Source organism: Sciurus vulgaris, assembly GCF_902686455.1.
Source record: "Sciurus vulgaris genome assembly, chromosome: 13".
In the NCBI taxonomy this organism is placed as follows: Eukaryota; Metazoa; Chordata; class Mammalia; order Rodentia; family Sciuridae; genus Sciurus; species Sciurus vulgaris.
The window spans coordinates 10,449,928-10,518,145 of record NC_136474.1 but is presented as its reverse complement, the minus strand read 5'-3'; the positions used below and the strand labels follow the sequence as shown (position 1 = coordinate 10,518,145).

The following is a 68,218-nucleotide window of genomic DNA, read 5'->3' as shown; positions in this document are numbered from 1 at the left end:
ACAAAATTTGGAAAATCTGCAATCAGTTTTCCTGGACTCACAATGAAAGACAAATTTTTTTTTTTCTTAGAACCTTGAGACCCTCTTAACAATAAGTCTCTGTATTATGTGACTTTTTACATCATTGAAGCTTAGGGAGCAAGATAGCACACATAGCTTCCCTTTGAAACAGATCAACTCTGTTTGCATGAAGACAAGCAGACTGGGGTGAGCAGTTTGTGATGCTATTGTTTTTCCCTTGAGAAGCAAAGAGTGTTCTGCTGCAATTAAGGATACACACTTGCGGAGGATCTTTGGCAGTTTTTCAGGAAGGCAGGTGAGTGCCCATAGCCTGGAATCCAGGGAAAGCACCCAGGTTGACCTCGGTTTGTGCAAGCCTGTCACAGTGTGGCCACTGCAGATATTTCTCACCAGCAAACTTAACAAGCCCAGGCACAGTTTGTACACTGTTCTGAGCTCTCTTAACAGGCCCCTTCTGTAATGACCATGGTATTCTACCTCCAGCCAGAATATAGGCTAAAGATATCGCTTGATCTCAGTTTGAGGAAAATAAGGTTCTAATGTAGGCATTCAAGTCCAAGTCTTCTCCAGGCCTACTGTGAGCCTCCACCAAATTGGAGCCATATATTGATAAATTTCCAAGGATCTGAAAGGCCATTCCTGTATGTATAATTTTGGATTGATAAGAAGATGACAAGTCAGCACCCCAAAGGACACTTTGGTGAGGTTTTATTATGGAAAGAGGTCCAGGTACTTAAATGTTGAAGAAATGGTAATTTCTTAGCATTACAACCCAACAGAACTTAGAACTCTGGTAACCAGGCACCCACACTCTAGGAACAGACCCTTGTTTAGCTCATGTGATGGAAGATGTGCAACAAAGCAAGATGTTTTCCTAATGTATCCAAACCTTCCAAAGTTCTAGGCACAAAAAGTCCAGATTGGCAGTATTTTCAGATGTTGATTTAGCCCTCACCAGAGACCCTTATGACCACTTAGCAGGAGGCAAAGAAAGGTAAAAGAGAGGAGCTAGAGATGACCAATCAAGGAAAGTCTCATCTGGGATTATATCTGAGATGCCTTTTGACATTCACTGTCTGTGTGTGTGTGTGGGGGGGGGGGGGGTTAGGGGACCTATAACAATAGGTGTAGATTATTCCATGTTGAAACTGTGGCAGAACTTTCATGTTTGTACCACTGAAAATGATGGGTAGGGTGGATATTTAAGCATTGGATACTAGATTTTTCCACTCAAATATTTATCCGAAGAATTTATTCTGTAACCAAATGTCACCAATATATGGAAGCCCATGCATATATTCATCTATACCTAATCTGGGTATAAATATTTTCAATGGGAGTGTCCTCTGTGGAGTCAGCCAGGATGGCCAGAGTTAATTATTGTCCAACATAAAAGACAATCTCTTTTCAGAGTCCCATGCAGATCATTGTGGAGCTACTTCTTAATTTTGTCTCCTTGGGGGAAAGAACAAGTGAACCACACAACCAACAATGATATCTCTGGTCTAAGGTTAGATGAGACTTCTGGAGAAGGGTCTACACAGGCATAAAAATTGGAGATGTCCAAGATAGGTCGAGGGAAAATACTCAAGTATGGGGACTCCCACAAACATGTTCCAGGAATTTACCACTTGAATGACCTATATTCCCATCCCTAATGAAATCTAGACTGTATTACTCCCCCTGGCAGCCTAGTATGTGTAAATCTCCAGATTACATACTTGTAGAAATAACAGAGAAAATATTTCCACATTGTTTTTAATGATTACTGGGTATTGAATATTTCTTTTCTGATGCTACCTGCCCCAGGCAACCCATATACCAGTCATCTCCACTGTATTTCTAGTTCTTTTACAAGACTTAACACTAACACCTTTATCAGGAAAGTATTGGCCTAAATATGAGTGAGGGTTACACAAGCAAATGAGGTAAAAACAGTCTACATGTTTTACATGACTACCATAGCACAAAAAATTCTCTATAGTCCCATCAGGTAAGGAGAGTGTTCTCACATGCCTTTATAATATTTAGTAAGTAATGTCATTTCTTGCAGCAGTTCAGTCTTTCAATGCTTGTGGAATGTGATGTGATTCAATTGTTCCTTCATTCTGCCATGATGCAGGAACATTGTATATGTGTCCTAATAAACTGCATCAGTATTATTGGACTGTTACAAGAATGCCACAAATGGGGTTAAACAGAAATTTATTTGTTCTAATTTCAGAGTCTTCTTATCAAAGTGCTTGCTGGAATGATTTCCTTTGAGGTCCACTCTTTGACATCTATTGCAATTTTCTGTCTCTATGATTGCCTGATATTTTTCTATGCTATTTCCCTTATTGCTGCTTCTTAAAGGAGAAAAGGTGAATTGGATTAGACTTTACACCAATTAGCTAGATTGAATTAATCATGCCTTTAGGAAACATATATTTAAATAGAATCACAGTCTGAGGCACTAGGGATTTGGAATATCAATATGAGATTTGGGGAGGGGCACAATTCTGCTAATAACAAACTAGTCTTCTGGTGAAGACAGACTCCTGGGAAAGGGAATACTGAGTGAAGGGATATGCACATGTAACATTTTCTCTTCTTTTTTATTTTAATAATGTATTTATTTATTGTAAACAAATGGGATACATATTGTTTCTCTGTTTGTACATGGCGTAAAGGCATACCATTTGTGTAATCATAAATTTACATACAGTAATGTTGTTTGATTCATTCTGTTATTTTCTCCCTTCTCCCCACCCCTCCCACCCCTCTTTTCCCTCTATACAGTGTTTCCTTCCTCCATACTTGCCCCACTCCCTAACCCTAACTCTAACCCTAACACTAACTCTACCCTCCCCCCATTATATGTCATCATCCACTTATTAGCGATATCATTCGTCTTTTGGCTTTTTGAGATTGGCTTATCTCAGCATGATATTCTCCAATTTCATCCATTTGCCTGCAAATGCCATAATTTTATCATTCTTTATGGCTGAGTAATATTCCATTGTATATATATACCACAGTTTCTTCATCCATTCATCAATTGAAGGACATCTAGGTTGGTTCTACAGTCTGGCTATTGTGAATTGAGCAGCTATGAACATTGATGTGGCTGTATCTCTATAGTATGCTGATTTTAAGTCCTTTGGGTATAGGCCAAGGAGTGGGATAGCTGGGTCAAATGGAGGATCCATTCCAAGTTTTCGAAGGAATCTCCACACTGCTTTCCAGAGTGGCTGCACTAATTTGCAGTCCTACCAGCAATGTATGAGTGTACCTTTTCCCCCACATCCTCGCCAACACCTGTTGTTGCTTGAATTCTTGATAATCGCCATTCTAATTGGGGTGAGATGGAATCTTAGGGTGGTTTTGATTTGCATTTCTCTTATTACTAGAGATGTTGAACATTTTTCCATATGTTTGTTGATTGCTTGTAGATCTTCTTCTGTGAAGTGTCTATTCATTTCCTTAGCCCATTTGTCGACTGGAGTATTTAGAGTTTAGAGTACTTAGAGTAGAGTTTTTTGAGTTCTTTATAGATTCTGGAGATTAGCGCTCTATCTGAAGTATGATTGGCAAAGATATTCTCCCACTCTGTAGGCTCTTTCTTCGCATTGCTGATAGTTTCCTTTGCTGAGAGAACGCTTTTTACTTTGAATCTATCCCAGTTATTGATTCTTGCTTTTATTTCTTGTGCTATGGGAGTCCTGTTAAGGAAGTCTGGTCCTAAGCCGACATGTTGAAGATCTGGACCTACTTTTTCCTCTATAATCTGCAGGGTCTCTGATCTGATTCTGAGGTCCTTAATCCATTTTGAGTTTAGTTTTGTGCATGGTGAGAGATATGGGTTTAGTTTCATTCTGTTGCATATGGATTTCCAATTCTCCCAGCACCATTTGTTGAAGAGGCTATCTTTTCTCCATTGCATATCTTTGGCACCTTTGTCTAGTATGAGAAAATTGTATTTATTTGGGTTTGTGTCCGTGTCCTCTATTCTGTACCATTGATCTACCTTTCTATTTTGGTACCAATACCATGCCGTTTTTGTTACTATTGCTTTGTAGTAGAGTTGAAGATCTGGTATTGCAATACCCCCTGTTTCACTCTTCCTGCTAAGGATTGCTTTAGCTATTCTTGGTTTCTTATTCTTCCAGATGAATTTCATAATTGCTTGCTCTATTTCTGTAAGGTAGGTCATTGGGATTTTAATTGGAATTGCATTGAATTTGTATAGCACTTTAGGTAGTATGGCCATTTTGACCATATTAATTCTTCCTATCCAAGAACATGGAAGATCTTTCCATCTTCTAAGGTGTTCTTTAATTTCTTTCTTTAGTGTTCTGTAGTTCTCATTGTAGAGGTCTTTCACCTCTTTTGTGAGATTGATTCCCAAGTATTTTATTTTTTTCGAGGCTATTGTGAATGGGATAGTTTTCCTAATTTCTCTTTCTGAAGATTCATCACTTATGTATAAAAATGCATTTTATTTATGAGCATTGATCTTGTAACCTGCTACTTTACTGAATTCACTTATGAGTTCTAAGAGTTTTCTGGTGGAATTTCCAGGTTCCTCTAAATATATAATCATGTCATCAGTGAACAGGGATAGTTTGAGTTCTTCTTTTCCAATTCGTATCCCTTTAATTTCTTTGATTTGTCTAATTGCTCTGGCTAAAGTCTCAAGAACGATGTTGAATAGAAGTAGTGAAAGAGGCCATCCGTGACTTGTTCCAGTTTTTAGGGGGAATGCTTTCAGTTTTTCACCATTTAGAATGATATTAGCCGTGGGCTTAGCATAAATGGCCTGTACAATGTTAAGGAATGTTCCCATCCCTATTTTTTCTAGTGTTTTGAGCATGAAGGGTGCTGTATTTTATCAAATGCTTTTTCTGCATCTATTGAAATAATCATGTGATTCTTGACTTTAAGTCTGTTGATATGGTGAATGATATTTATTGATTTCCGGATGTTGAACCAACCTTGCATCCCCGGGATGAAACCCACTTGATCATGGTGAACTATCTTTTCAATATGTTTTTGTATGCGATTTGCTAAAATTTTGTTGAGAATTTTTGTGTCGATGTTCATTAAGGATATTGGTCTGAAATTTTCTTTCCTTGATGAGTCTCTGTCTGGTTTAGGTATCAGTGTGATATTGGCTTCATAGAATGAGTTTGGGAGGGTTCCCTCCTCTTCTATTTTATGGAATACTTTGAGAAGTATTGGAATGAGCTCTTCTTTAAAGGTTTTGTAGAACTCGGCTGAGAACCCATCTGGTCCCGGACTTTTCTTTGTTGGTAGGCTTTTGATGACTTCTTCTATTTCAGTACTTGAAATTGGTCCATTTAAATTGTGTATGTCCTCCTCATTCAGTATAGGCAATTCATATGTCTCTAGAAACCTGTTGATGTCTTCGAAATTTTCTATTTTGTTGGAGTATAGATTTTCAAAATAGCTTCTAATTACGTTTTGTATTTCATTCCTGTCTGTTGTGATATTTCCTTGTTCATTCCGAATTTTAGTGATTTGGGTTTTCTCTCGTCTTCTCTTTGTTAGTGTGGCTAAAGGTTTATCAATTTTGTTTATTTTTTCTAAGAACCAACTATTTATTTTGTCAATTTTTTGTATTGTTTCTTTTGTTTCAATTTCGTTGATTTCAGCTCTGAGTTTAACTATTTCCTGTCTTCTACTACTTTTGGTGCTGGTCTGTTCTTCTTTTTCTAGGGTTTTGTGCTGTAGTGTTAGGTCATTTATTTGTTGAGTTTTACTTCTTTATTAAATGTGCTCCATGAAATAAATTTCCCTCTAAGTACTGCTTTCATAGTGTCCCAGAGATTTTGATATGATGTTTCTTTGTTCTCATTTACCTCTAAGAATTTCTTAATTTCCTTCCTAATATCTTCTGTTATCCATTCATCATATAATAGCATATTGTTTAATCTCCAGATATTGGAATAGTTTCTGTGTTTTACTCTTTCATTTATTTCTAACTTCAATCCATTATGATCTGATAGAATACAAGGCAGTGTCTCTATCTTCTTGTATTTGCTAACATTAGCTTTGTGGCATAATATATGGTCTATTTTAGAGAAGGATCCATGTGCTGCTGAGAAGAAAGTGTATTCGCTCTTGGTTGGATGGTATATTCTATAAATGTCCGTTAAGTCTAAATTTTTGATTGTGTTATTGAGTTCTATGGTTTCTTTGCTCAATTTTTGTCTGGAAGATCTGTCAAGTCGTGAGAGATGCGTGTTAAAATCACCTAGTATTATTGTGTTATGGTCTATTTGGTTTCTGAAATTGAGAAGGATTTGTTTGACATACATGGATGAGTCACTGTTTGGGGCATAGATGTTTATGATTGTTATATCTTGCTGATTTATGCTTCCCTTAAGCAGTATGAAATGACCTTCTTTATCCCTTCTGACGAACTTTGGCTTGAAGTCCACATCATCTGAAATGAGGATGGATACTCCAGCTTTTTTGCTGAGTCCATGTGCATAGTATGTTTTTCCCCATCCTTTCAACTTTAGTCTATGGGTATCTTTTTCTATGAGGTGAGTCTCTTGCAGGCAACATATTGTTGGATCCTTCTTTTTAATCCAATCTGCCAGTCTATGTCTTTTGATTGATGAATTCAGGCCATTAACATTCAGGGTTATTATTGAGATATGATTTGGTTTCCCGGTGATATGGTTCATTTTTAAATTTTATTTATTTATTTATTTGACACAACTTGGTTCCTCCTTTATTTGACAATTCCTTTAGGATAATTCCTCCCTTTGCTGATTTGCTTCTTTGTTTTTCATCTCTTCCTCATGGAATATTTTGCTGAGAGTGTTCTGTAATGCTGGCTTTCATTTTATAAATTCTTTTACCTTTTGTTTATCTTGGAAGGATTTTATTTCATCGTCAAATTTGAAGGTAAGTTTTGCTGGGTATAAGATTCTTGGTTGGCATCCATTTTCTTTCAGGGCTTGAAAAATGTTGTTCCAGGCCCTTCTAGCTTTGAGGGTCTGGATTGAGAAATCTGCTGATATCCGTATTGGTTTCCCCCTGAATGTAATTTGGTTCTTTTCTCTCACAGCCTTTAAAATTCTGTCTTTATTTTGTATGTTAGGTATTTTCATTATAATGTGCCTTGGTGTGGGTCTGTTGTAATTTTGTGTATTTGGAGTCCTATAAGCCTCTTGAACTTGATTTTCCATTTCATTCTTCAGATTTGGGAAATTTTCTGATATTATTTCATTGAATAGATTGTTCATTCCTTTGATTTGTTACTGTAGGCCTTCCTCAATCCCAATAATTCTTAAATTTGGCCTTTTCATGATATTCCATAGTTTTTGTAGTTTCTGTTCATGATTTCTTACCATCTTCTCTGTTTGTTCAACTTTGTTTTCAAGGTTAAATATTTTGTCTTCAATGTCTGAGTTTCTGTCTTCCAGGTGTTCTATCCTACTGGATATGCTTTCTATGGAGTTCTTAATTTGGTTTATTGTTTCCTTCATTTCAAGGATTTCTGTTTGTTTTTTTTTCAATATCTCTAACTCTTTATTGAAATGATCTTTTGCTTCCTGTATTTGCTCTTTTAACTGTCGATTGGTGCGATCATTCAATGCCTGCATTTGCTCTTTCATCTCATCATTCAGTGCGTGCATTTGCTCTTTCTTCTCATCGTTTGCTTCCCTGATCATTTTAATTATGTACATTTGATCTCCTTTTCTGTCATTACTTCTGCCATGCTGTCATTGGGTTTTATTGATGTAACATCTAGATTTGTTTGCAGCATTTTTTTTCCTTGTTTTCTCATATTGTTCAGGTACAAGTGGATCGCTGAGATATTGCAGATTTCCTCTATTGACTTACAATGTCCCTGAAGATATCTATATATATCCCCTCTTAGCCTTCAGTGGCTGAAGTGTTGGAGGAAGTTGATAGGGCGGTGCTCCACAAGGAAACTGCCTCGCTAGGAGTGGTCGCCTTCAGGTGGTGTATATTCCCTGCTAGTGGGCAGAGGTGCCTCCACTGGTTGACCAATGGTCATCCAAAGGGGAACTAGGCTGCAGGCTGAGGCAAGGCCTGTTTGGGCCTGTGTCTCTGTTTTTACCATCCTTGTGGGGAAACCTCACCCAGCAGGGAAGACTCACCCGGTGGGGAGGTCTCGCTGGTCAGTTCCCTCCTAGAGGTTCCCCTCAATTTACAGCTACCGCCTGGGATGGGATGCCTTCCTCTGCAAAGTTCCCAGGGGCCCGGCCCTACATCCTGGGCCTGGGAGCCTCACCCTTTGCAGATGAATCTCCTTTGGCTGCCCCTCCTCAGAGTATCTGCCCGCAGTCCTGGAAACTTCGCTCCGCCTCTAAGCGTGTCTGTGTGCGGCTCTTCCACCAAGAAACCCCCTAGATCCTGGGACCCTGCTCTGCACCTAATCGCCTGGCTATGCAGCCCCTCCTCTGAGCAGCCACCCGGGGCCCTGTACAATCACTCTGTCCCAGAGACCCGCCGCACGCCTCTTCCTCCAGACAGCCACCCAGTATTCCAGTGTGGTCACTAGGAGTCCAAGCAACTCACTGTGTGACTCCTCCTCCCACCAACCGCCCGTAGCCCTGGGCAATCACTCCGAGTCGAAGTGACCCTCCCTGTTCCTCCTCCTCCTCCAGGTAACCCCCCGGGTGTTCAGGAGCAGTCGCTCTGAGTGGCTCTGAATCCATGTGACCCTCTGCGTGCCTCCTCTGCGCAGCCACCTGGACCTCTGGTGCGGCCACTTGAGACCAAGCGACCCACCACTCTCCTCCTCCAGGCAGCTCCCCTGTGTTCAGGAGCGGTCGCTTTAAGTCCAAACAACTCACCACTCGCCCTCTCCTCTGAGCAGCCGCCTGGAGCTCCAAAGCAGTCACTGCGAGTCCAAATGACCTGCCGCGCTCCTCCTCCTACTCCTCTGGGCAGGCCCTGGTGTTCAGAAGTGGTCTGAGTCCAAACAGCTCGCCACGCGGCTCCTCCTCTGACAACCGCCTGTAGCTCTGGTGTAGTCACTCCGAATCCAAGCGGCCGCACTCCTCCTTCTCCTCCTCAGGGCAGGAGTGTTCAGAAATGGTCGCTCTGAGTCCAAACAGCTCTCCTCGCCACTTCTCCCCTGGGCAGCCGCCAGAGCCCCAGTGGTTGCTCCGAGTCCCAGCGCTGTGCTGAGCGGCCTCCTCTCCGATGCTCCCAGTTGTCCGAGTTCACTGCTCCAGCGGGGGGAGGGGTGTCTCGCTGGCAGCTCTACTTCACAACGTTCCCTGCATTCTGGGACTACCGCCTCATCTGGGATGCCTCCTCAATGGGAGAGACTCACCCGGCTGCTTTGTGTTGGTCCCAAGTCTCTCAGTATCTCCTCTTTTGACTCCTGAGTCCTGGAGCAACATGAAATGCAGCCACCCTCTAGGCCACCATCTTGAAACTCCCCACATGCAACATTTTAATAACTCCAATCACATTACATCACAGAAGGGTTGCTGAAGTTACATTGCCACAGAATGTTTGGTTTTACCTACTTCTCTGCATCCAGAATTATCTGGGTGTTGGCATTTAAAAATTATTTTTCCTGGTTAATCTCTTTTCCATGTGGCAAACCAAATCACTGTGTTCCATTTCTTAGAGTTTCCCAACTGATAAGCTTGAGTTATCTTTTAGTTGATTTATCAGCCATTTAGATATTTTTCTTCCCTAAGTCATACTCAGATTTTGGGCCCTGTGTTACAGGTTCTTGCACCCTCTAGTCTCCAAGCATTTGTCCCAATGAGGAACCTGGGCTGACATAGCTCTGTTTCTAAAGAGTTTCCTTAAAGTGAAAACAGGATAAACATTAGTCTCTCAAGTCAAAGGAACCTCCTGGAATGTCTTCTCTAGGCTCTCTCTTTAAAATGGAGAAAAATAATATTTCTGTAGATGGAAATCCTCTATATCAGGAGCAAACCAGACTTTGAGATGATTAGAATGAATTTGATATAGTTCTGCCCTGTGCAGTTCTCAGTAGAGACACATGCTGCTGAGAAGCAATGTCATACCTAGAAACCTGTGTTTTCTCATTTCTACTATTGTATGTTTTCAGAGGACTCAGTTGGATAATGTCTTCATGGGGGTTTTTGATTTAAGTAGGTGCTGTGCTTCCCCAGCTGACAAAACACTTTGAAGTTACTGTGTAGATACTGCTTAACCATTACTTGACACCATATTAATTTTCTTTCAGAAATAAAACCTTTTCATCATGGGCACTCATGTCATCCACATGCCCAAATACAATGTCAACTCCTCCTGGCCTGAAATCCTGATTCCAATTCTCTGTTTTATGGTACTGCTAATAGTTATATATCTCCCCCACCTTGGTCTCCCTTTTGCTGTATACTGCCAATAAAAACAAAACAAAACAAAACATTCTGCTGCATGCCTCTATAGCACATGTCCCTCTTTGTTTTGAACTCATAGGGTTTTGTGTTCCTTTACATCTCTCTAGATCAACCAGTTCTATAATTAATAAACCCTGGTTAATAATATCAACCTATATTTTGATTTGTAAAGGGGTGTAGAGTTAAATTCTAGCTGGTGTTTGCCCTAGATATAAACTGAAAAAAGATTCCCTGGATCCTGGAATGGAAGGCCCAAGATGACACAGACATATGAGAATGTCCTGCTGAGTTATATAGTACCTAGGACTGAATTTTATATACATATATCAGAAATACTGCTTTTTTTTTTTTTTTTTTGTGGTGCGGGGGATTGAACCCAGGGACTTGAGAGCTCTACCAACTGAGCTCTATCCCCAGCCCCCCAAACTCCTGCTTTTTGTTTCACTTAATTTTTTAACATTTATTGACTCATTACGTTGGAGACTGTGGCTATAAGCACTGTACATATATTAAACCAAAGTTAGTTAACACCAAGGCAATTTTACACTAAAATTTCTTTACAATAACAAGTATAGAACTTATCGCCCTAACAGATATCTTAATTGTCACAAGTTTATCCATACATTTTACACATGTCATAAGAAGAAAAGTATACATTTTGCAATTAAATTAAAACACTTCATTATTAAAAATCAAAACTGGGTTCACTGTACATATAACACAATTGGATATGATCATATTATCATTTTCTATTTCATACATTTTTAAATCTACCAAAATGTCTTAAACCAATGTCAAATTAATAAATATATTGGATCTCTCGTGCCATCAGCAGATATTACAGGCCAAAAGCAATGTGCTAAAAGGTATTATAAAAGAGCTATTTCTAAAAGAGCATGAGATGCTAAAAGGAGATGCCCAGAGCATAACCAGGAAAATCCTGCTTTTTTGATGATAATAAGACATTGAAAAAGCCTTGTGATATGATGGAGGTATTTTGGCTTTGGAGTCAGGCACAGTTCATCATAAGTCCCAGCCCACCTGCTTATTAGTTGTGGAAGTTTGTCCACCAGAAGAAACAGATATTACAGCCAGGCCTTCAGGTCTAAGTCCAAATTCCCAAATAAGTTTGCATTTAATGAATTTAAACAATAGAGTCAAGACTGTGGAAGATTGCAGGCTATGTGATTTTAACCTCCTGTGCTCCCCCACCTTCATTTTTATGCTGTGTGATATCTGCAATGGGAAAGAACATATGACCAGTATGAAGTGGGAAATAATGATCTACTTTTGGACCCTTCCTGGTTGGAGGTTCCTGCTCCCACTCAGGACACTGTTTCTCCTACTTATGGAGTCTGAGGAGAAATATTAGTAGGAAACTGTATCCATCAACTCTAGCATATAAAGAGATAGAACAGGCCCTTTAAGTCCCTAACATCAGGGGACTCGTAGCTCTCAAATCTGGAATATAGCTTCTGTGAACTGAGTTATGATAGAGTCAAAGTTGAGGGTGTAGTTCTCAAAACACAAATACTTTATTAGCAGTATTTTATTAGTCACAGATAATATTCTGGATATGCCAGGTTATATTATTTATATTTATTTTAACTGTTTAAAATAAATTAAAGTTACTAAATAAAATATATTATTATATATTATAATATATATTATTATATAATATATTAATATATATTATATTATTTATATTTATTTTAACTGTTTCTTTTTATGTTATTAATGTGAATACTAGAAATATTTTAATTATCCTTGTGCCTTTCGTGTTGTTTGTATTGGACATTGTTGCTTTAAGGGGTTACTTCCCAGTTCAAAGTTCAGTCTGTCTCCTAAACAAGAACAGAAAGCAGAAAAGTCAAATGAAATTTTATAGTAATTGTCATTATATTATTTTCATTCATGATTGATAAACAGGATGTAACCCCATAAATTGAAATGATCTTATGTGCACTGTTAAAAGCAAATGTTCTGCTGACTGATCTGGATCCCACTTCGAGAAGAAAATCTTGCCTTAAAACAGAAGCAGCCTGAGGCTCTGAGGTGCAATTCCCTCACCTCAAAAGGAAAAAAAAAAAAAAAAAAGCTGCAACCAACAAACCTGTCATTCTGGCTTTATTAATGCCTGGAACGGATAATACTCCCTGTCACTCAAAAAAAAAAAAAAAAAAAAAAAAAAAAACCAAAACAAGACAAAAAACAAAAAAAGACTCACTGTACTCAGACTCAGGGGGTAAGGTCTGAAGCCCTGTCCAATCAGGAGCAGTTAGTGAGAGCTATCCATGCTGTGTGCAACCAGGGAGGAGGGGCTGGCTTCCACAATCTAGCTGGGGGTCCTGCGGGGGCGCCTAGCACATAAAACTCATGCCAGGGAAGTGTGCCTGGTGCATAAAGACCCATGCCAGAGGTTGGTAATCTTCCTCTGGAGGATGATAGCAAGGACTCGTCATAAGTTGGGTGCTGCCAAGGCCTTCCCTGGAAGACGATAGCAAGGACTCGTCGTAAGTTGAGTAAAGCTGGAGCCCCTTCCTCAGAGTGTTAATCTCTCTTCCTTTTTTGTTTTTCACCAGAACTCACAATATTACGCGGATTAATCATGTTTAATAAAGTTCTTCGGTTGAAGGATGATGGGAACACAAACAGTTCATATGAGTCAACTCAATTCCAGTAAAATAAAGTTCATTTGTTTACACAAAGCACTAATATTCCTATAGGGAATGGTGAACATTCTGAAGCAATATGTCTTGTGATGTTTTTGCTAACTTTTACAAGACTCCCAGACATCTAGTTGCATATAAGTGATTCCCTTAGCTTCAGTAATCAACATATTTATTACATCTGGTTTCTTCTGCAAAGTAATGAGCCTCCCACAGAAATACATTATATTTAGTTCAAAAGAAAAGTTTTAGTTCTTTTAGATGAAGATTTTTACTCTGAAGACAATAACTTGGTTCTTAATAGTATAATATGATTTAACATAGCATAGACATGTAATTATAGTCATGAAAAATTAATAACAAATTACTAGAAGTTATAATTAATCTTAGCAGTAAGAAATCAAATAGAAGTTAAACTTCAAGGAGAAACAGGTGGTATACAACAACTTGCCTTTGTAAGTTTCGAGTCAAGGATACTTCATTGTGGGGAAGTGTCAAGTAAGATAAGATATTACCAGATGGCGCCTGTCGGCTAAATGCCCAAGCTAAATGCCCAAATTCTTCTTCTGTCCTTGAAACTCCCTGCTTTATTCTTAGTAAGTTTGTAAAGGGTATAAAAATTGCTGGTGAATTCAATAAACTTGTCAGCAACCTAACACTGACCTGAGTCTGTGTGGTTGCTGTTCATCGCCGACGCTGCGCCGCCTAATCACTCGGGGCTTTTACATTTCAGGCCATCAAGGACCCCTGGACTCTGCTGCTTGGGCTGGTCCCCGGCAGGGTCCTTTTCTCCTGCATCCCCCAATTTTGCCATTTGGCCACAGGCTTCACCCTCATCCCTTAGAGTCTCGGTTTACTCTACTGTGCAGGGGTTGAAGAGCCCTAGGGACAGGCTTGTGTCCTAGGCACCAGGAAATGGTGAGTGTGCGGTGGCATCAGAAACCTGGGGAGGGAGACTGGGGGAGGGAGACTGTCGGAACCGCAGGACTGGCTGTGGAACGGGAGCTAGCAGATGGGGACTGTGGGCAGTGTGCTGAGGCTGTAGACCTGAGCCCTCCTCTGCGGCAGTACCCCTCAGTCCTACTGGCCATTCAAGTGGGGAGCAGGTCAGGGGAAGAGATCCTTTGCCACCATTCTTATCTTCGCAGGGCATCCTCAGGCCCTGCCTCAAATACTATCTGGCAGGTATGTGCCTGCAGCCGGGCCTTCCCAGATGCTGGTGATTTGACTGGTGGGATGATTATCATAATCAAATCCCCATACCATTTTCCTGCAGGAGAAGAGCTGTGGTCTACAGGAACCTTGCTTCCTCCTGAGCTAACTTATTGTTCATTTTCACTTTCTTTTTCTTCACTTCCTTTTTTCTTTCTTTTTCTTACTGGAAGTTGAACCGAGGGAAGATTTAACACTGAGCTATATCCCTAGTGCTTTTTATTTTTATTTTGATACAGAATTTAGCTAATTTGCTTAGATTGGCCTTGTTATGGTTTGATTTATCTGGACTTTTATATTGCAATGAAGTATATAATTTTTACATACATATGAATTTATATTTGGATTTCGTTTATATTGTGATTCCTTATTGTAATAGTATAGTTTCATAATATACATGAATGTCAGGTATGATAAATATTTCTTTTGCTCTTACAATTGAAAAATTTCTTGGCTAATGTTATGTATAACTTTGTGGATGAATGTTAGAACTTTATACTTTGGTTTCTTATTTCATTAAAAGAAAAGCATGTTAATTTTTTATTATTGCATTATAGTTATACATAAAATTTGGATTCATTTTGGCATAATCATACAAGCACGGAATATAATTTGCTTCATTTCAGTACCCAGTAGTTCCCCTTTCCTCTCATCACTTCCCCCTTTTCCATTTATTTTTAGTTTTTTTAAAATTACTGCTTCATAGATACACATAAAGGTAGAATTCACTGTGATATATTCACATATGTACATAGCAAATTTGGTGGGAATATATTGTATTTTAATTTGGGGGAAATTTTTCATTTTTGTAATGATGAGTTTCATCATCTACACTTGGGATGTGTAAGTGAGTCTTTAATGAGCATCTGATGATTTTCATTGTTTTATAAAATCTATGTACATTCTTTCTGAACATGTATACTTGTGAAATACCAGTGCATTTTACACCTACATAAAATTAAACAAGGTGTTTTATACTATTTTAAAAACTGGATATACTGTGACCAAAATGTGACTGGTCCTTAGTGACCAGTTTTCTCTGAAGTTATTATTTATCTCTTCCAAGATGTACATTCTCTTGTACCATCTCCCTTGGTTACAAGTGTTTGGATGAATACTGTTGTGTCCTTACATTATCATAGTCACATATGCGTCATTTCAGCGAGTCTCTGTGATGGGGAGTATGATATATCTTCAATAGCAAAACAGTTTTCACAATTAGCTAACTTAAACTCTTCTCAAGTTTATTAGTATTCACTTGTTTTATATCTTCATCAATACTATTTGATTTTTGTCTCTGATGGAATTTTATTTTATATTTCTCTAATTTCTAAAGATGTTGAACTTTTTATGATTATTGAACACTTAGATATCCCCTGTATTAATTGACAGTTCAAGGCTCTTGTTTGCATTTCTTTGTAGTTTCTGGCATCAAAGATATGAAAATTAATCAAAAAAGGCAGATGGAGTTTGATTTCAAGAAAAAAGGGTATTAATTTATTTAAAAAATTATTTGCCTTGTACAGTCTCTTGGTCCAGGTGAAACCCACCAAATAGTTGAGGAGGGTATGGAAATGGAGTTGAAGAAAGACCTCCGGAGATCAGTTTCAGAGTCTTGATCAACTTTATTATAACATGGGCAGACTTATATCATCAAGCAGTCGCTGGGCAGAATATCTCAGAGAGTTGTTGGACCCAATGGGCTTACAACATGTGCAGAGATTATAAACAGTGGGATGAAAGGTCACTGGCAGAAAAAATAAGAGGAAAGAAATGTGACTGAGGATGGAAGGGGGCTAGGTTACCATAGTGATAGAGTTAAGTGCAGTTAGTGTTCTAACCACAGTATCACAGTTCAGGCCCTGAGAACTTCTCATATAGTCAACGTAAGCCTCTTCCAACCTCATGTTCCCAACATTGCCTTTTTTCTTCCCATAAGCATGTAATGGAGGTTTCTTTTCTGTTTATATTGAAGGTTATTTCAAAAGGAATTTTAGGGTGTATCTTTGGAAATTCTAACAAGAAAAAAAATACGAAAAATCTTTCTTCCCTTTTGCAGGAAAATAAATATATTTTCTTAAAATTATTTGTAAGTAAATTGTTGAATGGCACATTCAGTGAAACAGTCACTCTTCTTCCTTGATTTTTTTTTGAATGTTTTTGACAGTGAATCATGCATTCTATTATCTGTATTTTGGAGTTTAATACAAAATCATATGGGATAAGAACTGGAAAATCCTAGAAATATGCATAAATGGTTGTTTACTGAATGATATATTATGACAATGCCAACAAAAGGACTTTTATTTTTTAGAAATAGTTACATAATTTTTGTTTTCAATTTCTTATAAACCTTATAGATTTATTTATTTCCTGAATCATACTCAGACCCTGGGCCTGTGTTGTGCTTTTTTGCATCATGTAATCTCCAAGCATTTATCTGGGTTGATAGCTCATAAGTTATCTGGGTTGATAGCTGTTTCTGAAGAATTCATTAACATGAAAGAAGGAAAAATATTTGTTTTATTCCTGGGATGTCTTCTCTAGGCACTTTCTTCAAAATGAAGAAAAATAGTATTTCTCCAGATTGACATCCCCTCTGTCCGAAGCAAACTAGCCTTTGAGGAACTTTGAAGGGATTTCATACGGTTCTGTCTCTGGGTAGTTTTTGGGTGCTGCTGAGTTGCCATTTAATGTCCAGAAACGTGAGTTGTCTCATCTCTACAATGAGAATAATTTTAGAGGACACAGATGGATAATGCTCTTATGTAAGCCACTAATACATGTGTATAGTCACCCATGTCATCCACATTACCAAATATTAAAGGTTGAATCTTCCTTGTCTGAATTCCAGGTTCCAATTCTCTGGTAGTTCAACTAATTTTGTTTCTCCTTGTCTTTTTTCTCTGTGACCCCAGTAAGAGTTCTCTGCTCCATGCCCTATTGCCCATGTTCAGCTATGTATAGAAAAGACTTAGAAGCCTGTATTATTTGCTAACTGGTAAAGAAGGGTTCAGATTATTTCTGGCTAGTGCCTGTACTTGTTATAATCTCAACCAGGACTTCCCTAGATCCTGGAAAGGGAGTCCCATAAACAATCAGATATATGTAATGTGCATATAGTATAGGCATATACATATATATATATATATATATATATATATATATATATATATGGGCATAGGTGCAGACAAATCTCTTGTCTGCATTTTTTTTTAGGTGAGGAATACAATTCCTTACCAAAATTTCTTTTATTTTCAGGTTCCAAAAACCAGGAGAGATACTGCCCTGAGAGCAGGGAGTTTTACCAAGAAAGTTTCCAGAAGTAAACTTTTTCCCACCCAATGCTGGTCATGGTCCATTCCACTCCAGATAGCAGACAGCAAGAAAAAAATATATATATATGTAAATATATTATAAATGATATATATGTGCATATAAATAATGTAGTATGTACACACACCCACACACATACACACAATTCTTCTTTTTTGAACAAGTGTCACTAACCAAGTCCTAAATTAATAAGAAAAGTTTTTTTAGTTATGTGGTATATTGGAGGTATTTGTATTTGGGCTTTCAAATTAGACACTTTGTGTGTGTGTGTGTGTGTGTGTGTGTGTGTGTGTGTGTGTGTACTGGGGATTGAACACCCAGGGGTCCTTAACCAGTGAGCCACATCCCCAGCCCTTTTTATATTTCATTGAGTAACAGGGTCTTGGTGAGTTTCTGAGGCTGCCTTTGAACTTGCTATCCTCCTACCTGAAGCTCCTTCCCAAGCTACTGAGATTACGGGTGTGTGCCACAATGCCTGGCAACACAATTCATCTTGATTCCAAACCCAGTTGCTTATTGAGGGGCTTTCATCATAGGAAGAAAAAAATGTCATAGATTGGACATTAGGTCTAAGGCCAAATTGCAAAAAGTTTGCCTTTAATGCATTTAAATAATAGACTCCAATCTTTGTATCTGAACACATGAGCCACAACTACTGCAAAGAACTGAATCCTTCACTGATAACTTACAAAAGAGTGGTCAAGACCTTCATCTTCCTGAGATCAGGGGAATTATAGTTATCAAATTTTGAAAATGTTTCTGTGAACTGAGATATTCTGGAGGCTTGACATAGTTTTCAGAGTGTGCTGTTCCAAAAATACATATACTTCACTAGTAATATTTTGTTGGTCACATAATGGTAATATTCACATCATGGATATATTGGGTTATGTTATTAAACTCAATTTCTACTACTTATTTTTATGTGAATACTAGAAAATTTTTAATTACCCTTGAAACTCATATATTATTTTCATTGAATATTACTGTCTTAGGGGATTCCTTCCCAGTTTAATGTTCAATCTGTTTTCTAACAAAAGAGAGCAGGGAAGTGAAATGAAATTTTATAGGATTGTAACTTTATTATTTCCAACCATGAATAATATATAGACACATATAATCCACAAATTGAAAATGCCTTATATGTAAGGTTAAATTCAAATGTCTTCCTGGCTGGAATGGAACCCACTTCTCCAAGAAAATCTTGCCTTAAATTAGCTACAGCCTGAGGTTCTGGATTTCAATTCCCAGTACCTCAAAAGAAAAAAGCTACAGCAAGAACCTGCCATTGTGACCTCATTCATTTATGCAATTGATGTCACCTCCTCTTAGAAAACTCACTAGACTGAGTCTGGTTATGTTAAAACATAAGCCCTGTCCACTCAATAGCCCTTAGGTAAGCATTGTCTAATCCAGCACACAGGCAGTAAAGAGGAGCAGGCTTTGACAATGTGGTGTGGCTTTGCCTCTGGAACCTGCTAGTGTTGATATCCATCTCTAGGCTCCCTCTTTTATGTTCAGGGGATCTGGTTTGCTCTGCCATGCAGATGCTGGAAGATCTAATAGAAAGAAAACTGGTCCCCTCAAAAGCCAGTAATAGATGAATGTGCTGTGGCATCTTGAAACTGAGGGGTAAGGCTGCTTAAAACTGGCTGCATTGATTAGGGTGGGAACTGGCAATTTCAGATTGGAATCCCTGTGGTAGCCTCTAGTGTCTGCAAGCCTGGGTCCTCCCCTGGGGAAGGTCATCCCTAAGTCCCCACTGGACAGTCAAATGGGGCATATGTCAGCAGTAGACTCTGGAAGTCCTGTCCTATCGCTGCAGAATATCTGCAGTCCCTACTTGAAATCCCATCTGAGCACATATGTGGCAGCATTCCAGCACCTTCCCAGATTGTGTGGTGGATTATGAAGTGAGGTGATCATCAGATTCACAATGCCATGTATTGTTTTCATGCATGAGAGGGACTGTGGTCTATAGGGCTTTCAGTTCTTCCCTCCTCCTGAGCTTGCTTGTTTTTCTTTTTTGGGGGGGATCATTTGCCCTAATGTAGAACCTGGGTTGACCTGTTAATGAAGACTCTCCTTAACATGAAGAAGGGCAAACAATAGTGTCTCAATTCAAACGGACCTCCTGGGATGTTTTTGCTAGGCTCTGTCTTTAAAATGGAGAGGAAATATTATTTTTCTAGATAAATGTTTCTTATATCAGGAGTAACCCAGACTTGGAGAATCTTAGAAGGAATTTCATACAGTTCTGTCCTTGGCAGTTGTTAGTCTGACATGTGATGCTGAGAAACCATTTGATATCTAGATGCATGTGTTTTCTTATCTGTACAATTGGATGTTTTTAGAGGACTAATTTGGATCAAGGCTTCATGGAATAATTAATATAAGTTGCTCCCACAACTGTCAAAACACCTTGAAGTTACCGTGTAGATAGTGCTTAACCATTTTCTGACATACCACCCTTTTTTTTTATTCCAAAATCTTATAACCTTTTCATCAGGGTCACTCATATCATCCACATGCCTTGGCATATTGTGTCTGGCCTATTGTGCTGGTCTGAAATCCAGATTCCATTTCTTTGATATTTTATGGTACTTCCAATAATTGTATGTTCCTCCTTGGCCTCCATTTTCTCTATGCCCTCAATAAAAAAAAAAAAAAAAATTCTGCTGCATGACTCTGTAGTGCATGTCCCACTTTGTTTTGAAAATATAGGACTTGGTGATCCTTTACATTTCTCTAGAGCAGCCTGTTTTATAATTAATAAACCTTGATTTAAATTCCCACATATTTAACATCAACCTATATTTTGATATGTAAATGTGTGTTGAGATAAATTTTAGCTGGTGTTTGCCCTTGAGGTAAACTGAATCAGGATTTCCTGGATTCTGGAATGGGAGCACCAAGATGATACAGTTATATGAGAATGTTCTCGTTGTGTTGTGCTATGTAATACACAGGAGTGGATTTTATATACATATATCACATATGCTGCTTTCTTGAATTATTGTCACTCTTCAAGTCTGATGAGAGTAAGAAATATTGCAAGAGTTTTGTGATATGGTGGAGCTATTTTGGCTGTGGAATCAGATACAGCTTATCCTGAGTCCCAATGCACCTACTTATTAATTGTGGGACTATGTCCACAGGAGGAATCATATATTACATCTTGGCCAAGAGGTCTAATCTCAAATTGCCAAACAAGTTTGCATTTCATGTTTTTAAACAACAGAATCCGGACTGTGGAAGATTGCAGGCTAAGTGTCCCTAACCCCTAGACATCTTCATTTTTCTGCTGTATGATGTCTGCAATGTGAAAAACCTGTGGCCAGTATGAAGTGAGAAAGAATGATCTACTTTTGGACACTTCCTGGTTGGAACTTCCTGCTTCCAGAGTATTGTTTCTTCCAATTTTGGACCTGAGGAAAAATATTATTAGTGGACCCCTATCCCTCAACACTAGCATGTAAAGTGATAGACCAGGCCCTTTATGTTCCTGACATCAGGGGACCCAAATCCCTCAAATCTGGCATGTGACTATGGTAAAATGAAGTATGCTGGAGAGAGAGTCAAACTTGAGGGTGTAGTTCCAAAAGCACATGTTCTTCATTGGTAGTATTTTATAAATGACAGGAAGGTAATATTCTCAAAAGGCTGTGTTATGTTATTAATATCAATTCCAACTTTTTCTTTTTATGCTATCAATATGAGTATTAGAAATATTTAAATTACCCTTGCACCTTAGGTGTTGTTTTCATTGGATATTGTTGCCTGAAGGGGTTGTTCCATTTAAAGTTTAGTCTGTGTCCTTATAAGAACAGAGAGCAGAATAATTAAATAACATTTTATATTAATTGCCATTATATTATTTTCATTCATGAATAATATACTGGTGTATATAATCCATAAATGGAAATGAAAACCTGCAGCAGGTTAAATGCAAATGTTCTGCTGGTTGGACTCGATTCCACTTCTGGAAGAAAATATTTTCTTAAAATAGCAACAGCCTGAGGCCCTGGTGTGCAATTCCCAGACCTCAAGAGAAAAAAAAAAAAAAAAAAAAAACTGCAACGGAGGACCTACCCTTCTGTTCTTATTCTTGTGCATTGGCTATTATTCACTGTCACTCACAGGGAAGGCTCCCTGATCTCATACCCCAGAGTCACGGTCTGAAGTCCTGTCCAATCAGGAGCAGTTAGAACTGTCCAATCCTGTGTGCTGACAGGGAATTGGGGGTGGGCTTCCGCTGCCTTTTCTGTTTCTCCTGAGTCCGCCATATCGGCCATTTGACTCTAGGCTTCACTCTCCTCCTTAGGAGCCCCAGGTTGCTCTGCTGTGCAGGAGCTGAAAAACCCTAGGAAGAAGGACTGACTCTTGAACACCTGGAAATGGTGAGTGGGGAGTGGCATCATGAACCTGGGGAGGGAGGCTGTTGGAACTGCGGGACTGGCTGTGGCAGAAACCAGACCTGGCCAATTGGGACTGTCTGCAGTCTCTGGAGTCTGCAGGCCTGAGCCCTCCTGTGGGGCAGTGCACCCTCCATCTTACTGGTCACACAGATGGAGAACATGTCAGTGGCAGAGACCTCTCACTGCCTTCCTTATCCTTGCAGGATATCCTCAAATACTATCTCAGAGGTTTGTGCCTGTGGCCCAGCATCTTCCCAGATATTGGTGATTGACAAGGGGGCCCATTATTGCAATCAAATCTCCACATGCCATTTTCCTGCAGGAGAGCAGCTGTGGTTTGTAGGTACCACGTTTTCTCCTGAGCTAGCTAATTTTCATGTTTTCTTTTTTCTTTTCTTTCCTTTACTTTCTTTGTTTTTCTTTTCTTTCTTTGTGTGTGTGTGTGTGTGTGTGTGTGTGTGTGTGTGTGTGTTCCTGGAAGTTGATCCTTGGGATCCATTACTACTGAGATATATCTCTAGCAATTTTTATTTTTTATTTCAAGACAGGGTCTAGCTTATTTGCTGAGATTGTCTTAATATGGTTTGATATATCTAGACTTTTTATTGCAATTAAGTGTATGATTTTTACATACATATGGATTCATATATGGATTTAGTTTATATTATGATTCCTTGTTGATTCTTGTAGTAGTTTCACAATATACATGAATATCAGGTAATGAGAAGTACTCCTTTTGCTCTTATAATTGAAAAATGTCCTGGCTAAAATTATATATAATTTAGTGGATGAATTTTAGAAGCTTATAGTTTCTTATTTCATTAAAAGTAAAGCATGTTAATTTTTTTTATTACTGCACTATAGTTATACATAATACTTAGGTTCATTTTGACATAATCATATAAGCATGGAATATAATTTGCTCCACTTCATTACCCAGTAGTTTCTCTTTCCTTCTCCTCTACCTTCTCTCTTCCATTTATTTATAGTTTTATTCATTACTGCTTTATAGATACACATAAAATTAGAACTTAACTGTGTTGTATTCATATAGGCACATAGCAATTTTACTGGGTGTATTGTAGGTAAATTTAGGGGAAAATTATCTTCCTTGTAATGATGAGTTTTATCTTCTACACATGGGATATGTAAGTGAGTGTTTCATGTGCTTCTGATGATATTTATTTTCTCATAAATTCTACATGTTCTTTCTAAACATGTATACATGTGAAATATCACATGCATATTGCACACATATAAAACTTAAGCATGGTGTTTTATAGTATTTCTTAAGCTGAATATACTTATAATTAAAAATTTGACCAGCTTCTAGTAACCATTTTTCACAGATAATTTTTTATCTCTTCCAAAATTTGCAATCACTTGAACCATGCCCCTGAGATTGTATGGTTGGTGTTTGGATGAGTACCATGTGTTCTTACCTGTTATCATGGTCACATATATGATGTAATTTTAGGAAGTCTCTGTGATAGTGAGCATCATACATCTTCAATAACAAAACTTTCCACACATAATAATAAGCTCCTTGAGTTTATGAATATTTATGTGTTTTATATCATCATCAATATTATTTTGTCTGTGATAAAATTTTATATTTCTCTAAATATTTTTAACATTCCTTTAGATTTTGAATATTTCATAATTATTGAAGATTTAGATATGGATATTCCCTGTATTAACTGGCAGTTCAAGACATTTGCCTGTATTTCTTTTGTGGTTTCTGGTTTCAGAGTTAAGGAAATGTATCCAAAAAGACAGGTAGAATTGGATTTCAAGAAAAAAAAAAGGTTTTGCATTTAATTAATAACAAAAGATTTACATTTTTATTCCCCTGAGTTTGTATTGTAGATATCTTGTATGTTTTCTATTTGGAGGTTATTTCAAATAAAATTCTAGTGCTTCTCTTCAAATTCTAGCAGGAAATATAAATAAGGAAAATATCACTTCCCTATTTCCTCAACATCATTCGTTAAGTAATTTGTTGAATGACACATTCACAAAAACATCCACTACTTCCTTGAAGATATTTTATAATGTTTTTGACAGTGAATCATGCATTGTCTTATCTGGATTTTGGACTTTAGTACAAAATCATGTAGGATAAGATTTGGCATTCCAAGAAATATGCATTATAATGTATTGTTTTCTGAATGATATGTTATAGAGATAGCAAAAAATGGGCATTCATTTTTAGAAATAGTTCTGTATATTTTCTTTAAAATTTATGAGTCTTTTAGATTTATTTCTCTTCTGAGTCATACTCAGTTTCTGGACCTGTGATGTACTTTTGCACCCTGAAATCTCCACACACTTACCTTATAAGGAATCAATGTTGATAGCTCAGTTTTTGAAGAGTTACTTAACATGAAAGTAGGAAAAAACATTTGTGTTGGTCCTGGAATGTCTTTTCTAGATACTTTCTTCAAAATGGAGTGAATATATTTCTTCAGACACATCCTCTACATCAGGAGCAAATCAGCCTCTGAGGCTCTCTGAAGGGTTTTCATATACTTCTGTCTCTGGGTAGTTCTCTTTGTGCAGCTGAGTTGACATTTAATATTCAGAAAACTGTGTTTACTCATCTCTATAATGGGAAATAATTTTAGAGAACACAAATGGAAAATGCTTGTCATGGAGGCTAGTAATACATGTATGTGCTTTGGCCATGGCTGACAAACCACCTGGAAAACACTGCAGATACTAATTGTTTAACCATTATCTGTCACTCACATGAATTTCTTTTCAAAGTTTGTAATAAACTTTTCACTGTAGGCACCAATGTCATTCATATTCCCAACAGAAAAGGTTGGATCTTCCTTGTCTGAATTCCAAATTCCAATTCACTGGTGGCTCAAGGCCGTACAAATAATTGTGTTTCCTTGCACTGCTTTTACTTTGTGTCCCCAATAAAAGGGTTGTCTGCTCCATACCTCTATCAGCTGTGTTTAGAAAATGACATAGAAATCTGTTTTTTTGTTTTTTTTTTTTGCTGATTTGTACATGAGGGTTCAGATTACTTCTGGCTGGTGTCATTCCTTGTTATAAACTGAACCAGAATTTCCCCAGGTCCTAGAAAAGGAGTCCCATAAACAATCAGTTATATAAAAGGGTTTTGTTTATATGGAATATATGTGCTTATTCTATATATGCACAAAGGTTCAGGCAATTCTCTTACCTTCTTTTCTTTCAGGCGAGTAATACAATTCCTTATCTGTATTTCTTAGGTTCAAAAAACTGGAGAGACACATCCCTGAATTAAAGCAGGGAGCTTTAAGCAGAAAGCTTCCAGAGGTAGGTTTTTTCCCTCCAAATGCTGGTCATGGTCCATTCCATTCCAGATATCAGAAAGCAAGCAAAAAATATTAAAATCACACACACAGACACACACACACACACACACACACACACACACACACACACACACACACAGAGAAATCCTGCTTTTATTTAATAAGTACCAGTAACCACGTTCTAAAGTAATAAGAAAATTTGTATGAGTCATGTGGTGTAGTGGAGGTGTTTGGGCTTTTAAATTAGACCCAATTTTTTTTTTTTTTTTTGTACTTGGGATTGAACCCAGGGGTACTTAACCAATGAGCCACATTCCCAGCACTTTTAAAAAATTTATTTAGTGACAGGTTCTTGCAAAGTTGCTGAGGCTGACTTTGAACTTGCAATCCACCTACCTGAGCCTTAAAATCTGTGGGGATTATAGGTGTGTGCCACCATGCCTGGCAACAAAATTATCTTGATTACATGTTCACTTGCTCATTTAGGGACTTTCACCATAGGAAGAAAAATATCATAGACTGGCAGTTAGGTCTAAGGCAAATTGCAAAATAAGGAGTTGATCTTTAATCCTGAATCCTCACTTGCCACTCATTTGGGGCATATGTCAGCCACAGGCTGTGTAGTTTCTGCAGAATATTTTCAGCCACTATCTGAAGTCCTATCTGAGCACATATATGCCATCATTTCAGCACATTCCCAGATTATGTGGTGGATTGTGGAGAGGGAAGATCATCAGAGTTGCAACTCTTTGTATTGTTTTCCTGCATGAGGAGAGTTGTGATCTGCAGTCTGTATGTTTCTCAGTTCTTCCTTCTTCCTGGGCTCATTCTTCTGTTTTGATGGGATGGTGATACTGTGCTTTGAACCCAGAGGTCCTTTACCACTGAGCTATGTCCCTGGTATGTTTTATTTTTATTTTGAAACAGATGCTGAGTCTGCCTTAAACGGGTGCCCAGACTCATTAGTTGCTAGGATTACAGGTGTGTGCCACCCTGATTGAATCCTCCTGAATGTTCTAAATGTATGGAAAGCAAAATGTGAAATCCAGAACCCTGTCTCACAGCTTAAACCTTTATATATATATATATATATATATATATATATATATATATATATATATATACATATATATAATTCATATATATATATATATAATTCATATATATATATGTCAATAAAATCTAATATTTCAGCTCCCTGTTCATATTTTCAATGACAGCTTCCCCTATCCTCAATATTATCAATTATTATCCCCTATTACATTTCAAATGAGCACATTATTTTTTATAATTCTTTTTTTCTTTTCTTTTTTTTTTTTTTTTTTTTTTTTTTTTTTAACCAAGAACTGGATAGAACTTTCTACAGGATTTATTTTCTGGCTGGGTGCAATGACAAATGTGTAAAATCCCAGAGACTCAGGTGGCTAAACCATGAAGATTGCAATTCCAAGGTCAACTTCAGAAATTTAGGTTGAGCATAGGCAACTTAGAAAGCCCTGTCTCAAATTTTTAAAACACAGACTGTGTATGTAGCTCATATTTAACATGCCCCTGTGTTCAATCCCCAGTACCATAGAAAAAGGCAAAAGCAAAGGCTTTTGCTGTTATTATTCATGAGAATTTCACATGATAGGAAAGTAGAGAAAAAATAACTTGACCTTTGTAAAAATATGTGCTTGTATTCTCCTTTTGTCTCTCCAAGGTCAGTTGCCTTGTCAAACTGTGTTTGTGTTGAGAGTCCCCCTGATGGAAATTATGTGAGAAAGCTCTCTTTCCCTCTCTGCTATTTTCCTGGTACTGTTTCAGAACTATCTGATATGAGAATCCCACACCTGGAATATCTAATGTCTCCTGAGAGTCTAGTGAATATCAGTACTTGGGTCTTATCTTGTTAGACAGTAGACTTAGTTTAGGGAGTGTAGTCTTTCAGAGAAGTAGCTGAGTGCCCTAAAACTGGAAGAAATCTGGGGTTCCCCTCATCCAAAATGCACTTGAGTTGTTTCCTGACCTTGGCTACTGCAAATACTGCTATAGTGAAGATGAGAATGCAACCATTTATTTAACACACTGTTTTCAAATACTTTGGAAATGCACCCAGAATTATTATTATTCTGTTAGTTATTAAAGAACTTTCAACTTTCAAGGCTTTTTAAAAATTGGTTTTACTAAATTTATTTCTAATGGTTTAAAGTGTTTCTTTCTTCCATGTCTATATAATTGGGGTACTTGTTATTCTACTTTTTGATAGTAGCCATTCTAACAGCTGCATTCAGGTCACAGAAAATCTTATAGTAGAATGGTACACTAATTCATGATGCAAATTTTTTAGAATTGAGATTGTCTTATACTCATTGAATGAAGGTGATAAGATCCTATTTTAGAAATAAATAGGAATCTCTACTTTTATCTCTTTATCTTCACTCCTAGTGGGGATTTTAGTACATAGAAATTCTTGCATATAAATATGGAGCCTCTTCTTTGTGATATACTGAGATAAGCACATGTGCATTTGTCATTGCTCCCAAAGCCTGGAGGTTTAGGATGTAGTCCATTGAATGGAAAATTTGAATTTCAGACAAATTCCTTAAAGAAAAATTTGCTTAGTGCTGGAGTTATTAGTGAGGTGAGCCAAGGAAGAGGGCTCATGAAGTACTTCACTTCTACTTGGGCTGCCAGCCATGAGATATATTTCCCTTGTTAACTCTTTGGTGCTGGATAGATAGAAACTCAACTGTTAGCAACAGTCTTTTGCAGATTATGATGGCGAATGTCTTTTAGGAAAAATTGGGACCCTTGGGTTCTAACTTCTCTTCTTCCCCGGTCCCATGAAATAAAACACAGGGATCTTGCATTTTCATAGAAAACCACTCCTTTTATCTGATCTTTATACTCATGTATATCTAGTCTCTTTCTCTGTGTGTACCAGCTAAATTAAAGTTCAAACTACAGGAAATTTAAAATTAAATGTGCTATATTTATGACCCAAACTATCTTCCTCTACTCAGGGTGACAGTGGATTTAACTATCCTGTCCCAGTTATAAGAATCATTGCTCAAGGAATGCTAATGTCCTAATATAATCCAACCTTTCATACTCATCTGATGGTAGATAATTTTGTTTTATATGCCTCTAATTAATTTGTAAATTTAAGACAGATTCAAAACAGGAGTATATATTGATTTGGTATAACCATGGGTGGACCAAGAGTCAGGAGTTTCATACTCTGCTATATTTTTATAATCATCCCTCTTAAAATCTGCTTTCTGGTGGGTGGTGCTGGGGTATAATTCCAGTGTCACCCACATTCTGCACACAATTCCAACCAGTCGTCTGGGCCTCTTGTTCTAACGTCTACCTTTTGGTTGGATTGTATCTTTCACATTAAATACTTACCTTGATATGATTGTATTTATATAGGCCTTTTTATTGCACTTAACAATAAAACAATATTTAGATACATATGGATTTACCTTTCTAATTTTCTCTATTGTGATTTCTTGGTCTTTATATTACCACAATATTATAATTTTGTAACATACATTAGTATCAGGTAATGATAACTAGTACTTTGCTTTTATATTTCAGAGAGTTCCTGGCTAATTTTATATATATATATATATAAACTTCTTGGAAATTTTTGAATGTTTTTACATTGTTCCCTTCTTTAATTTTATTGAGGTATTATTATAGTTGACTTGGAGGAAATGGTCATCCTGATGATAGTTTTACCATCTATACATAAAGTGTGCAATTGGTTCTTTGAAGTACTTCTTTGTATTTTTATTTTTCTCAAATTCTGCACATTTTAAAATATTCTTACATATGAAATACAGCATTCATGTGACAACTTTTTAAAATATACATGATGTTTTTAAGTACATGTCAAACTGAATATAACAAAATGTGTCTACCTTCAAGAACCATTATTTTTCACGATTTATTATTAATTTATTCATAAATATACACCGCTTTAATCACGCCCCTAGGTTTCAACTGAGGAGAAATATGGTTATGTCCTCATATGTCCAGGTGTTGTAATTTCAATCTCTGTTTCTGGTGGTGGTGTATCATGTATGCTGATTAAAAAAAATTCTGCGCATGCATAATGACAGTTAAAACTATATCTTCCCTTTATGAGAGTGCCTTTCTTCCACATGTTCAACAATACTATTTAACTCTGTGTATATGATGTGATCTTATTTTACATTACCTAATCTCTAAAGATTTTTAGTTTTTTATGATTATGGAACACTTATATATGGTCTATTTAAAGTGAATGTTCAAGTCTCTTGCCTGCTTTTCTTTTTGCAGTCTGTAGTTTTCTTCTTATAATTGTTTGAGTATATATGAGGTAATTAGGCCATGTGTCCTTGAACCATTTAATGGAATCATTTGAGGAATGGAATTTTTATTTTAATACTTTACAATTTATGAATTTAAAAATGTTTTGTGTAATTTTGAAAATAAATAACATTTTTGTTGTTCTTTGTCCCTTTTATGATATGGGAGATTGAAACTGGTGTTCTATTACTGAGCTATACCCTCAGCTCAGCTCTTTTTAAAATTTTATTTTCAGACATATTTTGATAAGTTTCTTGGGTTGGTCATAGACTTGTGATCCTCCTGTCTTAGCCTCTAGAGTACTGGATATTTCTGTTGTGCACCACCATATGCATCCTATCTCACTTTCTTATGTCAACTTTTGGATGCTTTATATTTTCTTTTATATTTAACTTTTCACAATTCTCATATTTATATTTAGTATGTGAAAATGGGTTGTGTGGTATGTGTAAAGCATACAAAAGCATTTCTACTATCATACAAATATCCCCATATTCTAGCATTTTTCTTTGGAAAGAATGCCATTTTTCCTCTTTCCTACACTACAATCTCTATGATTTAAAACTGTCTAAATAGCAAAAGACTTATTAATAGTTTTGTCTTGATTTCCACCATGTATTAATTTTATCATGAGTCTACCCTGATTGCTTTAACTTTATAACATCATTCTATCGTGGCATTATGGTGTTTTGGTCAGTGGTAGATTTCATGTACAACAGTGGAATGGATATATCAAAAGGCCTCACCACGTAGTAGTCTGTCCCAACTGGATATTTGTCATTACACTCAGGTATTTGGAAAATAGCAGAATCATCTTAGAATGAATTTCACAGAATATATTCACTTCAAGTGAGACATCATCATATATATGCATATATATGCAATTACCTAGCATGTAATTGATATAATTTTTACTTATTGAATTATTGAATTTACCAGGGTCTCTCTGAGTTACTAAGTGATTCACTAAGTGATTGAGACTGTCTTTGAACTCTTAATACTCCTCCTGAGTTGTTTGGAATACACACTTGCTCCACTAGATCTGGCTCATTTGCTTTTTAAAAGCACCATCATTGACTTTGGTGATTCTGTGTTATGTTTATTTTCAATATCTTCTAATTTTACTCTTTTGCTTAAGATTTTATTTTATCTACTCTTACTTTTATAAAATTTATTTGTTTCAAACTATTGAGATGAATCATTAGGAATGAATCATTCCTAGTCAGTTTTTGGTTTACTAATTTATGTCTCTATATTTCATTTTTAACATCAGCTTTGGATACATCCTACTTTTTTAATAGTCTTATGGAGTTTTAATTGGCACAAATTAACCTGCACATATCTTAAGGGTATATTTTTATCTTGTGGCATATGTACATATTCATGAAACCAGCACCACAATCAAACAAATTGTTGTGTACATTATTAAAATATGTTCCCAGAGATCACATTCCATTTATGTGTGATCTACAAAATGTATAAATGCATTATACTACCATGTATAAGTAATTAGAGCAAAGAAAATAAATTAAAAATAAAATGTTCCTAAATGTCATTTTAAATCCCTTCTTTTGCTCTTCCTCACAGTCATTCATGTAATAAGTTTGATTTTATTAATCACAGCAAGAACAGGCACACATTAAAATTATAGAGTTTCTTTAATTACCACAAAGGAAAAATAACATGTACTATTGCTTACATCAAGAAATAGGACATTAATTATGTCCTGAGAATACCTTCATGCTCTCTTCCTCTTAGTACCTCTCCATAATGTCTGATGGCAAGTACTCTCTTACTTTTCTATATAGCACTATTCATCATTTTTAAAAAACAAAGCAAGAAAAAATAAAAGAGAAGCATTATTCCCTCTAAACTTAATAATGCAAAAAGTGGAGGAAAAATTGGAAGCTGTGGGTTTGTTTCTGACCCTGACCCCACCCCAGGCTCCTGCCAGCTGATAGGAGAAGTTGTGAGGTAAATCTAGAGAGGGCTGGAGCAGGATACAAGGCTGGGGGCTGCTATGAAAGACTATGAGAATATAAGTGGTATGAGGGAGCAAAAGAGCAAGTAAGGGGAGAAGTACAACTGGTGTCCACAGGAAAGCTCAAATGGAGCAGGCCAGACGGTGTACCAAGGAGAGAATTAGTGGGGAGTGTCAGCATCTAGACAGGTGGAAATGAGAAGGCTGGAGTAAAAAGAATGGAACCTCTTGTGCAGTTCTTCAAGCTACAAGCAGGTAAAATGTTTGCATCCTAGTTTTTTCCTACTCTCGCTTTCCAAGGAGCATTCCATGCCAAACCAATTGGAAGGGTTCTCCTGCTGCCACCCCATTTTCTGATTTCTGCCAATTGGAATTTACTTTATCTTCTTTCTCCTGTTCTTCCTCATCTTCTGCATACTGTTTATTCACCTCTTCATACTCAGCAGGTACTTTTCTCTCCTCGGTCCCCTTCTTAGCCTCCTCTACAACTTCTTTATTTTTCTGTTTCTGTTTTTCTTTATCCTTCAGGTTCTTGGTGCTAATTAGACCACTGCCCTATGATTTTCTCCAAGATGGTTCTGGGGCTCTGTTTGTACTTATGTGAAAACTAGGTCCCATCATCCAGTTTGAAGGGTCCTAGCCTGCAGAGTGTGTTGGCAGCTGGAGAAACTATCCCAGTGGTAAAGTCAGTAGTGTTGGGTTCCTGTTAGATCATTATGTTATAATCATTTTTCCACTTATTTTCTATATAGGGAAATAATTAATGGTTCATAGTATGTGCCTGAGTAGAAAGTACCATGCCATTTTCCAAAGCAACTTTAATTTTTACCTTACCACAGCAGGTCTGATAATTCCAATCACTTAACTCCTGTGTGACCATTAGTTTTTTGTATGTGTGTGATTGTTTTTCTTTTTTCTTTTTTTTTCCTTCCCAGTGAGTATACAACAGTCTTTTAGCTTGAATTTTAATGTCCTTAAATAGTATTGTTTTGTACTCATATTCATTTTTTTTGCAATTTTAATGTTTCCTCCTTTGTGAAATCTTTTGAAATTTCTCATCTGTGCTGTACTCTGTTGAGATGTCTTTTTCCCCAAAGCAATGTTGAGAGTGTGTTTCTCAACCTCTTGTGGTAGATCACAATTGGCAATCACACCCCAAGGGAAGGAGAAACTTCCTTTCATTGTATGGTCAAGCTGAGAACCTCAAGGATTGTACCTTGTTTCTCATCTTTATTATATAGTCTTATAACCTTTTGTGTCAGGTAGGTGTAGGGCAGGAAGGGTCATGAGTATCTTTTAACTTCTCACAGGCAGCTTGGAATTCTGGTGTACAAATCAAATGTTTTATTTTTTTTTTCTTTTAAAGGCCTAATATAGAAGTTTACATATTAGTCCAAAATTAAAGACTAGCATCTGACTGTTTTACTCAGATTTTTTTTAATGACCTAAATTCTATACAAGAGCAATTTTAGACAAGGAAGAGTTTATTATGGGGCTAATAGTTTCAGAAGTCTCATTTCAGAGATGGTTGGCTGCATTCCTCTGGGACTGGGATGAGGCAGAACATCGTGGCAGGAGAGTGTGGTGTATAAATGTATTTGAGAAGATGGTGTGGGGAAGCAGAGAGTGCTCTCTGCCCAACAAGGATGAAAGATGATTATTAAAGGCCTGCCCCTTGGGCCCCTTCTCCTGCCATACCCTACTTTCCTGGAGTTACCATTCCATCCCTAACTAAGGCTTATTGCACTGAATAGGCAATACTCTCATAACCTAATCATTTGGTATCTAAACCTTCTTGCATTGTCTCATGCATGAGCTTTTGGGGGACAAATAATATCTAATCATAGCATTGACATTTACAGGAACCCATGTACCTGTCTCTAGTTCCTGATCTTGATAAGGCTTAAGATAGCCTTCTTTAAATCTGACATCAAAATTCAGGTCCATTGGATTATCTGGAATCCCATATAGGTGACATGTTTACAAAACTCAGCCATTTTAGTGGACACCTCATATCCACATGAGGTGAGGTGTTTTACTGCAGCAATATAGTATTTGAAAACCTGAGTTCATAGTTGGGGTTGGCTATAGACAGATAATCCTCATGTTGAGAAATGATTTCTTAACTCACTCATAACCCTCAGCTAACAATTTTGATAAAATTCTATTAAAAATTACAAAAAATTAAATCTATGGAAGAAAACCCAGCAGTACTGGATTGTTACTTTTGTATTGAAGTCCTGTCACTCAAGAGCAGTAATTAGAAATACCTTATCAGAGGAATGCAAAGGAACTCATCTCTTAAACTTGTACTTAATGAATCATTGTTACCTGGCATTACTATTAATAAAGTATATGGATTTGGTAGTATTGGATGAATATCTGAAACTGCTACTTTTAGCTTTCAGATCTTGCCTGAATTAGTATGCATCAGTGGGTTTTAAATTTTTTTTTTCTTTTTTTTAAACAAAAGATTGGGTTATTGCAGGGTGATTTGCAAATCCAATGAAATCCATCTTTTAAGAACTTGTCCACAAGATATTTCAACCCTATTAATATTTCCTTTTAAGGATATATTGTTTCTTCATGGGGTATTGTTATCTTCTTAAACAAAATATTGTTTGAGAAAATATTTGCCATCCTTCTCAGGGTTGCTTTGAACAATATAGCCTTATTCATTTATTTATTTATTTATTTATTTTGACCTTGGGTTGTACCCATGTATCCATATCCTTTGCACTTCATATTCTTGTTTCTATATTGAGTCAGGGTGTCACTAAGTTGCTTAGGGTCTTGATATTTTGCATAGGGTGGCATTGAAATTGAAATCCTCTTGCCTTCTCCTCCAAAATGGCTGGAATTAGTGGTATGTGTCACTGTGCATGACTCAATCTTTTCTTTAACTATCACAAATTGATTTTTGTTTTTAAAAATTGAATGTTTTTTATTCTCTTTACATGAAAAATTACTTTAATGTATAAAAAGTTGATATTTTTATATTTGTGCACATAAAATATAAATATATTTGATCCAATTGATTTTATTGTCTTCTTATTTCCATTGCTGTTCTCATTTATAGTAAGTGCCCTGCTCTGATAATTGTTTTAACATTCAAACTCTCTTTTGACCTTAATATTTCCTTAAATATGAATTTCAGTTCAAATGAATTTTGGTAAATATGAACTCTACCATGGATACTTCATAAAGTATCATAAAAATGAATATTATTACTACTAACCACATTATTTTTGATTTTATGACAAGATATAAAAAAATCATAGAGTGTTATGTACACACTTAAAAAATTTTTAAAAAAAGGTTATTATTGAGGCATGCAAGATGGTGTGTTAGCGTGAGGCAGCATTACTCCTAGCTCACTTACCCAGAACACAAGTGGTGAAAATAGTACTTCTCAGACTCCAAGTGAAAAACCTTGAGAATAGAGGGTCAATGCTCTTACTGAACCAGAGACTGTTCAACTCGTTAAATTGATCTAAAAAAGTTACCCTGAGTTTACCAGTCATCATTGGAGAGCTGAACCAGGAGTCATCTTGAGAGTAAACAACAGCCATTCCAATGTATAGTGGTAAACCCAGGTTTGGGAGATTATGACTAGGACTGCGTAAACCTATCTTAGCCTAGCAAAGACAACTAAGATTAACAAACCCAGGGAAAAGAAGAAACCAAGAACATTTCTGCCCAGGTAAACTCCAGTTGGAGAAGTAGGGAGAACCCAACTCTCTCCAATTCTTTGAGTCCTGTGGCTCAAAGGAGCTCATAAGGTCAGCTACAATGAATCAGATATTTGATGTGGTGAGTTTCAGGGCACATAGCTCTCTGATTAACTACATGACTGGTTCTAGGCACTTCCAAGACCACAGCACCCACCTTACCATTGAACCCACCTAGTTTGGTGCATGCTGAGTCCCTGGCTTCCACCCATTATAGTGCCCTATCTGTTGCTGGCACATGCCAGTTTTCTGACATCCAGCCACTCCTGGCTTGCCCTATCTGTCTGGTTGCTGGGACCACAATCTGCCTGGGCTCTTTACCCCAGAGACCCAGTATTCCAAACCCCCAAACCTCATGCCCTGCCCACTGCTTGACCAACTATGCCTGCAATTTCACTGCTTAGTTTATAGCCAAGTGTGCCAGGCTGCAATGTCCCTGCCAGTTCAATCTGACCCAGCCATCTGCATTGCTCTCTGGCCCACAGGCTGGCCCAACCAGTCCAATATTTCACCACCTGAAGTGCCCAGTCCATCACAGATTGACATCTTTCAGGCTGTAGAGGAATATCAATTCAACAATGCTAGCAACTCACCACAAAATAAAGCAACTAGAACCTCACTAAAACTAAGTCCCTGCAATCAGGAACTCCACCCATGGGACCTTCTCTCATAGAACCCAATGCAGAGCACACACTGGTAATGGGTGGACAGCTCCTCCCATTTCAACCCTTATCTATCTCACAAGAAGACAAATTTAGAAGTCTTAGAACCCAGCTAGCAACATGGTGAACAACATAATAAAAAGGAAGGGCTTGACAGCCCACACCCCATACCCCCACACTCAGTTCACACCTCAAGAGGAAATAAAATCAGTTGGGGACAGAGAGTAAACACATATGCTCACTATTTGTCCAACATAGTCAAAATGACTCCAAAAGTTCTTAACTTTTCATCCAGGTTTTTCACTCTTTTTTATTTTTAGTTATGTTTTTATTTTGTTTTTGGCGTTTCAATTTACTTGAATATGTACTGATTGGTTCAAGAACACCTATACATATAAAGACTTGTTACTCTTTCTAATTTCTAGTCTTTTGTTGAAGGTTGTTTTTTTTTTCATGGCCAGTTTTTTTGAGGGTCAAGGTTTTTGATTAGCATAGTTTGATTTTGTTTTGTATACTTTTTTCCACCACTGTATTCTCTATTTCTCTTTCCCCTCTCCATTTTCTATTGTGAACGACCAAATTCTTTCCCACTCTTCCTTTATATTCTTCTATTTTTGTCTCCCTCTTCCTCATTAACATGACATCCTATGTTACCATTTCATCTGCCCTATTTACCCTTTAAAATTGCACACATTTTCTACTTCCTATCTCCTTTTTCCACATACCAAGTGGATCTTTAATATCTCTTAATGCTACTTGTTGTCTATAATGTCTTCCCTACCACCAATGCCAGAGCAGTAATTAACATGGCAGAAGACATAGACAACACCTATTGTTTGACTTTGTGCCAGACATAATTTATGATTACTTACTTTTTTACTAATGGAAATTGCTGAACCTTCTATTTCTGCATATTATACCAAATATCACTGTAAATGTCAAAGTAGGAAATAAGTACCTAATCTGCTGTATATTCTTGGCATAGATTTTTACTCTCATTTGCCTCTGCCCCTACACTGTGAGGTTCTTATAACGTATAAGGGCACTATAGACTTATAAAGTATAAACTCTACTGTTTGAGGTCCATCCAGATAGATGGATGCACACACCATCAATATGGAAAATGAAGGAAAAAACCATTCCACACAACATAGAATTCCTAAACAACAGATTCCATTGACACCATAGAGGAAAGGCCAGAGTTGGAATTCCGAAAGTCCATGGTTCAACTGATCTGAGGTAAAAGATGACAAAATAAATGAATTAAGAGAGGAAATACAAAAATTGAAAGGTAACTTCAATACGGAGATCTAGATCTTGAAGAAAAATCAATTGGAAATTTTCAAAATGAAGGTAGTAATAAACCAAATTAAAAATTCACTGGAAAGCATCACCAACAGACTAGACCACATGGAAGATAGATTATCAGGGCTTGAAGACAAAGTATATAATCTTAAAAAAAAAGATTACTACAGATAAAAAATGTTAAAGGACTATGAACAGAAATTTTAAGATAAAGGCTTTGAAATACAGAAATTTTAAGATGAAGGCTCTGAAATACTGCCCAATCTTAACAATAAAACAACATAAGAAAATTTCCAAAAATCTTAAAAACAAAATGAAAAATCAAATGCAGAAAGCACACAGAACTCCAGATACACAAAATTGCAAGAGGCCCATTTCAAAGCACATTATTTTGAAAATATCTAACATACAGAAAATATAATCTTACAAGCAGCAAGAGAAAAAGACTGGTCACATTTTGAGGAAAACCAATGCAAATCTCAGCTGATTTTTTTAACCCAGACCCTAAAAGGTAGAAAGCTTTAGAATACTATATACCAAACTCTAAAGAAAATGGATGCTAACCAAAAATACTATATAAAGAAAATTAAGGTTTGATTAAAAGGTAAGATAAAAAATTTCCATGATAAAATTTAAAAGAATTCACAACTTAAAGCTGACACTACAAAAGATACTCAATAAAATATTCCAAAAATACATGAAGAAAAAAACCAGCAAAATCAGAAACAACACTAGAAGAATACTCAAAGGAGAATGAGTTCAAGTTAAAAACTAGAAATAAACCCAAATGACAAAAAATAAAAAAGCATCTTTCAATAATAACAGTGAACACAAATTCTCTAAATTCATCAAAAAAGGCATAGTCTTGCAGATTGAATTGAAAATTAGACCCTTTGTTATTTCCACAATCGCACAGTGCTGGGGACTCGAACCCGGGCCTCGAGCATGCAAGGCAGGCACTCTACCAGAAAAAAAGAAAGAAAGAAAGAAAGAAAATTAGACCCAATTATATGCTGTCTTCAAAAGACTTATGTATACAAAATACATCCATAGAATGAAGATGAAAGTTTGGGAAAGTATATTTTCATGTTGTCTTCATAAATAAGCAGGAGTTTCTATTCTCATATCAGATAAATTGGACTTCAAAGCAAAGTTAAACAGAAGAGACAAAGATGGCCATTTTATTGTTCTTAAGGGAATCATACAAGAAGAAATAGCAGTCATCAATATTTGTGTTCTGAAAGGAGCAGTTACATATATCAAGCATACTTTCCCTAACATCAAGAATCAAATAGGCCAAAACACAATAATACTGGGTAGCCTTAACATAATCCTCTCAACATTAGATAAATAATCCAAACAAAAAATAAAGATGCTACACAACTAAAAAAACTAGACTTAACAGACATATATAGAATATTTAATTGATCAATGACTGAATATATCTTCGTCTCCACAGCATGTGAAACATTTTGCAAAATACAATTAGAATTCAATATAAGACAAAAAGTAGAAAATACTCAAACACCTGGAGGATAAATCATTGAAAATCATTTGATTGAATGATGAATGCATTGCAGTATGAATCAGTGGTAAAATAAAAATTACTTAGAAGTAAATGAGAATAGTGGCACAGCATATCACAGCCTCTGGGCCACTATGAAGGAGGCTGTAAGAGGAAAGTTTATATTATTAAGCTCCTTTAGTAAATGAACAGGAAGACACCAAATAAATAAACTAACATTACATCTCAAGGCCCTAGACAAAGAAGAACAAATCAATAACAATATCAATAGAACCTAGGAAATAAAATAAGAGTCCAACTCAATAAATTTAACCTTATAAAAACAATTTAAAAATCAAGGAAAAAAGTTCTATGAAACACTGAACAAATTTAATAAATTTTTAGCTCAGGTAAATATAGGAAAGAGAACAATGTAAATTTTTAAATTTTTTTTATTGTAAACAAATGGGATACATGTTGTTTCTCTGTACATGACGTAAAGGCATACCATTTGTGTAATCATAAATTTACATAGGGTAATGTTGTTTGATTCATTCTGTTATTTTTTCCTTCCCCCCACCTCTCCCACATCTTTTTTCACTCTATACAGTCCTTCCTTCCTTAATTCTTGCAACCCTCCTTTACCCTAACCCTAAACCTAACCCTAACCCTAACGCTAATCCCTCCCACCCCCCCATTATACATCATCATCCGCTTACCAGCGAGATCATTTGTCCTTTGGTTTCTTGAGATTGGCTTATCTCACTTAGCATGATATGCTCCAATTTCATCCATTTGCCTGCAAATGCCATAATTTTATTATTCTGAATAGCTGAATGATATTCCATTGTATATATATACATATATATATATATGTATACATATATGCCACAGTTTCTTTATCCATTCATCAATTGAAGGACATCTAGGTTGGTTCCACAATCTGGCTATGGTGAATTGAGCAGCAATGAACATTGATGTGGCTGTATCTCTGTAGTATTCTGATTTTAAGTCCTTTGGGTATAGGCCAAGGGGTGGGATAGTGGATCAAATGGTGGTTCCATTCCAAGCTTTCTGAGGAATCTCCATACTGCTTTCCAGAGTGGCTGCACTAATTTGCAATCCCACCAGCAATGTATGAGTGTACTTTTTCCCCACATCCTCGCCAACACCTATTGTTGCTTGTGTTCTTGATAATCGCCATTCTAATTGGGGTGAGGTGGAATCTTAGGGTAGTTTTGATTTGCATTTCTCTTACTACTAGAGCAATGTAAAATTTTTAAATCCATGATGAAAATATCACCACAAGCCCTACAGAAATAGAAAGGTGTATCAGAAAGTACATTCTTCTTATACTCCAGTGTGTTAGAATATTCCTAGATATGTATGACCTAACCAAACTGAATCAGAAGAATTAGAAAATTTGAAGATATCAAATTCTAGTAATAAAATTGAAGAAGCCATAAAAAATCTATCAAAAAGAAAAATCTAGGTCTGGATGGATTCTCAGCCAAGTTCTATCCGGCTTTTAAAGAAGAACCAACATCAATCCTCCTCAAATTTTTACACAATATAGAAAAGTAATGAATGCTTTCAAACTAATTCTATGAAACTAATAGCCCCCTGATACCAAATTCAGACAAAATCACATCAAAGAATAAAAAGTTTATTTCAATATCCTTGATGAACATAGATGCAAAAAAATTCTTTATAAAATACTGGCAAATTGCATACAAAAACACATTAAAATGAGAGTTCACCATGGTCAATTCCAAGGCTGACATCATTCTAAATGGAGAAACTGAAGTCATTCCCACTAAAAACAGGAAGAGACAAGGATATCCTCATTTACCAATTTTATTCAACATACTCCTTGAAACCCTGGCTAGAGCAATTAAGCTAAAGACAGAAATTAAAGTGATATGAGTAGGAAAAAAAGTGTTCAAATTAGTCCCAAAATTTCAAATGGTAACTTTCTAGAATTCATGAAGAAATTCAACAAAGTAGTGGCATACAAAATTAATACCCATAAATCAACTGAATTTCTATACATCAGTAATGAAACAGCTGAAATAGAAATTAGAAGAACTATTCTATTCACAATAGCCTCCAAAAAAAATAAATAAACTACTTAGGTATCAATCTAATAAAGAGGTGAAGTACCTGTACAATGAAAATCAGTGAATAGAGCTATAGTTAAAAAAAACTAAATAGGCATGAAAACAAATGGAACAGAATTGAAGATGCATAGATTAATTCCACATAAATAGAGTTACCTCATATTCGACAAAGGTGTTAAAAGTTCAACTGGAGAAAAGATGGCCTTTTCAACAAATGGTACTGGGAAAACTAAAAATCCAAATGTAATGTAATAAAAGTTAATACCTATTTTTCACCCTGCACAAAACTTAACACTAAGTAAATCAAAGACCTAGAAATTTTACTAGAAACACAGAACCTACTAGAAGAGCAATTAGGCCCAGACCTTCAACACATTGTACAGGAACTGGTTTCCTGAATAAGACTCTTAAAAAAATACTAATAAATTAGATGGGACCAAACTAAATACCATTACAACAAAGGAAACATGAAGACAAAACCTACAGAATGGGAGAAGAATTTTGCTTCCTGTATAGTCAATTTCTAGGATGTACAAAGAATTCAGAAATCTCTCTCTTTCTCTCTCTGTCTCTGTCTCTGTCTCTCTCTCTCTCTCTCTCTCTCTCACACACACACACACACACAATCAATAAAGGGACAAAGGAACTGAACAGACCTTTCACAAAGAATAGAGAAATAATCAACAAATATTTCAAAAATTGTTCAACATCTTTAGATATTAGAGAAATACAAATTAAAAGTGCCCTGAGATTCCATCTCAATCTGTTCAGTATGGTTTAGTATCAAGAATATAAGTAACACGTGTTCATGAGGATATGCAGAAAACAGAATGCTCACACATTGCTGGTAGGACTGCAGATTTTCCTTCTGGAAAGGAGTATGGATGTCCTTGAAGAAATGTATCCATCATTAAAAAAAGCGAACCCACTCCTTAATAAATACCCAAAGGACATTAAACTCTGCATGCTACAGTGACACAGTCACATTAATATTTACAGCAATACAATTTAAAATAGCTAAGTTATGAAAGCAATATAGGCCCTCTTCAACAAATGAATGGATAAAGAAATTGGGGCATATATACACAATGCATTGCTAATCAGCCATAAAGAAGAATGACTCCGTGATTTTTAGAAGTAAATGCATGGAGCTGAAGAATATTATGCTAAGTGAAATAAACCAATTCCCAAATCCAAAGGTTGAATTTTTTGCTGATACGCAAAATCTAAACCACATAAAGTGGGGAAGGTAAGAAAAGTTCGTAAGATTAGACAATGGTGAAAAAAGAAGGGAGAAGGATAAAAATAAACAGAAAAAATCTAACATTATTTTCCTGTGTATACATGTAAAAATATGAGTTCCACCATTATGCAAATCCACAAGACAATTGTCATTCTAATTGGAATAGAATATAACCTATGCTTGTATAACTTCATGAAAATGGATTCTACTGTCATGTAGAACTAAGAACCAATAGAATCAAATAAAAATGACAATTGTTTGAAAAGCTAGATGTTTATCCTGTTATAAACATTCTACAATATGTACATGTACCAAAACTTTATTGCATAAATATGTATAGTTTTCATTTTATATATTAAAATAAGTTTAATTTGAAAAACAACAAAATATTCAAATGGGTTTTTGTTGCTATTTGATATTTTAATAGCATTCATAAATATCATAAAATATTTGAACTCAAATTCACTAGTAAATGTTTCCTTTATGTGGTCAACTTCTTTGCCTTTCAAAAATTTCTGTAATCCCACTATGGTCTTGGAGTTGCTAAAGAAATTGTTATATTTTCAGAAAACAAAGCTCCATCCCAGAACTATTGAATCAGTTTCTTCATTTCAGTAATCTCTGATTCATGGTTGTACAATTATATCTGACAATTCCCTGCACTTTGATTCTTTGTACACAAATGGGGTACAACTTCTCATTTCTATGGTTGTACACAATGTGGATTCACACAATTCATGTAATAATACGTATACATAGAGTAATACTGTCTCATTCTACTATATTTCCTTACCCCACCCCCTTCTGCCCCATTTTCCTCTACACCATACAAAGTTCCTTCATTCTTCTTTCCCCCGCTATCCCCCCTTATTATATATCCTCATTCACTTATCAGAGAAAACATTTGACCTGTGGTTTTTTGGGCTTGGCCTATTTCACCTAGCATGATAATTTCCAACTTTATCCATTTATCAGAAAATGCCATAATTTTACTCTTCTTTATGTCAGAATAATATTACATTGTGTATACATACCACAGTTTCTTTTTCCATTCATCTAATGAAGGTCATCTCAGTTGGTTTCATAACTTAGCTATTGTGACTTGAACTTCTATGAACATTGATGTGGCTGCATCACTGTAGTATGCTGATTTTAAGTATTTTGGGTATAAACCGAGGAGTGGAATAGCTGGGTCAAATGGAAGGACCATTCCAAGTTTTCTGAGGAATCTCCATATTGCTTGTCAGATTGGCTGCACCAATTAGCAACTCTACCAGCAATGTATGCGGGTGTCTTTTTTGCCACATCCACGCCAACACTCATTATTGCTTGTGTTGTTAATATTAGCCATTCTAATTGGAGTTCGATGAACTCAGGGTCACTTTAATTTGTGTTTCTCTAATTACGAGGAATGATGAGTACTTTTTCATATATTTGTTGACCACCTGTATATCTTCTTCTGTGAAGTGTCTGCCCAATTCCTTTACCCATGTATTGATTTGTTTATTTGTATTTTTTGGTGTAAAGTTTTCTAAGTTCTTTATACACTTTGGAGATTAGTGCTCTGTCTGAAGTATGTGTGGAAAAGAGATTTCCTCCCACTCTATAGGCTTTCTTTTAACATTATTTATTGTTTCCTTTGCTAAGAAAAAAGCTTTTTAGTTTGAATCTATACCATTTATTGATTCTTGCTTTTATTTCTTGCACTATGTGGGTCTTGTTGAGAAAATCCTGTCCTACGTCACTGTGATGGAGATTTGGGCCAAATTTTCTTCCATTTGGTGAAGGGTATCAGGACTAGTTCCTAGATCCTTGGTCCATTTTGAGTTGAGTTTTGCACAGGGTGAGAGATAGGGTTTTAATTTCATTTTACTGCATATGGATATCCAATTTTGCCAGCACCATTTCTTTAATAGACTATCTTTTCTCCATTGCAAGTTTTTGGTAACTTTGTCTAGTATGAGATAACTGTACTTATGTGGGTATATCTCTGTGTCTTTTATCCTTTATCATTGGTCTTCCTGTCTATTTTGGTGCCAATACCATGCTGTTTTTGTTCCTCTTCCACTATTGTACAGTTTAAGGTCTGGTATTGAGATACCTCATGCATCAATCTTCCTGTAAATGATTGCTTTTTGTATTATGGGCCTTTTGTTCTTCCACATGAATTTCATGATTGTGTTCTCTATTTCTATGGTAAATGTCATTGGGATTTTAATTGGAATTGTGTTAAATATGTATAACACTTGTGGAAGTATGGCAATTTTGATAATATTAATTTTTACTATCCAAGGACATGGGAGATATTTCCATCTTCTAAGATCTTCTTCCATTTCTTTCTTCAATGTCCATTTCATTGTAGAGGTCTTCCACCTCTTTGATTAGATTGATTCCCACATATTTTATTTTTTGAGACTATTGTGAACAGAGTTTTTTCCCTTCTAGATATTACATTGCTTATGAATTAAAATGCTTTAGATTTATGCATGTTGATTTTCTATTCTGCTATTTTGATGTATTCATTTATTAGGTCTAGAAGTTTTCTGGTGGAGTTTTTTGGATCCTCTAAATATAGAATCATATCATTGACAATTAGTGATACTTTTAGTTCTTCTTTTCCTCTTTGAGTCCATTTAATTTCTTTGGTCTGTCTAATTGCTCTGGCTAGTATTTCAAGGATGATTTTGAACAGAAGTGGTGAAAGAGGGTATCCCTGTCCTGTACCAGTTTTTAAAGGGATTGTTTCAGTTTTTCTCCTTTAAGAATGCTGTTGGGTGTGGGCTTAGCATAAGTAGCCTTTACAATGTTGAGCTATGTTACTACTGTCCCTATGTTTTCTATTGCTTTGAGTATGAAGGAGTGTTGTGTTTTGTCAAACACTTACTGTGTATCTATTGAAATAATTATATGTCTCTTTACCTTAAGTCTATTGAAGTGATGAATTCCATTTATTGATTTCCAGATGTTCAACCATCCTTGCATCCCTGAAATGAACCCCACTTGATCATGGTGCACTATCGTCTTCATATGTTTTTTATGTGATTTGCTAAAATTTTGTTAAGGACTTTTGCATCTATATTCATCAGAGATATCAGACTAAAATTTTCTTTGATGTGTCTTTGCCTTGTTTTGATATCAGAGTGATACTGCTTCATAGAATGAGTTTGGAAGGGTTCCCTCCTTTTATATTTCTTGCATTACTACAAGGAATATTGGCATGAGTTCTTGTTTGAAGGTCTTATAGAACTCACCTAAGAATAAATCTGGTTCTGGGCTTTTCCTGGTTCAAAGGGTTTGATGACTTCTATTTCATTGCTTGAAAATGATCTGTTTAAATCATGTATGTCCTTCAGGTTTAGTTTGGGATGATCATATGTCTCTAGAAATTTGTCAATATCTTCAATAATTTCTATTTTGTTGGAGTATAGATTTTCAAAGTAGCTTTTCATTATGTTATGTATTTCAGTGGTGTCTGTCATGATATTTCCTTTTTCAACACCAATTTTTGTTATTTGAGTTTCCTCTCTCCTTTGTTAGTGTGGTTAGGGGTTTATCTATTTTGTTTACTTTTTCATAAAACCAACTTTTTTGTTTTGTCAATTTTTGAATTGTTTCCTTTGTTTCTATTCCGTTGACTTCAGCTCTGATTTTAATTATTATCTTTCTTCTACTACTTTTGATTTTGTCATGTTCTTCTTTTTCTAGTGCTTTGAGATGTAAAGATAGGTCATTTAGTTGTTGACTTTTTATTATTTTCTTGGATGAGCTCCATGTAATGAATTTTCTTCTTAGTACTGTTTTCATCGTGTCCCAGAGGTTTCGATATGCTCTATGATCAATCTCATTTACCTGTATGAATATTTTTTATTTCCTTCTTGATGTTTTCTTTTACCTACACTTCATTCAGTAGCATATTATTTAGTCTGTAGGTGTTGGAGTAGTTTCTGGTTTTTATTTTGTCATTGATTTCTAATTTCATTCCATTACGATCTGAGAGAATGCAAGGTAGTATCTCCCTTTTTTTTTTTTTTTTTTTTTTTTTTTTGCATTTGCTAAGGGCTGCTTTGTGACATAACATATGGTCTCTTTTAGAGAAGAATCCATGTGCTGCTGCGAGAAAATGTATTCACTTGTTGATGGATCGAATATTGTATACATGTCTGTTAATTTTAAGTGATTGATAGTTTTATTGAATTCTAAGTTTTCTTTGTTTAGATTTAGTTTGGGAGATCTATCCAGTGGTGATATTGGTGAGTTAAAGTCACACAGAATTATTGTTTTGGTCTCTTTCATTCCTGAAATTGAGAAGGGTTTGTTTGATGTGCATGGATGCACCATTGTTTGGGGCATAAATATTTACGATTATTATGTCTTCCTGATTTATGTTTCCCTTAAACAGCATGAAATTTCCTTTTTTATCCCTCCTGACTAAGACTTGAAGTCCATTTATCTGATACAAGAATGAAATCCCTGATTTTACTGAGTCCCTGTTTGTGGTAGGTTTTTTCCCATCCTTTTTTCTTTAGTCTACAGATGTCCTTTTCCATGACATGAGTCTCATGAAGGCAGCATATTGTTGGGTCTTTTTTGTTTCTTTAATCCAATCTGCCAACCTATGTCTTTTGATTGATGACTTTAGGTCATTAACATTCAGGGTTATTATTGATATATGATTTGTAGTTCCAGTCATTTGGTTTAATTTTTGGTTTTTAACTTGAGTTAATATCTCCTTTGATTGGTTTACCCTTTAAGGTAATTCCTCCCTTTGCTGACCTACGTTGCTGTTTTCCATTTCCTCCACATGGAATATTTTGCTGAGAATATTCTGTAGCACAGGCTTTCTATTTGTACATTCTTTTAACTTTTGTTTATCATGGAAGAAATTTTTTTCATCTTCAAATCTGAAGGTAACTTTTGCTAGGTATAGGATTCTTTGTTGGCAACTATGTTCTTTCACAACTTGAAATATGTTGTTCCAGGCCTTCTAACTCTTAGGGTCCAGGCTGGGAAATCTGCTGATACCCATATTGGTTTTCCCCCTATATATAGTCTGATGCTTTTCTCTTGTAGCTTTCAAAATTCTTTCTTTATTTTGTATACGAGGCATATTCATTATAATGTGCCTTTGTGTGGATCTGTTGTGATTTTGTTCCTCTGGTGTTTTATAACTCTCTTCCATTTGATTTTCCATTTCATTCTTCAGGTTTGCAGAATTTTTTATTTTGATAATTTATGGTGATTTGAGTTTATTGAATATCTTTTTCAAGTTTAATGATACATACATATATTCTTAGATATATGAATGTTAGATCTTGCTTTATAACTGAGTTTTAAAGTTTCTTCACCATACACTGAATATTTATTAATTATTAAAATATTGTATTTTCACTATTGCATTTTCTTTTTATTTTTTCAAATTTATTTTTATTGTAAACAAATGGGATACATCTTGTTTTTCTGTTTGTACATGAAGTAGAGGCATACAATTTGTGTAATCATACATTTACCTTGTGTAATAATTTTTTATTCATTCTGTTATTTTTTCTTCCCCCACACCCCTCCCACCCCTCTTTTCCCTCTATACAGTCCCTCTTTCCTCCATTCTTGCCCCCCTCTCACCCCCATTATGTGTCATCATCCACTTATCAGTGAGATCATTTGTCCTTTTTTTTTGAGACTGGCTTACCTCATATAGCATGATATTCTCTAATTTCATCCATTTGCCTGTAAATGCCATAATTTTATTATTTTTTGTGCTGAGTAATATTTCATTCTATATACATCACTATATATATATCACTATATATATATATCACAGTTTCTTTATTCATTCATCAATTGAAGGGCATCTAGGTTGGTTCCTAGTGTTGGTTCCTAGGTTGGTTCACACAATCTGGCTAGTGTGAATTGAGCAGCTATGAATATTGATGTGGCTGCATCTTTGTACTATTCTGCTTTTAAGTCCTTTGGGTATAGGTGGAGGAGTGGGATAGCTGGGTCAAATGGTGATTCCATTCCAAGTTTTCTAAGAAATCTCCATACTGCTTTCCAGAGTGGCTGCACTAATGTACAATTCCACCACCAATGTATGAGTGTACCTTTTTCCCCACATCTTCACTAACACCTATTGCTGCTTGTATTCTTGATAATCACCATTCTAGTTAGGGTGAAATGGAATCTTAAGTTAGTTTTGATTTGCATTTCTCTTATTACTGAAGATGTTGAACATTACTTCATATATTTGTTGATTGCTTGTAGATCTTCTTCTGTGAAGTGTCTGTTCATTTCCTTAGCCCATTTGTTGATTAGGTTATAGGTATTCTTGGTGTAGAGTTTTTTGAGTTCTTTATATATTCTGGAAATTAGTGCTCTGTCTGAAGTATGAGTGGCAAAGATATTCTCCCACTCTGTAGGCTCTCTCTTCACATTGTTGATAGCTTTCTTTGCTGAGAGAAAACTTTCTAGTTTGAATCTATCCCAGTTATTGATTCTTGCTTTTATTTCTTGTGCTATGGGAGTCCTGTTAAGGAAGTCTGATCCTAAGCCAACATGTTGAAGATTTGGACCTACTTTTTCTTCTATAAGATGAAGGGTCTCTGGTTTTAGTTTCATTCTCTTGAATATGGATTTTCAGTTTTCCCAGCACCATTTGTTGAAGAGGCTATCTTTTCTCTATTGCATATTTTTGGCACCTTTGTTTAGTATGAGATAATTGTATTTATATGGGTTCATGTTCATGTTCTCTGTTGTGTACCATTGATCTGCCTGTCTATTTTGGTACCAATACCATGCCATTTTTGTTACTATTACTTTGTAGTATAGTTGAAGTTCTGGTATTGAGATACCCCTTGCTTCACTCTGCCCTCTAAGGATTGCTTTAGCTACTCTGGGTTTCTTATTCTTCCAGATGAATTTCATGATTGCTTACTCTATACCTGAGAGGTACATCATTGGGTTTTTAATTGGAATTGCACTGAATATGTATACTTTTGATAGTATGGCCATTTTGACAATATTAATTCTGCCTTTCCAAGAACATGGGAGATCTTTCCATCTTCTAAGATTTTCTTTAATTTCTTTCTTTACTGTTCCGTAGTTCTCATTGTAAAGGTCTTTCACTTCTTTTGTTAGATGATTCCCAAGTATTTTTTTTTTTTTTTTGAAGCTATTGTGAATGGAGTAGTTTTCCTAACTTCGGTTTCTGAAGATTCATCACTTATGTATAAAAATGCTTTATAATTATGAACATTGATTTTATATCCTGCTACTTTACTGAATTCACTTATGAGTTCTAAACTTATTCTGGTGGAATTTTCTGGTTCCTCTAAATATATAATCATGTCATCAGCAAACAGGGATAATTTGAGTTCTTCTTTTCCTATTCATATCCCTTTATTTCCTTGGTCTGTCTAATTGCTCTGGCTAGAGTTTTGAGGACAGTGTTGAATAGAATTGTTGAAAGAGGACGTCCCTGCCTTGTTTGAGGTTTTAGGGGAAATTCTTTCAGTCTGTCACCATTTAGAATGATATTGGCCATGGGCTTAGCATAGATTGCCTTTACAATGTTAAGGAATTTTCTCACTATCCCTATTTTTTCTAGAGTTTTGAGCATGAAGGGATGCTGTATTTTTATCAATGCTTTTTCTGCATCTATCAAAATAGTCATGTGATTCTTGGCTTTAAGTCTGTTGATGTGGTGAATTACATTTATTGATTTCCCGATGTTGAACCAACCTTGCATCCCTGGGATGAAACCCACTTGATCATGGTGCACTATCTTTTTAATATGTTTTTGTATGCGATTTGCTAAAATTTTGTTGAGAATTTTTGCGTCGATGTTCATTAAGGATATTGGTCTAAAATTTTCTTTCCTCCATGTGTCTCTGTCTGGTTTAGTTATCAGGGTGATACTGGCTACATAGAATGAGTTTTGGAGGGTTCTCTCCTCTTCTATTTCATGAAATACTTTGAGAAGTTTTGGAATGAGCTCTTCTTTAAAGGTTTTGTAGAACTCGGCTGAAAACCCATCTGCTCCCGGACTTTTCTTTGTTGGTAGGGTTTTGATGACTTCTTCTATTTCATTACTTGAAATTGATCTGTTTCAATTGTGTATTTCCTCCTGGTTCAGTTAGGTAATTCATATGTCTCTAGAAACCTGTTGAGGTCTTCAAGATTTTCTATTTTGTTGGAGTATAGATTTTCAAAATAGCTTCTAATTATGTTTTGTATTTCACTCGTGTTTGTTGTGAAATTTCCTTGCTCATTCCAAATTTTAGTAATATGAGTTTTCTCTCCACTTTTGTTTGTTAATGTGGCTAAGTGTTTATCAATTTTGTTTTATTTTTTCAAAGAACCATTTATTTTGTCAATTTTTTTATTGTTTCTTTTGTTTCAATTTCATTCATTTCAACTCTGATTTTAACTATTTCCTGTCTTCTACTACTTTTGGTGTTGGTCTGCTCTTCTTTTTCTAGGACTTTGAGCTGTAGTGTTAAGTCATTTCTTTGTTGATTTTTTTTCTTCTTTTATTGAATGCACTCCATGAAGGAAATTTTCCTCTAAGTAGTGCTTTCATAGTGTCCCAGATATTTTCATATGATGTTTCTTTGTTCCTGTTTACCTCTAAGAATTTTTAAATTTCCCTCCTGATGTCTTCTGTTATCCATTCATCATACAATAGTGTATTATTTAATCTCCAGATGTTGGAGTAGTGTCTGTTTTTTACTCTGTCATTTATTTCTAATTTCAATCCATTATCATCTGATAGAATACAAGGTAGTATCTCTATCTTATTGTATTTGCTAACAATAGCTTTGTGGCATAATACATGGTCTATTATAGAGAAGGATTCATGTTCTGATGAGAAGAAAGTATATTCACTCTTTGTTGGATTGTATATTGTATATATTCTATATATGTTCATTGAGTCTAAATTATTGATTGTGTTATTGAGATCTATGGTTTCTTTGTTCAATTTTTGTCTGGAAGATCTGTCCTGTGGTGAGAGAGGTGTGTTAAAATCACCTAGTATTATTGTGTTGTGGTCTATTTGATCTCTGGAATTGAGAAGAATTTGTTAGATGTATATGGATGAGCAACAGTTTGAGGCATAAGTATTTATGATTGTTATGTCTTACTGATTTATTCTTCCATTAAGCAGTATGAAATGCCGTTCTTTATCCCTTGCAATTTTGGCTTGAAGTCCACATTATCTGATATGAAGATGGATACTCCAGCTTTTTTGCTGAGTCCTTGTGCATGGTATGTTTTTTCCCATCCTTTCACCTTTAGTCTGTGGGTATCTGTTTATTTGAGGTGAGTCTCTTGCAGGCACCATATTGTTGGAGATTTCTTTTTATTCCAATCTGCCAGTCTATGTCTTGATTGATGTGTTCAGGTCATTAACATTTAGGTTTATTTTTAAGAAATGATTTGTATTTCCAGTCATTTGGTTCATTTTTGTTTTTTGACACGATTTTTGTTTCTCCTTTATTTGGCTATTCCTTTAAGATAGTTCTTCCCTTTGCTGATTTGCATCATTGTTTTTCATCTCTTCCTCATGGAATATTTTGCTGAGTATGTTCTGTAATGCTGGCTTTCTTTTTGTATATTATTTTAACTGTTTATCTTGGAAGAAATTTATATTGTCATCAAATCTTAAGGTAAGATTGGCTGGGTATAAGATTCTTGGTGGCATCCATTTTCTTTCAGGGCTTGTATAATGTTGTTTCAGGCCTTTCTAGCTTTTAGAGTCTGGAATGAAAAATGTGCTGATATCTATATTGGTTTCCCCCTGAATGTAATTTAATTCTTTTCTCTTGGAGCCTTTACAATTCTGTCTTTATTTTGCATGTTAGGGATTTTCATTATAATGTGCCTTGGTGTGGCTGTGTTGTAATTTTGTGTATTTGGAGTCCTATAAGCCTCTTATACTTGATTTTTCATTTATTCTTCAGATTTGGGAAATTTTCTGATATTTTTTCATTGAGTAGATTATTCACTCCTTTCGTTTGTTTCTCTGTGCCTTCCTCAATCCCAATAATTCTTAAATTTGGTCTTTTTATGATATCCCATAGTTCTTGTAGATTCTGTTCATGATTTCTTACTATCTTCTTTGTTTGGTCAACTTTTTTTTCAAGATTAAATATTTTATTTTCAATGATTGAGGTTCTGTCTTCCAGGTGTTCTATCCTATTGGTTATGCTTTCTATGGAGTTTTTAACTTGGTTTATTGTTTACTTTATTTCAAGGATTTCTGTTTGATTTTTTCAGTATCTCTCTATTGAAATAATATTTTGCTTCCTGTATTTGCTCCTTTAACTGTTATTGGTGCGATCATTCAATGCCTGCATTTGCTCTTTCTCCTCATCTCTTGCTTCCCTGGTCATTTCAATCATGTACATTCTGAACTTCAGTTCTGACATTTCTTCTGCCATGCTGCGATTGGATTTTATTGCTGTACCATCTATGTTTTTTTGGGACATTTTCTTCTCTCATTTTCTCATATTGCTCAGGTATCTTCCTGTCTAGTAGTGCAACTCTGAAATATTGTAGATTTCCTCTATTGACTAATATTGTCTCTGTAGATTTCCAATACCTCATCTCTTAGCCTTCAGTAGCCTGAAGTCTTGTAGCAACTTGATAATGTGATGCTCCACAAGAAAGCTGCCCCTCTAGGGGTGGTGGCCTTCAGGTAGGGTATTTTCCCTCTCAGTGGGCAGAGGTGCCTCCACTTGTTGACAGATGATCACTCCAAGGGGGACTAGACTGCAGACTGGGGCACGTCTGATCTGGGCCTGTGTCTCTGGTTCTACTGCCCTGGTGGGAAAACTTCACCCAGTGGGGAAGACTCACCCACTGGAAAAGTTTCACTGCAAAGCTCTCCTCTGAGAAATTCCCTTCAGTCCAGAAGTACCACCTGGACTGGGCAGCCCTTCTCTGTGACTTTCCCAGGGATTCTGACCTACCACCAGGGCTGAAGAGCCTGGCCCTGTGAGGGAATCCCTCGCTGAGAGGCCCTCCTCTGCTAGGTTCTTTGGGGACCAGAGCTATCACCTGCGCCTTGGACCCTCACTGTGCGTCGATGTGTCTTGTGGTGCAGCCCTCCTCTGCAATGCTCCTGGTTGACTGGGTTCACAGCTTCAGCAGGGGATTCTCACTGGGCCACTCTACTCCATGAAGTTCCCTGTGTTTCAGGACTACTGCCCCATCTGGGGAGCCCACCCACTGCGAAAGACTCACCTGGTGGCTCTGAGTTGGTCCCGAGTCTCACAATACCTCCCCTTCTTGAGTCCTGGGTCTTGTCAAAGGTCCTCTAGTCTCCTGTAGGTGTCTCAGTAAAGGAGCTGCCCTTCCAATGATGATGGCCATGCCCTCAGGAATAATTCAAAATTTATTAATTTATTTTATTTATTAATAATTATTTTAATTTATTAATTTATAGGCCTGCACCAGCTTATAAAGAAGCCTCTGACTAGCTCCATAATGCAGGTGGGATGGCTCATCTGCCGGCTTGCTCTGGATGGCAACAGACCTTGGTGTGGTGGTCAGGTGAGGTCACTCAGTGATGTCCCCAACCTCAATGCAGGCATTAGGTGGGGTCACTCAGTGATGGCGTCTGACTTTGGCTTGGTGGTTGGGCGGGTTTGCTGCCCTCTGCCTAGCTCTGCAATGTGGGATGGTTGGGTGCTCACTGGCTAGCTCTGTGATGCAGGTGGCTTGACTCACCTGCCTGCTTGCTCTGCAACTGCGACCTACCAGTGATGGTGCCCAACCTCGATGCAGGGGTCAGGCCACGGAATTTTTTAATATCAGGTCATTGAATAGGTTGTTCATTCCTTTGGTTTGTATCTCTGTGCCTTCCTCAATCCTAATAATTCTTAAATTTGGTCTTTTCGTGATGTCTCAGAGTTCTTGGAGATGTTGTTCATGATTTCTTACCATCCTCTCTCTTTGGTTAAATTTGTTTTCAAGATTAAATATATTATATTCATTATCAGGTTTTTTTCTTCTAAGTGACCTAGTCTGTTGGTGATACTATCCATTGAGATTTTTAATTTATGTTTTTGTTTCCTTTATTTCAAGGATTTTTTATTTTGTGGGGGGAATCTCTATCTCTTTGTTGAAGTGATCTTTTTCTTCCTGCATTTGCTCTTTCAACTGCTTATTGGTCATTCGTTGCCTGCATCTGCTCTTTTATTTCTTCCCTTGCTTCATAAATCATTTTAATTATGTATATTCTGAAATCCTTTTCTGACATTTCTTCTATCATGCTGTCCCTGGGCTCTCTGAATATAGAATCTAGGTTTGTTGGAACATTTTCTTCCCTTGTTTTTTCATGCTGTTCATGTATCTTCCCCGGTAGCAGTACAGATCTTTGGTGTTTCAGTTTCCCCCTATAGGCTTATAGTGACCCTATAGGTTTCCAAAACCTATTCTTTAAGGGGGAGATCAATATTAGCAGCACCCAGTACAAATACTATGCAGCTCTAAACCAAATAGCCCCTTTGAAGACATTAACAGTATTGTCATAATAAACAAAGAGGATGAGTTCAATTATTATCTACAATATAACAGATTTGCAATAAGGTCTGCAGTTTCTCATGGAGAACAAAGAGGATGGGGAGGGGTGTAAGACGTAACTGTTAATGGGATAAGAAAAGAGTACGTAGAAGTTCTAGATTGTAGAAAGTGTGAAAATGCAATCAAAAGAAGTTGGTTGTTAGCATGACATAAAGGAGAAAAAGACTCAGAAAACAGATAAATAAAAGGAAAATAGAGCCAGAAAAGTAAAGAAACAAAAACTTACAATTTTTCAAAATAGGAGAAAAAAACCCTGCACTATAACAGTTATGTATTATTCAAAGTTCCCATTCTTCAGTAGCCTGCTTCATGAGAGGTACATGACAATGAGATTCCAGTTTCCAGCAGATGTCTCAGGATGGGATTTGCCCTACCTAAAGATGGAAGCTTCCACTTCTGGGATAATCCAAGATGGCCACACTGGCTTACAAGTATGTTGACAAAAGGGGAGCTGCAGCACAGGGCATGGGTGTGGTTGGCCAGTTGTCCTAGAGACAGGGTGTTGTTGGATGGAAGGGAGCAGAGTGTGGTCTGTCTGGTTTAGGGGTTCCAGAGGTGGAGTGTGGTCAGTTGGTCTGGGAGTTCTGGTGTCAGGGTGCAATCAATTGAGCTGAGGGGTCCTGGAGTTAGGGCTTTGTTGGTCCATCCACAGGTCCTACAGGTCCTGACTATTGCCACAAAATTGTGGCAGCCACATATAACAAAACCTGTGGGTACTGTGCAGTGAACTTCCAGACAACAGCAGGCAACTGGCAATCCCTTGGTAGTCTGCAGTTGGTCTGCAAGTTAAGAATAGACAATTACCTCTTCAACAGAGGTTCTCTGGGCAGTCCAAGGCCTGATGCATTGAAAGCTTCCTCCAGTTGATTCACTGTCCACAACCACTGTCAGATGAAATTCGGGCTGCTACATTCTCCTTTGTACTATTTATTTACCTATTCTTATTTCAGGAACTGTTAACATTCAGGGATGTGGCCATTGATTTCTCTGAAGAGGAGTGGAAATGCCTTCAGCCATCTGAACAAAACTTATATAGAGATGTGATGTTGGAGAATTACAGAAACTTGGAATTCCTGGGTATGCATAACTTCCCTTGACAATTTTTAATTAATTATGATTATTTAATTTTCTTCCCTTGATGAATATCTTCTGGGAACTTCTCTATAAGAATGAGTTTCAGATTTATGCTTTCAAGAAAAACAGGGCATTTTGGTATAAATAAAATGTTAATGACATTTCTTTCAGTCTTTAATCTCTCCCTTTCTTGGTATGTCATATATCCTTCACTTCAGAAAAGTGATACTGAGAGTAATACAGTGATATAAAATATTGTGGCCTATACCTAAAGAAGACACAGTTGAGAGGCCCAAAGTTTAAGGAGAAGTCAAACTTTAAAATGTTGATGGAGAAGTTTTCTTGCAGAAAAGATTTTTCAGAAGCTTAGATTATTTCTCCTGTTATAATTGCATATGTACTGCCCTATGTTTATCATGTTTTAAAAATCTTAAAATCTTCTGTGTGTTTACAGTAATATCCCAGTTCATTTAAATTATCCACCCAACTTTCCCCTTTGCTAGGGAGTGACAGCATGATCTAAAATATTTTGATTTTTGTGGGTGTCCAGGTGATAATATGCACATTTTTGGAAAATTCTAGGTCAAGCCATTTTAATAAATTAATATCCTAAAACAGTTTAATATTATTCATACATTTATTCATTAAAATTCACTTACATGTGCTCTTTATAAATAAATACTTGTTATGAATGTTCTGTGAAGTGAAAGCCAAGTTTCACAATGAATGCTCTTTTGTGGTATGTAGTGATAGTTGCAGATTGTAGTTATATGAAAGCATTTGTAAATATGATTGGTTAAATTTTTCTTTCCTTTATCCTTTTATTTTACCGACTACATTTTATGTTGTAGGAGAGGTTTCCTCACTTCATGTAACACTGTTTTATTTTTGTCTATATTTTAGGAATATATGACAATTTCCATTACTTCACAAATTAGGACATTGTTGGAATTAAGATATGCTTATTCTTGTTTCTATTGCCAATAAAATTTTATATGCTTTACTTGTTGTATAAATAATATACCTTTTAAATGAATTTTATATTTCATCCAGATTTATTTTTTTATCCTGTATATGTACATAGAAATGAAAATTTTTCATATGTGAATATGATAGGGATAAAATCCAGGTGTACTCTAATAATGGGCTACATCCCCAGCACCTTTCTATTTATATTTGTAAAGAGGTTCTCACAAAGTTATTGAGGATGGCATTAAAATTATTACCTCCCTGCCTCAGAATTAAAATAGTAATTCTGGATTATATGCATGCTCTTTATATACATATATATTCATGAATTTTATTTATAGGATAAAGACCCTAGAATTTTAAAGTTTTCTTTCAAACATTTACAATTTTTTTTATTTTTATGTGTTGTTTGTAATTTTAATTGTGATTAAACCACAAAATAATACTTACTCTCCCACCATATCATGCATACTGTTCAGCAATATTAATTCAAATTTTCACATAATATATTTCTAGAATACTTACATCTCAAAAATCAATAAATATATTTCTATGTAAACAAGTGCTTATTTCTGTCTTCTCCTATCCCTAATGTCATTCTCATTTCTGTTCAGAAGTAATTTTTGCATGTTTGTTTGTTTGTTTCTAGCTGTCTTATATAAGTGGAGTTCTCCAATATTTTTCTTTGTGGTAGTGACATATTTCAGTTAACATAATGCACTGAAGATTTATCCTGATTATAGATTTTGCAAAAATTTATTACTTTTTAACTTGAAAAATATTTTGTAGTTTCTATATTCCAAATTGCTCCATCCACTCATTTCAAGGGTTATTTGGTTTGCTTCCTCATAGTAGCTCTGTTGATTAATGCTGTAATAAACTTTTGTGTTCAAATTTCTTAATTTACTATATATGCTAGACTTTATTACACTCAGAATTCACTATGTCCATCTGTTTTAATTGATGTCACTATTACCAATTAAATTTTAGAGTTTTTAATGTTTTTGAATTATGAAACAACCTCTTCCCAATTTTCATTCTATTTTGAATATATTTGACATATCCATAAAATTTTGAGATTCCATAAAATTTCTAGAATAAGTTTTTCCTGTCTTTGCAAAAAATATCATTGAGAGTTTGAGAGATATTTACATGGAGTCTCCAGATAGCTTTGAGAAGTGCAAAGATCTTTTAATTTAATCTTTCAATTCTGGAAAAAGGTTATGTTCAAGAGTGTTCAATCATTTGCCATATATGTGTGGATTTTTGAACATCCTTTCCACTTTTGATATCTCACATTATTCTTTGATGATCCGAGAATAATTTTAATATTATTATACCTATTAAACTTTGGTTTATTAATTTCCTGTTGGTTGATCCACTTTGATATTCCATTTCTCCTGAAAACAAGTAGTATGTAATTCAAGTTTGTTTAAGTTATTTTCAAAACCTTCTATTTTTTAATTACCATTTTGTTTGACTTTTTCTTTACAGCAAGTGCATATTGGTGTCTCCAAGTATTCAAGTGTTGCTTTATATTTATTTACTTCTGTCAATTTAACCTTTTATGTCTTAGATATATGGTGTGAGTTGAAACTATATGTTTTCTTTGTGCAGTATTCTAGAAAAAGTTTTATTTATCTTCATGTAATATTCTATTGCCTATTTTCAAAGGTTTTTTTATTTAGAATATATTTTATCTCAGATAACTTCTTGCTTTAAACTGTTTTCTGTATCATTATTTGGCCCTCCAAAGCTTTCTTTTGGCCATGTTTTTTATGTAACACTCTTCTATTCCTTGCTTTCATTCTATATGTTTTCTTAGATGTAGAGGTCATTGTAGATTGCATTATTTGCATTTCTTTTAGGTTTATTATTTTTCTTTTTTAAAATTTTAATTCTTTTTAGATATATATGACAATAGTATGTATTTTGACATATGTGCATACATGGAATAAAACTTCCCATGTTTGCGGTTGTATGCAATGTGGTGTTACACTGCTTGTGTATTCACATATGAACATAGGAAATTTATGTCTGATTCATTCTATTATCATTCTTATACCCATCTCCACTTCCTTCCCTTAATTTCACTTTATTTAATCCAATGAAATTTTATTCTGTGTCCTCCCCCACCTTATTGTGTGTTAGCCTCCACATATCAGAGAGAACATTTAGACTTATGAAGTGATATTTTAGTCCCTGTACATTTAAATTTCATCAGGCACTTCTAAACATCTAGACAGACTAGGTGTTTCAATTAAAAACTCAATTTGTCCACTGTGTACATGACAGTCTTGAAGAAACTGCACATATATAACAATACTTCTTATTTGAAAATGACTTTAAAATATGAGCATTCTGGTCCCTTCACCAACCCAGTGTGCTATAATGATCCAATTTTAAGAAGAAAATCCTTCCTAGGAGTTTTAACACAAAACATACAAAATTTCTTTAATAATTCTACTTTTGTCATACAGTGGTAACCTCATTGACATCTAGAAAAACTAGGTGTAGATTACAATTTGTTTGTTCTTTATATACTATGTACAGAGCAAAGTAAAACAACCACAGACATTGGATCAATGGTTCCTTTTCCCTCATTGTAAGCACACTGGCATGGTGCTCTAGAGAACCAGCATACAATGCTTATTTCTCAACAGGTGTTTTGGCTATTGTCCTCTGCAAAACATTTCCTAGAAATGTTAAACAAAAAGTAATTTACAAAATGTGTTATATTTTACTGCTTCTACTTTGAACATTACAATATCTAAAAAGTCAATATTTCTAAAAAAATACTTAGCATTGTCAAATACATATACAGAAATGAGGAGTAAAATGCATACACCAAGCAATGGTTATAATATGAAAAATGTAATTTACACATAACCAGTCTGACCCAGGACCCTCTTTTCTCAAGGTCAAAGTCTTCTCCATGTCCTCTAGCTCCCTGATTAAACAATGTCATTCCTAGAGGTGGTCTAACAACTCCATTTCCATGTCACTTCCAGAAGGCCTTTCTGATTTTTTAAAACAAATGGGTATTTATGTAAAATTATATTAATACTGTAACCTATATCAGCAACGTGTTTAAAATTTGAAATGTACAGATGTAGCAAAAGTTTTAAATGGTTAGGGTGCAAGTTGAGAGCAGCTATATTATCATATATACACAGGTCTTCTAAAAATGTCCAGTAAATCTTCCTGTAGGATGTTGGGCATTTCCAATTGGACAAATAGTTTGTTATCCTGCAGGGTCTCTCTTTGGTAGAACAAACATCAACTGTCAAAAGGTGCTCACTGTTCCACCCATCATGTTCCACAGCTTTGCTCACCTTCTGGGATAAATAGACTTTTGTTTGCCTTCTCAGGATGAGGTGTCATCTAATGGGGCCTGCACAGAGTGGACACAGAGGGGCCTTGTCTGTGCTGATGGCCAAACGTTCTGTCATCCATTCACCCCCCTGCTGGAATTGGCACTTTTGATTGGCCAATGGTGCTATTTTCAGTGCAACTTTGAACATGATTGGACCAGGAGACTTGACAGTCAAGGATTCCTGGGTCTGGGTTTGGAAATGTAAATGCCACCATGAGGTCATGCAGAGATGTCTCCCAGTCTTTCACAGACTAGGTCAATGAGTAAGCAGTCACAGCAATAGTCCTGGAGGTCTGCAAGCAGAGGCTGCACCCTTTGCCTGGGTTTCTCATCTGACCCAGCAGCCTGGAACTGGAGGGCCACAGAAGATTCCTAAGAGTAGGTCATACTCCATTTCTTGCTACTGACTTGGAAGTTCCTTCTTTTAGATTTAATTTTGCTAGTTAAGTTGTTTTTATTTGCTTTATAATAGTGCATTAATAATCAAATAAATTTTTTTAAAGTGAAGAATTCACTACTCCTACCTTGTAAGTTTTATTTTATATTTCTTATTTTTTACTAATTTGGTTAATGGTTTAACATGTGGTTTACTGCATTTCATAGTGGCATGCTTTGATTCCTCTCACACTTCCCTTTATATATTTTCATTCCCACTTCCTTTATATATATTCTATAAGTTTTTCATTCTTCACAGGATCTCACTAAGTTGTTAAGACTGGCTTTGAACTCATGATACTTCTTGCTCAGCCTCCCCAATGTTGCTAGGAATACAGATTTGTAAACCATGCCTGCCTCTCTCAGACACATTCCCTTAAGGAATTCCTCACATACAAAATTTCTGCTTATTTATATTAACTATTTTTCTCTGAATTTAGCTCACTAAATTTCCTTTAAATGGTTATTTAGTATTCTTTGGGCACTTCATAACTCACTAATGTTCAATTTGTAATGTTTTGGTTTATTACTTTGATTAACACCTCATTTCCTTCATCTTTATGTGTGGTACTCTTACTAATAGTTTTGTATATTTAAAAAACGTACAAAAGTACAACAGTATATTATAAAGACATTTGTGAAAACAATGTGGAAATTTTGAAATCAATGAAAAATAGTCAAGTACAGTTTCAAGCTACATGCTTGAAATCCCAGCAAATTGGGAGGACATTCCAAAGGATTTCAAATTTGAGGCAGGTCACAGAAACTTAGAAACAACATATCTCAAGCAATTTTTCAAGGGATTGTATTGGATTTCAGTTATGTAGCATGTTTTGCCTTAATCCCAAGCACAACATGTAAAAAATAAATAAAAGTAGAATGACCTCATGATTCAGAAATGCCAGTACAAAATATGAATCCATGAGACATTAATTCAGCATGTTGAAAACATATCTCCATTTTTGCATTCAGTGTAAGCCTTGTTCTCAATGTTCAACTTACAGAATAAATATATGTACCCATCAATGACTGAATGAATAAAAACATGGTATTTGCATACTATTACTGTTTTTCTATAAAATGTATTGTCATTTAAAGTGATACGGGATTAGTATGCAACATTCTACGTTATGTGAAATGCAGCAGACCCATAAAGTCAGTTGCATGAGCATCTGATTCACATGTGAATGTTATAAATTCAGAGACTATAATTGTGGTCACCAGGTAATGTGTTTTGCAGAGTACTCGAAACTGTTACTCAGAGTCTACAAATTTTTATTTCAGTCGACAAAACATAGTCAAGAGTTTTGCTGTACCACATGGTGACCGTTATGTAATATGTTCTTGATAAATGTGAATAGAATAAATGCAATATTTGTAATCACAGAACTGATAATTATACAAAATAATAATTGTGCTACATGTGTCAGATCACCTTGTATAAATACACTAAATTGCAATAATATAATTAGTAAATACACAAAGTTGAATTTGTCAATGAAACACATCAGCAAATAACACAACTATTAAAAGTGCAATTTATTACTATTGATTTCCATGTATTGGCTTTATCTAAGTAATATAGATATAGGCTGTGCAAGGGTTTTATTGTCTCTCAATTTTGTTTTCATGTAGAATCTTCTAGACACATATATTTTTCTCATTAAAATTTTGTCCATATTTCTTCTTAAATTTTCTACCCTCTTAAACTTGTTGAAAATCCATTGTATTAGCATCCAAAATCTACCTGTTAATTGCAAACCTCTCTGTCTTGGGAGACAGAAACCAGTATTCACACAATCATCAAAGAAGCCAGAAATGTTGGTGTGTGTTTCAAATTTTACTTATTCTACTGAGAGCAAAGGCAGCTTGTAGATTTTTTCCCTAACTGCACAATTCTATATAATAAAGGAGGAAAGAGTTAGATTGACAAAAGTAAGATACATCCCTTCCCTATGCTATATTGCCATTCATATAAATATAGTCATCTTGGATATTGTGCCCACTAAAATAATTTGTGTAATTTTTACAACATATTTGTGACTGCACATTTTTATGTAACATGTTTCTTAAGTAATGATGGCCTCAGTTTACTAGTCTTCTACACTGCTGATGTCCTGACATTGCTAACTCTGCTATAATTTCCTTTTATATATACAAAATATATTCATCCAAGTCTATTAAGTGATTTTTTTAAACTTTCATTTGTTTCAGCAATGTCTCATAATACAAAAGAATTTTCACCAGACCAGGGCATAAAACATATATTTCAAAAAGTGATTAATGGAAAATATGTAAATTGTGACCTTGACTATTTACAACACAGGACAATATGGAGAACTTTAAGTGAGAGTGAACATCAGAAATTAAATTACCAAAAACCATGCCTCATTCAACAGCAGAGAATTCATACTGCAGAGACATTCTGCAAACGTAAAGAATGTGGCAAAACTTTTAATGCAAAATCACACCTTATTCACCATCAGGGAATTCATACTGGAGAGAAGCCCTACCAATGTAAAGAATGTGGCAAAACTTTTAATGAAAAATCACACCTTATTTGCCATCAGAGAATTCATACTGGAGAGAAGCCCTACCAATGTAAAGAATGTGGCAAAACTTTTAATGCAATATCACACCTTATTCGCCATCAGAGAATTCATACTGGAGAGAAGCCCTACCAATGTAAAGAATGTGGCAAAGCTTTCTGTCAAAAAGCAAACCTTAATAAACACCAGAAAATTCATACAGGAGAGAAGCCCTTCAAATGTACAACATGCAACAAAGCTTTTAGTGAAAAATCACATCTTATTTGTCACCAGAGAGTTCATACTGGAGAGAAGCCCTACCACTGTAAAGAATGTGGAAAAGCTTACTGTCGAAGATCACATCTTACTGAACACCAGAGAATTCATACTGGAGAGAAGCCCTACCAATGTAAAGAATGTGGAAAAGCTTACTGTCGAAGATCACATCTTACTGAACACCAGAAAATTCATACTGGAGAGAAGCCATATCAATGTAAAGAATGTGGAAAAGCTTACTGTCGAAGATCACATCTTACTCGACACCAGAGAATTCATACTGGAGAGAAGCCCTACCAATGTAAAGAATGTGGCAAAACTTTTAATGCAAAATCACACCTTATTCACCATCAGGGAATTCATATGGGAGAGAAGCCCCACCAATGTAAAGAATGTGGCAAAGCTTTCTGTTGAAGATCAAACCTTAATAAACACCAGAGAATTCATACAGGAGAGAAGCCCTTCAAATGTACAACATGCAACAAAGCTTTTAGTGACAAATCACACCTTATTTGTCACCAGAGAGTTCATACTGGAGAGAAGCCCTACCAATGTAAAGAATATGGAAAAGCTTACTGTCGAAGATCACATCTTACTCAACACCAGAGAATTCATATTGGAGAGAATCCCTACCAATGTAAACAATGTGGCAAAACTTTCTGTGGAAGATCAAACCTTAATAAACACCAGAGAACTCATACAGGACAGGAGCTCTTCAAATGTTCAGCATGCAACAAAGCTTTTAGTGACAAATCATACCCTATTTGTCACCAGAGAGTTCATACTGGAGAGAAGCCCTACCAATGTAAAGAATGTGGCAAAGCTTTCTGTGGAAGATCAAACCTTAATAAACACCAGAGAACTCATACAGGAGAGAAGCTCTTCAAATGTTCAACATGCAACAAAGCTTTCAGTGACAAATCATACCTTATTTGTCACCAGAGATTTCATACTGGAGAGAAGCCCTACCAATGTAAAGATACTTATACCTATAATCCCAGAGACTTGAAGGACTGAGACTGGAGGATACCAAGTTCAAGACCAGACTCAGCAGCTAAATGAGTTCCTATGAAACCAACTTTGATGCTCTCTCAGAATTACAATAAAGGGGACTGGAGATGTAGCTCATGGGTTGATTACCCATCAGTTCCATCCTCAGAATCAAAAAAGGAGGAATATTCTAAAAGACCATGAGGTAGAGGGTTGTTACTCCATGAACACTGATGTATTCTTTTAAAAATGAGCTGTGGTTGTCTTCTACTTTCCAGAATAAGAAGTTGAGAATAGTGAACTTAATTAGAGAGGAGAGGGTTTGCAAATAAATGATAGCGTGGAATTACAATGATAAATGAACCCACTAATATTATCCTACATGTTACAATGTAGAGCCCCGGTATTCCTGTTGTAGTCCATGAACCATCCAACTCACCTGGAAGCAGAACTGGATGCACATTCTCAGGCTTGACCTGGACCTACTGAATCAAGTCTGTACTTTAACAAGATCTTCAAGTCATTCCTATATAAGTTAAAATTTGACAGCCACTAAATAATCCCTTCATGACTGTTAGAAATTTTTATAAGCATGATAAACATCACTCTCCTGTGTCATTTCTTCCTCTCTCTCTTCATTCCTCTTAGGGCTCATGCGATAAAAAGAAAATTTTTCTAAATAATAGATATATAAATTTATTTTTAAGAAAAACATGGTTTTCTTAAAACATTAATAGAGCCAACTATTTGTAAATTGATCCATTCTGTTCTATCATTCCAGATGTGGAACAACTACAGAAAATTAAATTGTTCAAAAACATATGATTTGTGGTAACTTTGAGAGAATATGTGATTAGTATGTTCAGAGAATTGAATACTTAGGACTTAATGGGCTAAAATGCAAAATAATCTTTATGAAACTATAGGGAAAACATGGAAAATATTAGTATGTATATAAGTAGCTTTCCTTCAATAAGAAAAATAGATGAATGTGTCCTAGAAATAAGCAAAGAAGATGAACAGGCAACTCTCAAAAAATAAAAAGGGAAATAAATGTTTGCAAAAGGGACAAAGAAATCAAAACCTCCAAACCTGAAAATGAAAGTCATAATGGGCTTTCCTCATGGTGTCACTGAATAGGGTCCAAGAAGTTCACCCAGAGGGGAAATGGCAATCTCAATGTGGCCCTGGCAGGTTCTTGATTTACACAATAGAAAGAAATTTCAGGGCATATTATAAGAAACACAAATATTTATTTAGGAAAACAAGGAGATTATATAGATATGTAAATAAGAGCCAGGTATACACTCAAGGGGAGAAGGGATGCAGGTGCTTGAGACTGAGACTCATTTTAGGGGTAATGGGCTCATCTTTTTAAAATAAATTTTGTAGATAGTGAACATGAGAAGTGTCAAGTGTGTGGGGGGGCAAGGGAATATCTGTTGAGCTGAACACTTAATCATGGAGTATGGGGTATGTTACATTTGCATGCTCCTCTCAGGGTCTCTATGTTGATGTCATCCAGTCAATGTGTAGAATATACTGATGAGTCTAATGATATTTTATTCTCCGTTTTGTGTATTCTAAAGGAAATAGTGTGAAAACTAGCAATATATATGAACATTAATTTGACTCAATACTCTAAGATTCGAGTTCTTTTAAACATTTTATTTCTGGAGGAGAATAATCTTGGGGAGTAAAAGTGAGGGTTCTCATAACAACTTCTTAGATTTAAATTTGCAGTTTCTTTGTTGGTTTCCTTTCTACCTATCCTTGTTTATTCTGTCTTTACCTCAAGGGGTATGGAATCATGTTTTCCTGTTCTTATAAAATATCAAATGTGAATATATATTTTATACTAAACTAGTGAAGTTTTTTTTTTTTTTTTTTTAAGCAGGTGATGATGAGCCTAATAAGTCACTTGTTATCTAACTCATTAAGAAAGGTCTCTAATGGATTCTCAGTAGGTTCCCTGAGAAAAATAATCCCCAATACCATTAGAAGGCAAGTTAAAATATGAATGTGTCCACATGGGAATATTGTGTGTCTTTCATGCACAAACAGAGGTCCCCATTCCCTATCCTGGGCGATTGTTTCTTACACCTGGACCTGTGAGAATTCTCCCCTCCGGATGCTTCAGTTTTTCACTCTCAGATACCTGCCAATATCTAATTCCAGCCTTACCATCAGCACAACCCCAAACTGCTGAGCAGAAACTATAGGTGTATAGTCAGCAGATTATGGTTTAGTAAGTACTCCAGGTGATTCCATAGCAACTCAAGTTTGATCACCATTGGTGGAAAAAAATTGCTTTCATTCTAAATTTTCAGGAAGTGTGTAACAGACACTTTTTTCTATCCCTGGGGCCAGACAAGAGAGAAAAAATTACAGTAATTATATGACAAGCAATAATACTTCCTGGAGCATATGAGGAGTAATCTTGAACCTTGGGGAACCAGTAAAAATGTTCCAGGAAAGTAATGTCTAAAGTGAGACCTAAATTTTTATTGGTTCATGGATGGTTCATGAACTGCAAGAGAATAAGAGGAAATCAACAGCCAGAACAAAGGGGTGTTCCTGGTGAAGGAAATGACATATACAAAGTGGAGTTTGAATTTTGACATAAAGAACAGAAGGCCATGAAGGATTTTAAACAGGGGATTACCCAATGCAAAACATGTTTAGAAGCATTATTCAGACAATGCACTGGGTTGTGGCTAGGCATGAGTGAATCCATAAGAGCTAGGAGGTGATTGTTATCATTTAATTAAGAAATTACAGTGGCAGCTTGGATAGTAGAGAAGCAGCAACTTAATGAGCTGTTTAAGAGATAGGACGTGTGTGATTTGGATCAGCAATGTCCCACAAAACCTCACAAAGCTCCCTGGTACAACAATGTTCAGAGGCAGGGTTTTCAGGAAGTGGTTGGATTATGAGGGCTGTAATCTCACCAATGAATTAATCCATTGATGGATTCATATAAGAATAAAATTTTGGGAGAACTGGGAACTGTAATATAAGGGACCCAGAAGGCAGTAGGTACTTGGAGTTTTGTCCTTGAGGACTACAGCTTTAGTCTGATCCCCCTCCCCATATCTATCTCTCCCCTCTCTCTCACCTTTATTTCAACTATGAAGTGATCAAATTTGTATCACTACCCACTCCCCACCTTGATGTTCTTCCTCTTAGAAGCCAAGAGCAATGGGACCAAATCATAAGCCATATTAAATATTCCCTCTTTTTAGTTGATTGTTCAGGTAATTTGCCAAAGCAATGGATATCTGGATAACATAGGACCCATAAATAAGAAAGGACATTGTTGATGGTGCATCCTGTTTTCCAGCTTAGAAAAAGGCATTTCATTTCTGTACAGAAAGAAGAAAATAAAAGGATGGTGTGCAGAAGACCCTACTTCAATTTTGAATGTATTAAACTTTATGTGTCTGTTGGACATCCACACACACTGAAAGGATTATTAGACATGTGAATGTTGAATACAGAGCAGAACAAAGCAAAGAAAGAACTTCAAGCAGTTTTCAACAGCAAAATGTCAAAAAGTTAAGGACTAAAAACATGACCTTTATATTTCATGATAAAGGTGTCCACACAGATCTTAGAAGAACTTTGGATGGAAACCTGAGCCAGTCCCTGAATGATAGAGGAACAAGGGTGTGGCAGTGATGGCATATATGGCTTTGGGAAAAGGCAACTTGCTATGGTGAGGCAGAAGATGGCAAGAAGGGTACAGGTGTGAG

At 35.9% G+C, this 68,218-nt stretch overlaps 1 long non-coding RNA gene across 1 annotated transcript; it reads left to right on the top strand.

Moving 5' to 3' along the window:
- The first annotated feature begins 13,854 nt into the window (after nt 1-13,854).
- Nucleotides 13,855-55,431, top strand: LOC306643027. The gene is made up of 3 exons (XR_013758795.1): nt 13,855-13,987; nt 21,942-22,017; nt 55,100-55,431. It is a non-coding gene; the product is annotated as an uncharacterized lncRNA (long non-coding RNA).
- The last annotated feature ends 12,787 nt before the right edge of the window (nt 55,432-68,218 follow it).